Here is a 72,089-nt window from a genome sequence, read left to right as displayed (position 1 = left end):
GGAGGAAAACTCTACTAATGACACATTGCATAATAAACTCACATCTCTTCTCTTGAACTGCCTTTGCCATCATTAGCATAGATGCATGTGGGTGTGTACCAACGGATGGATACATATAGAGAAAACTTAATACTGCATTAAAAACATTGAATTTAGCCCACAATCAGTCTATGAAGGAAAACAAGAAGGGCAGTATAAGGGCCACAGTGAGGTATATGCATGAGTGATGATGTCTGTGCTATTCATCCAAATTTTCAAAACGTCATCAAAGTCTACAATAAAGCACTAGTTTGCAATAAAGCATGGTGAATAAAGACAGGGCTCTGGAGTCAGATTATCTGGGTATAAATCTGCTTTCTGTCCCTAAAAGCTGTGTGACATCAGGCAAGTTCAGTTTTGTCAAACAGGAATAATGGCAGAGTCATCCTCATTGGGCTGCCAGCAAGAGTAGATGAGATGGTTCATGAAAAGCTGTACCAACTGTAGGACAGTGACCAACATATGCTAGCATGTTTTATCCGTGTTAGTTGTGTTAAAAAAAACACGTCAGGCTCAGGGGGTGGACACAGGAAACCCTCAAAGATGTTCATTGAATATAAAGCTAGATCATTCTTGTTTCCTCACCTTCAGGGGCACAGTATCCTTTTATAATACCCCCTTTCTTCTTCTCCTTTGTTTAAAGACTGCCCTCATATTAGTCATTTTACAAAATAGAGATTCTTGTGTAGAACCTGGATAGATTCCACCCTATTCTTGGAAATGCTGGTATTTTTTAGATAAGAGAAGAGGTTGGGTGAAGGAAAACAGGGAGGTGGAAGATTCCTGCAGTTGTAGTTTGGATACCCGAGCACGGGCTGTCCCACCTGCTGGTCTCTTTCCCCTTCTTGTTCTGTCCTTGGCATTCTCCTTCTGCTTCAAGACACCCAGACACTGGGGATCACTGCGTTTTTTTTCTTACACTGGAGTTGAGTTGTGCTAGCGCAGGATTGCAGCACACCCTCTGTCAGCCACCCGCAGTCATGTCCTCCAGCCCAGAAACACTGCTTTTCCTTGGAAGTGGTGTGTGTGTGTGTGTGTGTGTGTGTGTGTCCTTTTTAAACCAAGAACCTTTCAAAGCCAAGGTGTAAATAATTAATTTGACTAAAGCAATTAAATTAGCAGTAACTGAGATAGAGCCAAAAACTATGTAGATGGGAATGAGGACCTTTTGAATAAGTTTGGGTTTTTTTTTTTTTTCCCCCTTTGAAAAGTAGAAACTTGAGCAAAGCTGCTCAGTGTTTGGGTGCTCACTACTACAATCCACTTGAGAATTGTTCAAACCAATTCGCATGGCTTTTGACTACCCTGTTTCCCCCAAAATTCTGATACTTCTCCTCTTTGCCCCCCCTAAAGAGAACCAGCCTAAAGAATAAGAAGTAGAAATGGTGGTGTGTGTATGTGTATATGTGCATATGTGTGTATTTTTAACAAAAATCCTTTAATTCTCTCTGTAAATTATTGGAGAATGATCAAGAGTTTTTTTTTTTCTTTAAAACCTCTGAATGAATATAGCTTTGTATAATTATGTTTTGTTATGTCAGAGGCTTTTCTTTCTTGCAAGAATTAGTAGCAGACTCTTAACACCTTAAAATTATATTTTGAAACTGCTATCTGTACTATTCAGTACATATGGATTACTTTATTCTGTGACTGCTATTGTAAAAGAAAAAAACTGTTCTTTCACATTCATGACGATTCAGAGTATAGTCAGCATGGGATTAAATAAAAGATTTCTAACTGCTCTAGAATTCCTGTTTATATGTATGCTATGAAAAGGTTTCTTGAGGGACTTTTATTTTCTGATTCTTTATCAATTTTATTTCTCTATGTATTATGTGGTGCATTGCTGCTATTACTATTGTTTATCTTTACATCACTACCAAAGACAGTATTGCATTTTCCTCCCCTAGATTTTTTTTTGTCTACCATGAACAACATCAAAGTTTAAATATTTATGGTAGAGATCATTTTAATAGATATTTTTCTTTCTGTCCTAACAACTTCTAATATGAAATGTTGTAAGAGAACAATATGAGAAAGTTAAGATAATATTTGTCTTTATTGGTATTTTCATGCTGTTTTCTAGTTGATTTATATCATTATTTAATGCCAAAATGTGAGACCTGATGAAATAATAATGCAAAATGCTGTATGCTTGCTTGGTTTTTATTGTATCAATTTGTATTGAAAATACATAAAATATTAAAAAAATAATAATGCAAAAATTAATTAGGTCTGATGAACACTGGGGTGTTCATCTTGACAGTCCTTGAGTAACTGTGTTTGGTTCTGGGGAGAATGCACTGTTGCTTTGGAGGAAATGAAGACTTGGTTGGAGGGAGGGTATAACATCAACTGTCACCTCTCACCCCCAAGTGTTTTCATTTTGTTCAAGAATCCCACAGAGGTTTTATGGATTGTCACAGTGCTTGTTACTAGGCAGGGATTAATCAACAAGTATTTATTACAGACGAATAGACAATTTACCAAGTGCTTTTCACCTGCATTATTCAATATCATCCTCACACCAGTTCTGTGAAGTAGGGACAAAACCTCATGTTGAAATGACTAACCATTAACCCTGGAGCTGATCAACAGCAGAGCCTGATTCCAATTTTTGAAATGTATTCTCCTACTAGGTGGCAGGGCCTGTGCTCAGCGTTTTATGAATAATCTCTATGATTCTTACACCAGTTCTACAATGTGGTATTGTATGCTTAGGGACGATCAAGTTAAGGCCTAGTGAGATCAAGAGGCTTGCTCAATACCATGTGGTTTGTGGCACCAGGATTGGAACAGAGGCACACCTGATCCCAAGGCTGCATTAAAACTCCATGCTGCCTCAGTGTTTTTTCCACTGGCTTTCAAAAGAAAACTCACCACATATTATCCACTCATATATTATCCATTAGTAAGTCTTCCAATCAGCCATTATATACCAACATTTCTCAGCTCAACCGTAAGAGTTATTAAAAGCATGTGAGGTAGTTCCTGTCCTTTCATTTGGGTTAAAAGGGAACCAGACTTGGGACCTTTTATTACAATTTATTTTTACCTATTAAAAATGCTAAAGAAGTTCTTTCAGGATCTATGCAGTAAGGCATATTAGTGAGCATTTGTGCTGGCATATTGTCTCAGCCAAGGGAAAAGAAACAGACTTAAGCTGTGAAAGGAGAATGCAGATTAGTAATTACCACCATTTATCCTACTTCTGCAGGGTGCAGGCAAGGGACATGGATGGATCCATGAAGAATGATAAAATCCTTATCATTGTGGTACTTACAATCCAGCTGAGTAGACCAAATCTACACGTGTGTTCACTGCATGTGTTATATGTACCAAAAGAAGAATCCCACTCTCATTTAGCACTTTGTATTTGCCATCTTCTTGGTGCTGTTTGAGTGCCATGACTGTACTGAACATCTATAATTAGGGAATTTTATTTTAATAAGATTTTATTTATTTATTAATGAAATACAGAGAGAGAGCATGCACGAGAGAGAGGCAGAGATAGAGGCAGAGGGAGAAACAGGCTCCCTGTGGGGATCCCAATGCAGGACTCGATCCCAAGACCCTGGGATCACACCCTGAGCCAAAGGCAGATGCTCAACCATTGAGCCACCCAGGTGTCTTGGGAATTTTAAATAACCAGAAAATATTTCTGCTTCCAGCCAATATAGAGGAACAGGGATCAGATTTATCCCCCCACCTGAAACCAAATAGATCAGACAAAATAATTAAAACAGCAAAGGACAGGGATTCCCTAAGACATAGGAAACAAATGAAGTCAGGTCTGTGACTGCTCCAATTAACCACATGGAGAGAGTGTCGAGACTACAGCTCAGAAAAGAGGAACCCAAGCTATAACCGGCAGACTCCCTGAATTGGGGAGACAGAGATGTGAGTTTGGGGAGAGTGACACAGGACAGACTGTTTGAAACAGAACCCCAAAGATCTGCTGAGGCCCTCCTTGAGTATCAAGCTGCCCTTGCACACTTATGAGGAAACTACTCAGAATTGGGGAAAGGACCAACTGAAAGGACTATAGGAAAAAATGCCTCTCACACCCACAGGGATAGGCATAGGGCTGTTCCCAACAACCAGACTGGAAAGCATTATCACTGATGGGGTATCAGTAGATTTTTCAGAAGGGATTTACCTCAGTGGTGGGGAAGAATTAGCCTTATGTTAAACAGAGATCTGATCTCAATTAACAAAAGCAAGACCTGAAAGGAGCATACTGTTTTAGTGTGACTTAACTTTATCCCAGAATAATGCTCAAGAATATTTAATATTTATAGAGATATCAAGTATCCAGCAGCCAAAAAGGGAAAATTTACAATGCCTGGCATCTAATCAAAGATTACCAGGTAGGTAAAGAAACAGGGAAAAACAACCATGAATAAGGAAAAAAAAAAATCAGTGAATCAAAACCAACCCAGAGTTCACATAAATGTTAGAATAGTAGACAAGGACATTAAAATAAACTTTTAAGGGTTTTCATCTATTAAGAAAGTCACATTAATTGGCCATATCAATCAGTGGCGCAGATGTGGAAAAACAGAAACTTTCATACACTGCTGGTGAGAATGTAAAATAGTATGTCCATTTTGAAAGAGTTTGTCAGTTTTTGAAAAAGCTGAACACACACTTCCTGTATCATCTAGCCATTCACATCTTCTATTAAAAGAAAGCATATGTCTCTACAAAGACTTGTATACAAATACGCTATATTCATAGCAACTTTATCTATACTTGCAAAAACCTCAAAACAATCCAGATATTCAACAATAGATGAAAGGATAAATAAGTTGTGGTATGTCCATATAATCGGCTACTACTCAGCAAAGAAGAGGAATAAACTATTATATGTATATATAATATTATATATAATAATAAACTATTATATATATAACAAAATGGATGAATCTCAGAATAGTTCTACTGATTGAAAGAAGTAAAATCAAGAAGAAAAGAGTACCTACTTGATGATTCCATGTAGTACATCATACTGTGTGATTTCATTTATTTAAAATTCTGGAAATTACAAACTAATCTATAATGACAGAAATCACATCAGTGGTAGTCTGGGGCAGGGAAAGGATTTTAATAGGGCCCAAGGAAACTTCTAGAGGTAACAAACTTGACTGTTGCTATGGTTTCATGGTTGTATAGATATATCAAAACATGAAGTTATGAATTTTAACTATGTGCATTTTATTATATGTCACGTATGCCTCTATAAAGCCATTAAAAAACTCTAAAACAAAAGTAACAAGGCTTGCTTTGTTACTAAGCAAGACTAAAAGGCTAAAACAAAATAAAGAAGGTGAAAAAATAGTAAGAAAATAATCATTCGGAAAAAAAATCAGTATTTTCAACTGTTTAGCTCTTTATAAATTCGTTCTTATTTTTCTACTTGCGAGTCTTGTCTGGCTCTTAGAAATTCCTTTTTGTTATGTTTTCCATTTATCAGAGTGCCTTAAATGACTGCCAGTGTGCCTGGCCCTCTAGAAAGGCCTCCAGATATGTGGCATTTGCCTTTTATTTATTTTTCTGTTTTTAGATTTCTCATTGATGCTAGGTCATACCTCCTCTCATTTTAGAAATTATCTAGACTTAGCCTAGATCTTTTTTTTTTTTTTAAACACAGACCTGTATTATTGCCAAAAAAGAAAAACCCCATCAGCAAAATATTTATATTATGAGCTTCTAGATTTTGAGGCACTTTCTAATGTTTGAGTATATCTATTATATTGGGTGTATTCAATATATACTCATTATTAAAGTCGTTGATCATATTAATTAGCAGATGGAGGTCAAGAACTCTAAATACATTCCCTTAGGGCAAGAAAGACCAATGGGAAAGCATGTAGAAATATAGATTGGTTTAAGAACGCCTTCAAGGTATGGAGGAAAATAAATATAACAAGTTTTTTTTTTTAAATATTAAGCCAATAAGAATAATATGAAGCAATGGTTCTCAAACCTGGCCACATATTAAAATAGCAAGGGAAGATTTTTAAAAATATCCATAGCTGAGCTCCAATTTATACTAATAAACTCAGAATCTTTGGGAGTAGGGTCTGTGCTGTAATCTTATAAATTTCCCCAGATAATTCTTGTACTACTAGGGTTTCAAGAACCTTGAGTATAGTTGTATAGATTATAGGCATTGGGCTGGAAAGACTGTTCTCTGCCATTTTCAACCTGAAGCACCATAGGTAAGGAATTATGAAAGTGGTGTCAACTTCGTACATTGGAGTCACTTACAGAGTTTTACAAACTACTGATAGCTAGGTCCCTCCCCCAGCGATTTTGCTTTCAGTGGTCTGAGTACAGGCTGGGCGTGGAGCTAGTAGAAGAAGCTTCTCTGTTGATTGTAACGTGTAGCCCAAATGATGAGCCACTTCATGTGGGGCTGTGGGGATGTGGGGAAAGTAGCTTCTGTGCGTCTATGTAATGCTTTAGTGAAATAACGTATGTTAAGCACTTAGTGTTGCTGTTTGGTTTATAGTATGGTAGTCATTGTTTTTGTGTTTTCTGAAATACCTAAACTCTGGAAAAGTGAGATCCATACAAGAGAATGCTGCATGCATGAAAGTTTTGCCAAACTCTGGAAAAGTGGGATCTATCTTTTTAAAAAAGATTTTATTCATTTATTTGAGAGAGAGAGAGAGAGAGAAAGAGAGCATGAGCAGGGGGAGGGGCAGAGAGAGAGGGAGTAGCCGACTCCCTGCTGAGCAGGAAGCCTGATACTGGCTCCATCCCAGGATCCTGAAATCATGACCTGAGCTGGAGGCAGATGCTTAACCGACTGAGCTACCCAGGTGCCCCAGATCTATTTATCTATATACATTAAAAAAAAACTCTAGGGGATCCCTGGGTGGCGCAGTGGTTTAGCGCCTGCCTTTGGCCCAGGGCGCGATCCTGGAGACCCGGGATCGAATCCCACGTCGGGCTCCCGGTGCATGGAGCCTGCTTCTCCCTCTGCCTGTGTCTCTGCCTCTCTCTCTCTCTCTCTCTCTGTGTGACTATCATAAAAATAAAAAAAATAAAAATAAAAAAAAAATAAAATAAAAAAAACTCTAAACCCATGAAGACTATACGAAGGGATGTTATTTTATATAGAATAGGGCTGAGGCATAATGAGGCTTTGCCAGTTTCAAAAGTAAATTTTATGCCCTTTGAAGAAGAAATTTATCTTATGAGAAATGTATTGGCTTGACATGGTATGAATGCAAGGGTTGAGGAAGATGGTGCTCTTGCTCAGCTTCAGGTGCTAGTCGAAATGGGTTAGTTAATGAAAAAAATCTGATTTTTTTTTAAGTTGGGCTTCCTGTTGGTCAGTGATTTTATTTTGGCTGTTAAATACAATGTTTTCCTATTATGAGAGTAAAGTCACTAAGAACTAAAAGACAACCAAAACAGTGCCTCGTAAGTGCCCAAACTTGAACACATAAAGAAAAGGTATTCCCGAGACTCCTTGGGACTTCCTTGGGTTGGCTGCACTACAACACTGTCACAAAATAGCCATGTGTCATTAGTCACGGGCTATTGCTGCCTGTCATTATTTATGTACCTAGACCTTCACTACCACCGTGACAGTCCTGTTCCCTCAACGCCTCCTCCTCAGCCTCTCCAGTGGCCAAGGGGCTATCTTCTCAAGGTATTACTATAATATTGCAACTCTCCTAAGATCCTATGTTACCTTTCAGTCCCATCAAATACATTTTCCATGTTGGAGTGTCAAACTAGAGCTTCCCACTCACTCATTATTTGGTTGCCCTACTTCCCAGGACGGTTGAATCCAGCCTGATACACCTGCTTGTTGCCCTGTGTGTGAGCTCCCTCCTCTCATGCCTGTGAAGGCTCTTCATGTCTTTTGAGCCTCCAGTCTGTTCAGTCATGATGACAAGCATAGTGTTATCATCCCCACATGATGAATGAGAAACTGGAGGATTGAAAATACTAAATAGTTTGCCCAAGGGTACCTAGCCAGTAAGTGGTACCACTTTGGTTTATACCTGGATTTGATTCCAAAGCCCACAGTTTTCTGCTGTTGGTATATCATGCACCGTGACTTAATTTTTTTCTACTCCTATAAAGAATTTATTCTGTGTTACCCTAGTAAATCTCCCTGATTCTGGCCACCATAACAGGTATAGTTGAGATACCCTCCTTTATTCTAGCTTTCTATTTGCCCAAATATATTAGTTAGAACTTGTGGAAATGTCTTTATTTTTCAGGGGGTTGGAGGGTGACTTTTGTGTTATTATCATTCCTTTTTAAGTTTCATTTACTAGACTTCGTCCCAAGGAGAAGGATTGTGCTGTTGCTCTTCTTAGAGTTCCCTAAAGATTTCCTAACAAAAATATGTCTACTACCTTCAGAGCAGTGTGTTCTCAGTAAATATCAGACTCCTTCCAGAATCCAGTCAAATCAGTATAAGTGATCTATTATGGTTTCCATGAATGCGTGGTGTCAGAGTGATGAATGGTCTCTGCCTTCAGGGGGTTTATAATCTGTTGGTAACAAAAAACATGTTGAAAGTAACAGCAATGATAATTTCCCTTAAATTAATTCTTTATTAATTGAATTGTTAAAACTCAATAGGTGTGTGATTTACCTATTATACAAAATATACAGAAAACAGGGGCAGGTGCTTTATTTTCAATTTCTCCAGTGTGAAACCTGAGCTACAAAGTATATCAGTGACTTGCTTCCAGACTTCTGGTGGGAACAGGCTGACTCACTGCTTCTGGCAATCTGTACGGCGAGGCTGATACCTGTGTCCTCAGCCATGTCCCCGTTGTGAGTGAGATCCAGGGGGAAATCACGGAATTTTTATTTTTAGGAAATGTTAATTGAGGATTGATGGACTTCTTGAGAATTTTCCCAAGTTTGATAATTAGGAAAAAAAGAACACATTAATTAGGTAAAATTTATTTATTTATTTATTTATTTATTTATTTATTTATTTATTTATTTATTTTTAAGATTTTATTTTTAAGTAATCTTTACATCCAGTATGGGGCTCAAATTCACAGTTAAGAGTCACATGCTCTGGGATCCCTGGGTGGCTCAGCAGTTTAGCACCTGCCTTGGGCCCAGGGTGTGATCCTAGAGTCCCAGGATCGAGTCCTACATCAGGCTTCCTGCGTGGAGCTTGCTTCTCCCTCTGCCTGTGTCTCTGCCTCTCTCTCTCTCTGTGTCTCTCATGAATAAATAAATAAAATATTAAAAAAAGAGTCACATGCTCTACTAACAGAGCCAGCCAACAGAGCCAGCCAGGTGCCCCAAATTAGGTAAAATTTTCAAGGAACTGTAATACCCTGGGCTTATAGTTAGGCAAATGGGTTTTTCTTTGTTAATACCCCAGACCAGCCAGATGGACAAGTGTTTCAGGTTAGTTGTATAATAAGGCATCATAGAGCAGTTCAACAGGTACTTACTGGGGGCCTATGATGTGCTGGATACAGTGATGAACAAGACAGGCAAGATCTCTGATCTCATGAAGCTTGTATTCTAGTGGAGGGGAACAGGGAGAAGGTGGCAATAACCAAGTAAGCCATTAAGTAAAGATGTGATATAAATAAAATAAAATAAAATGATGTGCTAAAGGATGAATAGGGGCAAATGTAGATAGAGAGTCAGGGAAGTTCTCACTTAGAGATGATTTTTTAGCTAAATCTAAGGGGAGAAAGGGACCAGCCATATGAAGATTTCTAGGAAGACTATCCTAGTTATTCAGAACAGTGAGTGAGTGCAAAGGCCTTGTGATAGGAACAAACCTAGTGTGTAAAGAACAGAAAACCAGGGTGGCTGGAGCAGGGTGGGAGAGAGTATCTGAATAAAAGGGAAAGGACCCATCCATGGAGGGAGTGTGAGAATTTTGGCTTTTGCTCTGAGAGAAATAAAGAACAGGGTTTTGAGTAGAGGAGTGTTTTGTTTTGAAAGTAGCTACATCTTGGGAGGATCACTCTGTTTCCTCTGCTGAGGATAGAGTGTGGAGAGGGAAGAGTAGTAACAAGGGGAACATTTCTGTTCCCCTTCTGAATAACCTGAGCAAGAGAGGTAGATGTGACTATGTGGTAGCTCTGCTAAGAAGTGGTCAGACTCTGGATATGTTCAAGTGATAACTGGATGTGGGAGAAAGAAGTAAAAAAGGGTTCCAGGGTTTCTGGTCTGAACAATTAGAAGTTTGGGATTTGCCATTAACAGAGATAGGGAAGGAAGGTTGCAAGTGGAACAGTTTTTGGGGGAAGAGTGTGGGTTCAGTTTGGGATATGTGAAGGATGAAGTGTGCCAGTGGAGATGGCAAGTAAGCCATTAGACACACAAGTCTGGAGTAGGAGGAGAGGGCTGTCCTGGGAATATACGTTTGAGCATTGATAGCATATTGGTGATATTTCAAGCTATGGGACTGAGTGAATTCTCCAAGGGAGTGTTAGGTCCAGGAGAAGGGATAGGACAGATAAGGAGTGGATCTTCAGGGAGCTTCCTTTTCAGAATATGTTGAAAAAGATTGAATAAGACTTAAGAGTTTCTTTTTTAAAATTGTTTTTAAATTTTTATTTATTTATTTAATTTTATTTTATTTTTTGTATATTTTTATTGGAGTTCGATTTGCCAACATATAGTAAAACACCCAGTGCTCATCCCGTCAAGTGCCCCCTCAGTGCCTGTCACCCAGTCACCCGATCCCCCCTGCCCATCTCCCCTTCCACTACCCCTTGTCCATTTCCCAGAGTTAGGAGTCTCTCATGTTCTGTCTTGTGGGTCCCTCCTTTCCTCTCGGCTGGTTTGATTTGCTTTCATCCATTTCCTCTTGAATCAATCTCTGGCTTATCATCAGCTGAATGATCATCATCATTCACTGATTCCTGCGACTCCATGAGTATTTAACACCAGGATAAAAATTGATCTTAAGTGACTGGGACCCATCTATGAACTTGGAAAAATCACCTAAACTGAATAAGGTATACATACCACATCTAATGGAGGCAGCACGTCTCTTCTCCTGTGTTTGCTCATGTAACATTTTGAATTAGCAAAATTTAGGAGTAAAGAAGATTCTATCCTAACATGTCTTCTTTGGCTTCAAAGTTGTTTTCTTGGTCTTTTAAGGCATAGAGTCCCTAAAGCCAATCTTTGTTTAGGATTGGAAGATGATAGCCACACCCATGGGGAATTTTTAAATTAAGAGTTTGAATATTTCTATGCATTAACAATTGTGCTTTTGGGGATCCAATGAAAACATGAGTTATTTCTGTCTTAACTCTCAAATGATAGTGTAAGAACAAATACAAATTAAATTAAGAAGCTTACTTTCTCCTGCTGAAAAATGAGGGAAGAGGTACCCCTCCTCTTTTTCTTTGAGCATTTACTTTAGAAAATGTGTAATTGTACTTACTTTCGCCTCTCTTTCAAGTGTCTATAACACCTTTGGAAGACTAGATTGGCATTTTGTCAGCATTAGGACTTGGAAATGTCTTTCTCCAGGACCTGAGAACCCTCTTTAAAATGTAACCAGTAAGGGAGGTAGTGTCTTACTCTCCCAGTTTCTGTGGGAGGGAAGGAGCTGGACTTCTGGTGGGTGTATCCCTCCACCTTGAAAAATTACCTCCTGCTCTCCAGGTATGAGAAGTTTATTTTTCCTCTTGGTGAAGCCAGTTAGCCAACATGGATGATCATCCCAATTACCAGGTAAAGTCAGAATCGTTTATGTGTGACAAATGGTACTATCAAGTACCACTGACTTGAGGACTAGCTATTGTTTATCTTGAGAGTATGTGTGCAATGGGTTGTATCTTCCCAGCTATAGGAAAGGATGAGATTTCTTTCTTTGCAATCTCTTAGCAGACTGCCTGTGATGCCCATCGCATTCTAGTTGAATGCTTATTTAACAAGGAAATTGTTTTCTTTGTCTACTCCCTTTGTGGAGAGGATTTCTGGGTTGGGAGAATATTTTGTTTTTAATTATAATTCCCCAATATTAATTTCTAATGGGTAAACCAAATTACTGACCTGCTTTGGTTCTCTAAAATCTCCTTTCAAACATTCATGGCGGTTTGTTTCTGTTGGGTATGTTAAATGACCTCTTGGTCTTAAAAGTAGAGTTGACATTTGAAGATTAGACTCTTTCACTCTTAGAGATAATTCTAATCGCTGTATTCTTGATATAATTAATTTGGGGGTTTTAAAAAAACGGTGTGCCCACATCTAAAGATAATCACTAAGATTTAGAGCCCTATGAAAGTCTGGTTGGTGTAGGTATTAGTTTGCTAGGGCTGCCATAACAAAGTAGTAGGTGGTCTAGATAACAGAAATTCATTTTCTTAGAATTCTGGAGGCTAGAAGTTCAAGATCAAGGTGTTGTTGGGGTCAGTTTCTTCTAAGGTCTCTCTCCTTGGCTTACAGATGGCCACCTTCTCCTTGTGATCTCATGTGGCCTTCCCTCTGTGCGTGTCTGTGTCCTAATCTCCTCTTCTTATAAGGACACCAGTCAAATTGGATTAGGGCTCATCCTAATTACCTGATTTTAACTCAGTTACTTCTTTAAAGACTTAATCTCCAAATATAGTCCCATTCTGAGGTACTAGGGTTAGAACTTCAACATATGAGCTTTAGGCAGACACAATTCAAACCATAACAGTATACATATTCAAGTTCCTACTCAAGTACGTGCACAGGTAGTTTGATCAAAGTGCCTGAGAGACCAGAGTGTGACTATTATTTAAAATAATTTTCATAGGATTATCATTCATCATTCTACTTGTCTTAGTCACTAGAACCAATATCTCCACATTTATAGTACATATATAATATTTACATAATTATATATATAAAATATATATATATGGAATTAGAATTATATATATATTTCTCAGGGGAGAAAAATCTTTGTCTATATATTCTCTCCCTGAGAAAACAGGAACATTTTTAAATAGCCATTAGTTGTTTCAAAGGAGGGACAAAATGTTTTATGGAAAATGTACCCCAGGCCTGTTATGCAGCTTCAAATTGGTGCAGCACATTACCTCCTTAACATGGCAGAAAAAAACATCTTTATTGTCGGCCCCATCCTAAATCACATGCATGTCAAGTGAGCCCCCAATGGCACTTACGCCCGCTAATTAAAACAGTCCTCTCAATGTTCACTATTGTATGTATGGGGGAAGAGATAGCACATTTTTTGACCTCTTATACTTGCATTCATTAGGAAATCAGTGCTTCCCCCAAGTACATTCTGGCGACCCACAAATTGACTTGCCATCTAGCCCGACCCTTCAAGGAAGGAGGAGAAGGATGAAAAAATGCAAAAAGGTGGCCATATTTTCTCCTCAGACATTATATTTGTCTCCTTCTATTAGATTTATTTTTGGCACACAGAAGAGCACATCCATATGGGGAACATTTTAAAATTGCTTGTGAAGAGCAGGCATATTTCCAAGAGGAAATGTAACCTTGCCTTCATCTGGCGTATCAGATCAATGCGCTGTAAAAGATCATGTTCAGTTACCTCATTTTTTTGAATTAGAATTAATGGCTCATTAGTCTTGATCATATCAATATTATAACACCACTTACATTTGATAGAAAAGGGAAGAAAGCTGATGGAGTGCACTTACTCCCTTTCCCTCTTAGCGAATAGAATACACCGTGTGCCAGCCTCAGGGAAAAACCGGCAAGATGACTGCGGTGGCCCTTTTCAAACAGGCCCCATTTAGGGCAATCATGGAGGCTGTTGTAAGAGGCTCTTGAAAGAAGAGTTAAAAGGTTCTAAAGGTTTTGGTCACTTGGGACATAGAGTAGTGTTTTCTCTCACTTCAGGCAGCAGGCCAGAGTGCGGGAACCAGACACCCTCAGCATTTCTTTGGCCACATGTTGGACCATATGTTGGGAACTGAAAGAGCAGACATTAAGAATCTTCTCTTGAACATCCCTCCTTGTGAGGCATTCCATCTACAGAGGACCATATATTTCTTTCTTTTTTAAAATATATTTTCATTTTTAAAACATTTATTTCAATTCCATTAACATATAGTGTATTATTAGTTTCAGAAGTAGAGGTCAGTCATTTGTCAGTTGTATATACCTAGTGCTCATTGCTTCACCTGCCCTCGTTAATGCCCATCACCCAGTTACCCCATCTCCCAACCCACCTGCCCTCCAGCAATCCTCAATTTGTTTCCTATGATCAAGAGTCTCTTATGTTTTGTCTGCCTCTCTGATTTTGTCTTGTTTTATTTTTTCCTCTCTTCCCCCTCTGAACCTCTGTTTTATTTCTTAAATTCTACATATATGTGAGATCATATGATAATTGTCTTTCTCTGATGGACTTATCTCACTTAGCATAATATTATCTAGTTCCATCCACGTCATTGCAAATGGCAAGATTTCTTCTTCTTCTTCTTTTTTTTTTTTTTTTTGATGGCTGGGTAGTAATCCATTTTATATATATTTGCCACATCTACATCTTCTTTATCCATTCATATATTGATAGACATCTGGTCTCTTTCCATAGTTTGGCTGTTGTGGACATTGCTGCTATAAACATTGGGATGCAGGTGCCCCTTTGGATCACTACATTTGTATCTTTGGGTAAATATTTCTGCAGGACTTAGAGAGAGAGGCAGGTTGACTCTTTTTTTTTTCTTTAAGATTTTATTTATTCATTCATGAGAAACACAGAGAGAAAGGCAGAGACATAGGCAGAGGGAGAAGCAGGCTTCCGTGGGGAGCCTAATGCACGACTCGATCCCAGGACCCTGGGATCATGACCTGAGCCATAGGCAGATGCTCAGCCACTGAGCCACCCAGGAGCCCTGAGGTTGATTCTTTTGAAATAAAAATAAGAAATATTACAAGGCACAAGATGATACTATTGAAGATATGCATCTTTCCCAATCCCTGCATTTGCCAAAATAAACAGTAACTAAATGGGCTTTAAAATTAAAGCAAAGAAAAACAAAGCAAAATAAAACAAAAACTAGCTTTATGAGAGGAAATGCCAGACCAGGAGTCAAGGACTCTGGCTGTATTATTGACTGTCCCTAGCTAACTGTGTGGCTGTAAGTAGTGGGTGGTTTGTTTGTTTGTTTGTTTGCCTGCATGGCATCTATCTCCTTTGGAAATTGTGCTCCATCCCCATCCTTACATGGCTGGGCTATAAACCTTTGGTACATGAGACCTCCCAGGCCATAGTGATTGTCTCAAGAATGAATACGTGACCAATTCAGGGCAGTTAGGTTCTTCTCTGGGATTTTACTTCCCACTGTTGCTATAAATTGAAAGGATAATCCAAACTAATAGTTGCCAGTCTCTACCTTTGCCATATAAAGGACACTCGAGATAGGCAAGATGTGAGAAATGCTCAGAGAGAAGCAGAGCTGGGTGACACATATTTCAATTCCTCAACCTCGTTAGACCTGGAATTGGTCTTTCTTGAAATTCGTTTACATGGCTAGGAAATTAATCCCCCTCGTTTCGGTTGGGACTTGGCTACTTGGAACCTGGTTATTAAACTTTGTGTATTTAGATTCACCTCTCTGAGCTTCCTTTTCCCATCTGTGAAAGACTATAATCAATATAGTGGAGTCCTAGTTTTCATTCCATCTCTGAGCTGTGTATGACTCTATCTCTAAATCTCTCGATACAGGGACCCCTGGCTGGCTCAGACAGTAGAACATGCAACTCTTGATTACAGGATCATGAGTTGAAGCCCCGCATTGAGTGTGGAGCCTACTTAAAATAAAAAGAAAAGAAAATATTTTTAAAAAGTCAATCAATCAATCTCTTGACACATCTTACCTAATAATTTGTTGTGATATTTATCCTTCTAGACAGTTAAGTCTCTTAGAAATCTCCAAAATTTCTTTCCAAAATTTCTTCCAATTACTTGGAAGTTACGATGATCACATCTGGGGTTAAATTTATATTAACAACAAATGCAGTGTTTGATAAGAAAATTGGTAGTATAAATAGGATCACAGAGTTCAATTTAAAACCCTTTTAAGAATACAGACAGCTTTTAGAAGGGAAGGAGACATGATGAAAACCTATTCATTAAAGTCCATCTAAGTGTTAAATATAGCTATTGCATCTACTTGAAAGCAATAGAACAATATTTTTCCTAAAAACTTAATAATGAAGACTGGGCAATCCCACCAATGATTTCAATTCTCCACACCAATCAAAAAAATAGACAAAGTTCCATTATGCAGATATCCTTAACAAAATCTCCTGCCCCCACCTCCGTCGGTGGCAGGACTGCATGCTGGTAAAGAAACAGAGTTTAAGTGGAGAGAGGTTTGCCTTGAGAAAATGAATTCAAGAAATTGGGGGTGTTGATAAAGATTCACCAATATGATTTTTAAAAATGAAAGGGCAGTGCGCTGTGTTCATATTTCTTTCACTGTTCCCTGTTTCCAGATTTATTAACCTTCTATTAATAAATAGATCCAGAGGATTGAATTAAGAAGGGACTAATAAATGTTCTTTCCTCTCTTACCCCTTGAAGAAGCTCACCAAATGTTACTAAGCTAGTAGTAACCTTTCTTTCTTTCTTTCTTTCTTTCTTTCTTTCTTTCTTTCTTTCTTTCTTTCTTTCCTTTTCTTTCTTTTCTTTCTTTCTTTTTCTTTCTTTTTTTTTGAATCTAGTGTAATGGAAACATCCTTTCGACAGTTCTGAAAATATGACTTCTCTGCAGAACAGGCACCAAAGTACTGTAAGTAGCACTTAGCATTCATGGCACTGGAAAACGATTAATTACCTCACTTAGCATTCTTTTATGATATTCAAGGTTTGATTATATAACAAGGCTACAAATCGCCAAAGTTGGGGAAATGAGGGCTTTGATGAACAGTAGAGTTTTAGAACTCACAGCTTTTGACTAAAACCCTTGTGGAGTTGCCTGGTGCTTCTCCTGGACTACCAGCTCTCTCTGGGGAGGGGCCTCTCCCTCCCCCCCTCCCTCCTCCCGGGTGCCCGCCTTCCTGCACAGCACGGGGACTCAGTGTTGTGTGCTGCCCTCAGAGTGGTTTCACTGAGGTTTTTGGGAAGAATGGGCCGCACTTCAGTTGCAGAGTCTCTAATGTATCATCAGAGCCAGAGGGAAAGAGATCATCTATTTTCTAAATGAGAAGTGACTTGGGAAATCCCTGGTGGGGGAGTTCATCTCTGACTATTTTGGAAAGTGTTTTCCAGAGCTCATTTCTAAGAGTAGATTGTGCGGTTTGAGAGCTGCTGCTGGAGGAATGGCAGACGCAGCCTATGAGCAGCGAGTGGATGCTCAGGTGTCAGCCACTTGTGTGGCTCTGAGCAAGAGGACACTAAGTAAAGCAACGTGTTCCATTCCCACCCTCATATCTGGCAGACTTCCTCTGTATAGGCAGAGGATGACTTCAGCCAGCAAAGGCTTGCAAATTCCCTGTGGGGTATGTAGCCTGGTGTGGGCCAGTGGTTATCCAACTTCGGTGTGAATCACCTGGGAGCTTATTTAATTGCCAATTTCTAGCACACCCCCCTCCCTCCCCATCCCCAGAAATACTGATTCAGCAAATCCGGAGCAGAGTTAAAAATCTGATTCCCATTTTGAGGGGTTCACAAGTACCCTTATTTCGCTAACACCACTATTCCAAGTGCTATGGAAATAGTACAGATTCTTCACTGCTGGTCACCCCATCACAACAGGGGGATGAGAGTCCCCATGGCCCGAACGTGTAACACAGATAGATGATGGCAAAACCCCACAGAAGCCCAGACAGAATGATACGGCCCAGGGATTCACAGCCACAGGAGCTTTAGAGTATTTGGGCTAGACTGAGACATGAAGGGGTTTTACAAAGGATTTTAAGAGTGACTTGGGTTTTAAAGAAATTCAAATCTGATCCAGCTATTTCTTTCTTCTCTTTCTTTTCTTTCTTTCTTTCTTTCTTTCTTTCTTTCTTTCTTTCTTTCTTTTCTTTCTTTCTTTCTTTCTTTCTCTCTTTCTCTCTTTCTTTCTTTTGTCTTTCTTTCTTTTTTTTTCCAGATGTGGTGAGTGGATCTAGAAAAGTTAAATGACTGGCCTGTATTCACTCAGCTAAGACTTTGGAGAGTCCACTCTGGATGGAATGGAAGTGGGTAGCAGACCAGGATCCTATAAAAATGCCATGAGGGGAACATGACTAAATATTAATGCTATGTTTAGATTTAAGTTGACAGAGCAGGGGATGAGACGTCAATAATTTTTGGTGATATGCAGAGAACATTCCATATGGACAGAGGTCTCTGCCAGGATTCTGACCTATACATCTTCATCACTGGCTTAGATGTATGTAGACAGTATTGTATTAGCTGAGAATTATTGAGGATGAATTATGTGCTTTGCTGTTTACATGAATTAACTCACTTAATCTCCTTTTTAAAAGTCTTACAAGGCAGGTAATATTATCCTTAATTTATAGATGGGACCTGAGACACAGAAGGATTAAGAAACTTGCCTAACTTTGCAGAACTAGTCATTAGTGAATGACTAGTGGATCCAAACCATGGCTGGCTCTTCCCTCACCCCCTTTATATCACTGCCATGTAGAGAAGCTCATAAATCTGCCCATGATGGTTCCACACTTGGCAGGGTGACAAATTTTTTATTTTTTTTAAAGATTTTGTTTATTTATTCATGAGAGACACAGAGAGATAGAGAGAGGCAGAGACACGGGCAGAGGGAGAAGCAGGCCCCATGCAGGGAGCCTGATAGGGGACTTGATCGCGGGCCTCCAGGATCATGCCCCAGGCTGAAGGCGGCGCTAAACCGCTGAGCCACCTGGGCTTCCCAAGGGTGACAAATTATTAGATGACAGGATTAGGATTTTGAAAAAGTCCTGCTGGAATGACTGTAACTAATGATGTAACTTAATAGGGATCAATGCAAAATTTCACATTTAAGTTAGAAATCAATTGCACACATATAAGGATGCTAGCAAGACCTGGCTTAACTACAGGTCACTTGAAAAAGACTTAGGGGCTTCAGTGGACTTTGCACTCATGTAAACAAATAATGTGAGTGGCTGCCAAAAAGCTAAGGCAATTTTAACTATAAGTCAAAACAAGGTATGTGAGTCCTACTGTGCCATATATATATTTAAGTGGGCTCCACATCTGGCATGGAGCCCAATATGGGACTTGAACTCACGACCCTGAGATCAAGACCTGAGCTGAGGTCAAGAGTCGAAAGCTTAACCAGCTGAGCCACCCAGGTGTCCCTAGATATATTTGATTATAATTAGAGTGACGTGGAAAATACATTAATTGTTTTTTTTTAAGTTTTTTTTTTAAAAAGATTTTATTTATTCATGAGAGACATGGAGAGAGAGAGGCAGAGACGCAGGCAGAGGGAGAAGCAGGCTCCATGCATGGGACCCGAAGTGGGACTTGATCCCGGGACTCCAGGATCATGCCCTGAGCCGAAGGCAGATGCTCAACTGCTGAGCCACCTAGGTGTCCCAATTAATTGGTATTTTTTAAGGAAACAGAGACCATCAAATTGAGTCCCAAAGTGGAAGTCTTTTGTGTGGCAAAGTGGAAATTTGTGGGTTTGGGGAGCCCAGAATCTGTTTCCCCAAATATGCTCTCTTTTCTTTCTTCCTCTCTCTTGGTAATAGCAAGTGGTTTTCCTTTATGGTACTACCCACCCTCACCCCATTCTTTGTGGTCCTGGTGGAAATGTAAATCATTGAGTCTTTATGTTGCACACGTCTAAGTCCCAACCGGACCCTCTCTATCCTTTAGGGATTTTTATCTCGGATTGAGTGATACATTAGAGAAGGTGGTCGGAGCAGAATCATTCTGACATCAGCATCCACAGGAGACTGTGTGCTTCTCGCCAGGGTGTCCACACGCTGCCCTGGCTCCTGTGTTTTTTGAGGCTGACAGCTCAGTCTCCCTTTGTCCATTTGCGTAGATCATTCTTCATGATCGGTCAGCTCATTCATCAAATAACATTAACGTCCAGGGCACCAGGCCACAAACACTGATTTCTCCTTAGCTTTCCTTCTCTTCTCATCTTTCTTTTCCTCTTTCATATTTAAGGAAACATTAAGCTCCAAACTTGTGTGCAGGAGTGAATATGAACACAGTAAACAACTCAGCAGGTCTGGTAAAATGGAATTGTGTGTTCGAGCTGTTTCAGAATCAAGAGGTCCCATGTCTGGCACAGACGGGTGATGGATTCAAGGAGAAAAGTGTAACTCAGGTGCCAGCTAAGGAAAGAAATAAACAGTTATCAAGGCAGGCATAGGACTTTGGATGGAAAACAAAAACAAAACCAACAACCTTAACTGAGAAGAAAAAACCAAGAAAAAAAAAATAAAACTACAAGAAGAGGAAGGGGAAAAGGATGATGCTTATGACAATTCACTGTGTGTGTATGTGTATGGGATGGTTTTTTTGTTTGTTTGTTTACCAAACAGGTTCATGGATTTTCCTTCTTGTTCCTTGTGACCTCTTTACGGAAAGTGTCATTACCCCTGGTTTCTGTGCAAGCCGCCAGAGGTCTGGAAATTGCGACTCACTCAAGGCCCAGAGCTACGTGAGTGACATGGCTAAATCCCAGTCATGTCCACTGACCTCCCGCCATCTCTTCCTCCTATGCCTTCCCTTCCCCATCGTCTTCTTCCCCATCAGTCCTTCTGGCTATAAATCTCTATTACAATTTAAAAAAAACAAACAAAAACAAAATCTCCCAGTTTCCTTTTTTGTCTTTGAGCCTGCACTGTGCCTCCCACTTTCGCATGGATTGCAAAGCTCACCTTTGACTCATGAGACAAACACCCTAAGCCAGGTTAGACTGTGCACATTGTTTTCCTCTCCTGCTCTTCCTTTTCAATCAATGTCTCTTGTACCTGGTTTGCTTATTCGTAAACTACAACCCTTCTCAGTTGCTAAGGGCTCTCTCAACCAACCCAAATGCAGGCGGCTATGTTCTGGCCAGGTCTAGGGTAGCTGGACAAGAAATCAAAATATGATATCATGTTCCCGTGAAGGCTGGAAGAGAGCAAATGTTCTTCAGTATCCATGAGAGATTTTTCTGAAAGCAAAAGGCCCAAGAAAAGATACTGTGTTTTGAGTGGAGTTTGTTTTAAGTACCTGATTCCTGCTGTGAACAGTGATATGTGGTTGTTTTATAAATTAGCCACATTTGAATTCTAAATCACTATAGATGCAGCAGGGCCTTTGATATAAGACTAAGCTTATTTTTCAACAAACAAAATAATTGCTCAACATTGGTGAGTTGGTGGGGGGAGGGGAGGGGAGAGTCTGCTTTTTGAGGAACTATACCTGCTTCCCAAATAATATTCTAAATACTGACAGTACAAAATAATGGTATTGATAAGATGAATAAATCTGATCCTGGCTATTTTATGTCAAATTGGTAGAAGAAAAATTTTCATGCAAGTATGCAGAAAAGTAATAAACCTGTTTAAGGAACAAATTTAATGGTTCCTAAGCCTATATATTTCTAATAATTGTTTATACTTTTAATTTAATACTATTATTCCTAGCAGGAAGCTTGTTTTAAGTTGTATAGAGATAGGAATAAAACGAAGAATCAGAATTTTCCAAAAGGCAGTTTCTAAGGGATTTCCACGATGGTCAGCTACAATTCTGTCACATTCACTTGTCTCACAGATTTTTTTTTTTTTGTAAATTAATTTTGAGTAGACCTTGATCACCCTTCTCTATTGTCCCTCAGGGATGTGGAAGATGAAAAGGGAGGAGGGATAGGTCTTAGAGAATCTTTCTATAAATTGTGGGGTTTTTTTTTTGTTTGTTTGCTTGTTTGTTTTTACTAAAGGCATCTCCACCAAAATAATTTATGTGCATAAAATTTACATCTAACTTAAAGAGTTAAAATGTCAAGCCTTAACCTGATGGTATTTTCAAAAACCAAATGAGTGTTTGAAAGCAGTCCGTGGAGCATCTGTAGGAATGGTTACAAGGAAAGCGTTAAGAAGTCAAGGTGATCATTTCTGGCTGTTCTGTGGGTGCTGAGAAATTACCATGGGCTTGGCGAGCTGCACCATCACACCTTCCAGTTCCAATTCACTTTTCCCGGCTCTCAGACTAAAAGTCCAGAATTAAGCTTTACCAAGCAAGTTTGAAATCTGTTGGCAAGCCAATGTGGAAAGCTTCTGCTACCCTTGTTTAGGTACTGCCCTTTCTGGGGATATATAAAACCCTCGGTCTCTAGCGTTGCCAAGTCAGCACTTTCCAGGAGCACTTAGAAGCCAGGACATGCCCACCTCTCCATCAATGACAACCGAAGCCCTAACCTGGTAATGGCATAATGGGTAACAAGGTGGGGGCGTGAGAAAGGGTCTCGGGAAATACTTTTCCAGAGCAAGTCGATATGAATGTGAGGTTGTCTTCCAGAGTGAGCGGTAAAGCCCTGTCCCTGGGATTCTGCTATTAATCCTGCGGCCGCCCTCGCGTTCTGCACAGTGATCAAGCACCACCAGTGCATTAGGCTCCTGCAGGAGCCGACTTAGACAGAGTGTCTGCAGGACCAAGCACTCCAAAATGTTCCGCAGGAAACAGCCCTGCGCTGACAGAGAGAGCGGAATGGATGGTCTCCTCCTCAAGTCTCTGTTTCTATTATAAATTAGATGCCTACTTTAAAAATGAGCGAGGTATAAATAATTTAAAACAAATCAAAGGCCTTTATTATCACCGTCATACCCAGGCCTTTGTAGATAGCTCGGCTACCCAGTGCATTTACAGATGCCTGCTCTGCGTTGCTCTCCTCTGTTTCTCCCACAATGACATGGATACTAAGAAAAGTAAAAGCAAAACAGACCAAAAAAAAGCAAACATCAGTATGGTATCCAGGCTACTGTCACTTGCAAGTCCTGGTCGCAAGGGAGGCAGAGTTGTTCCTCAGAGTCCACATCTGTGGTCCGATAACATGAGTCCATCTCCCTCTTCTCCCCAAAGGAACTATTGCTTGAAGACCAGAGTGAAAGATCCCAGGACAAAACTACCAGGGATCTGCTGGGAAGCATTTAAAAGCAAATATTAATGGTCCATGCTGGTTACTGCTTCCAGCTCAGGGCGACTTCATCTTCCTCCCTCCCTCCCTCCCTCCCTCCCTCTATCCCTCCCTCCCTCCCTTCCTTCCTTCCTTTCTTCCTTCCTTCCTCTCCTTCTCTCTCTCTCTCCCTCCCTCCCTCCCTTTTTCTCTCTTTCAGTTGTTACCAAGGACTGATGACCATAACCTTGACTATCCCATTGTAGATCATATTTTGTTACTTACCCACTTAGCCATGTTTAACTTGTGTTTCTATGTGGCCAAGTTATCTAACCCCTTTGTAAATAGAATGCAAAGATAATCTTTCACAGGGAGAGGTGGAATCCAATGAAAAACTGGCAATGACTGGGGCAAAACGACTGTTTCTAATGTATTGAAATATGTTAGTTGTTTAAGTCAGAAAGTAAGAATGGAAAACTGGAAGTGAGAGTGTATGTGAGCCATGAGACCTTTGTAAAAGCTACTGCCCTGCAAGAAAAGAAAGAAATGAATTAAGGTGGCTAAATTTGAGAGCAGTGGCTCAGGAAAAATACCTTTAGTTCCCAAACCTGGCTGCACATGTCACTTGGTGCCCAGATTAAAAATGTAGGTTTCCTGTATTAGCACTGGGGGATTCTGCATTGGGAAATCTGGGGTGGGGTTCAAGAATAAGGTACCCTGGATACCATTGCTCAAAATGGAATAAAATGTTCCATTTGTAGTTCCCACTTATAGTTTAGCTACTTACCCAGAAATAATGTGAATCGGCCAAGACTGAGGCCTGTAGCTAGCAGGGTATCCGACTGTAATTCCACTAGTGGTTAAAAGTTGAGATTCATGGCAGGTGTTGTGAATTGTGGTTATATTTTTATTTCTCAAAAATTTTTTTTAAAGAGTATGGAAAAAATGGCATTGTATTTTTTTTTTGTTAAAAGACAGTTGACTTGGTAGCTGTATTACCAGAATAAGGATCTCCCCACAATCCCCTGACAGCCGCTTTCTCTAACATATGTGTCTGAAGAATCTTACCCTCTTAGACAAGATGAAATCTCAGCCAGAGTGGAAAACAGAATAGATAACATCCATTTAGCATAGTAGATGTCAAACTTTTAAGGATCTTTTTACATTCTCAAAAATTAGTGAGGACCCCAAAGAGTTTCTTTTCCTTTTGGGTGGGTTATAGCTATTGATAATAACAATGTTACCAATTAAAGCCAAGAACTTTTATTTATTTTTTAAAAGATTTTATTTATTTATTCATGAGAGACAGAGAGAGACACACACACACACACAGAGAGAGAGAGAGAGAGAGAGAGAGAGAGAGGCAAATACATAGGCAGAGGGAGAAGCAGGCTCCATGCAGGGAGCCCAATGTGGGACTTGATCCTGGGTCTCCAGGATCACGCCCGGGGCCAAAGGCAGGCGCTAAACCGCTGAGCCACCCAGGTGTCCCCAAAGCCAAGAACTTTTAAAATATTTTTAATTCATTTAAAAATAGCATGATCAACCCATAACATGTTAGTATAAATAATATTTTTGGGGGAGAAAAACAATTATACTTTCCAAAACAAAAATTTGTGAAGAGTAGTATTTTACATTTTTACAAATCTTTTAAAATATCTGGCTTTGTAAATGACAGTTGGATTTTCTTATCTGCCTCTGCATTCAGTGTGTTGCTGTATGTCCTTTTGGTTGTAGCATATAAAGAAAATACAGCTTGATAGGGATACATATTGGAAAAGAGAGGTCTTTTGTGAGCCCCAGGAATGTGTGTGTCTCAGGGACTTGGTCTCCCTGGGGTGTACTTTGAGAACTTCTGTAGAATGATCTCAGCCTCCTTGCCCTGGTGGTGAGCTAGAGCTGTCAGCTGAAGGCATTCAGCTGTGAGGTCTGTGGTGGCCGGTTCAAATCACAAGAGTCAGATCCAAGAACAAGGCATGAGTCCAGGATGGACTCATGCCAAGAGGAAATCATCAAGAATAAAGTGGTGTGGGTCCTGGAATGAGGTGTGATAGGGGATATTTATGGGGACTCCTCTGTGGAGAAGTCTGGGAGAGCTACTGCATATCCTCTCTGATGCTCTATAATCTGAGGGCAGCTCAGGCCCACTGGTTTAGGCACTAAAAAACCTGGTTAGTTTCTCTGAGGCATTCAGATTCCTCAATAAGCCTAACTTGATGTTTCTGAGGTATCTTTCTGAGGTATTCTGAGGCTGGAGCCTTTTATTCAGTTAAGTAGAGGATTGCCCATAAGATTTATCCAGCTTTCTCTCTAAGCGAATTTCCTCCCTCTTTTGCCTTTTTCAGAAAATTTGTAATCTCTTCTATCTTTGAGCAACTATTTCCCTGCTTCACTCCTCTCTGTAGATTAGCTAATTCTGTAATCCATGGAATAGGTCATAGGTTCAATTCTTTTTTTTTTTTTAAAGATTTTATTTATTTATTCACGAGAGAGAGAGAGAGAGACAGAGAGAGGCAGAGACACAGGCAGAGAGAGAAGCAGGCTCCATGCAGGGAGCTCGATATGGGACTCGATCCTGGGACTCCAGGATCACGGCCTGGGCCGAAGGCAGGCGCTAAACCGCTGAGCCACCCAGGGATCCCAGGTTCAATTCTTTTATAGGTTGTCTCTTTGTCAGGGACTCTGACTGTGGAATTGATCTAATCTCATCAATTCTGTGACCCTACTCCCTGGTTCCTGCTTCAGCTTCTTGAACCCAGTAATTAACATGGCCAACTGGTTCAGCTGTGAAGTCTATTAAGGATGGCCTTCTGTATGGCGTGAGGCTCCCAGATCTTTTCTCAACTGAGTTTAAAATCCATTGGCCCATTTCAGTATTTTAAGTTTATATTCCACATTAGTTACAAGGTTACAATTGTGGGTGTGCGGGTAAAGACACCTCCCCCAAGTGCCGGCTGGTTGTAAAGGAAATTTGCACATGGGGATCACCCTCTTATTTTGCCGTGAGCCCTGATATCAGAATGTCAGCCACATGGTAGAGCCACAGAAGTGGCCCTTTCACTCCACCTTTCCCTTTCTCTCTCCCTCTCTCTCCACTGATCCCATGCAGAAGGAGATCCTGGGGCCAACTCCAACCTCAGTGTCTGTTTCTAAATCCTTGCCTTCCCCAGCAAAGTCCCCTGTGGATTTTCAAAGACAGAGCAGATCTGGCCAAAGGAGGAGAGATTAAACCTCTGATAGCATTTTCCTCCTCCATCCTGTCCTCTCATCCATGTTCACTGATCATTTCAGCAGGAAAGGAAATGACTATTTATTGAATGCTCCCTATGTACCAGCCACTTCTAGAAACATTATATATCTCAATAAATCCTTACAAAGCTTTACTTTTGTAGATGGGTATACGAAGATTGTACAAGGTCACCCCGCATTCATGCTTTCCTATCACTTTGTGCCATGCTACCTTCGTCCAGGAATGCCCTGAGTTGGCATTGGCTACATCTGAATCCTCTTCCTCATTTTCTCACTCCATGAAATGAAACTCATTCCTGAGTCCTATCAATTTTACCCTTTTTTAAAATATTTTTTAAAAGATTTTATTTATTCATTCATGAGACACACACACACACACAGAGAGAGAGAGAGAGAGAGAAAGGCAGAGACAGGCAGAGGGAGAAGCAGGCTCCATGCAGGGAGCCCGATGTGGGACTCGATCCCGGGTCTCCAGGATCACACCCTGGGCTGAAGGCAGTGCTAAACCACTAAGCCACAGGGGCTGCCCTCAATTTTATCCTTGTGAAAGTCCTCAGAGCTGTCTCTCTGTCCCATGATTCTGCTCCCAGGCTCTTCTGTGTCAGCTACCTTCTGGTGATGGCCTCCTCACTGGGTCCCCTCTCCTGGAACAGCAGACTCTGGGGTTAGTACCCAAGGGCATAGATGCTGCAGCCTGATTACTTGCATTCAAATCCTGCCACTATGATCTTAGGTTCCTGACTCTATAATCTTAGGCAGTCGATTTAACGTCTCTACGTCTTGGATTCTTTGCATGTAAAATAGCAGCAACAATAATACTCACCTCATAGGATTTTAGGGAGACTAAATGGGTTGATGCATGTAAAGCGTTTCAGACAGTGCCAGGCATGTGCTGAACGAATGTTTGCTGCCAGCTTGCTTTTCCTGCTGCAGAGCTCAGATCAACTTACTCCTCAGCAGTGCAATTCAAAGACTCCCCATTTCCCACCAAATACAGACCAAACTCTTGAACTTGGCCTTCAGTGCTCTGTTGGATTCCTCCAATCTATTTTCTAAACCCCATTTCCATCAGATTGCCGCATACACCTCTAGCCAACCAGAACTGCTAGACATCTCTGTGTCTCATTCTTGCTTCCATATCTTTATTCTTCTGCACATTGGACTTTCTGTGTACTAGAATTCCATTCAGTTTTCCATACTCAAAACCCAATGGCCTTGATGGGATGCGCACTGGGTGTTATTTTGTATGTTGGCAAATTGAACACCAATAAAAAATAAATTTATTATTAAAAACAAAACAAAACAAAACCCAATGGCATCTCAAGAGGGCTTCCCTGATCTTCCCAACAAGAAGTAATCTACTTACCTTGTAAATCCCATAACAATACCTCTCTTTGGGCATTTGACCATGTTTCATTGTCAATCATAGTTATTTATGTCATCATCTACCCAACTAGAAGGTAAGCCTTTCCAGGGTAGGATTATCTTTGCATTTCCCAAAGTGTCTATATGGTGTCTTGCTCATAATGAGAAATCAATCAAAATTCTTCTTTGAATGACTGAGTTTTATCTAATAATAATAGCTGCCATTTATTGAGCTCTTCCTTGGTGCCAAGTACTGTGGGGAGGGTTTTATGTATATCATCTCATTAAATCTTCAGGCCTCTATGTGGTACTAATGATTATTCCTCCCCTTTTTCAGAGGAGGACATCGAGCCACAGATTGATTAAATAATTTGCCTCAGATCCCCATCTGATAAATGATGTAATGTGGACTTAATCCTAGTGCTGGTCGTGTCTCTGTCCATGTTCTCATCTACTGCATTAGAGCGCCTCTCTCGTGGTTGAAGGAAGGCTTTATGGAGCTTGGTCAATGCGCACGCGCACACATACTTTCTGGTACCTAATTGGCCATTGGGCCTGCTGCCATCTCAGCAGTGGCCTCCTGCACACCCATAGCTCTATCTTAGCTGAAGTGCACTTTCTCCTTTCCGGGGAGGGTGAGTTCTAAGAGCACTCACAGGGAGACCTCTCCTGCTGGCTCTGCTCCTAGGGAAAGGCACCGAGCTTCACGAGGTGGACTGGCTACAGTGAAGTCTCCAAAGGATGTGTCAGCATTTATGCTGGGCTGATTAAAACGCAGCCAACAAATCATTCCCTGCCTAATGTGCAATGCACTGTAGCTTATTTGATAGTATATTTATGCACACATCTTCAGAAACAATATTCTTGTAAATCTTGTATCAAACCCTTGGGGAGATATTGGTAGTAAGCAGGAAATCAGCAAACACATTGATCCTACATGCTCTGTGATGTTAGCAGTCATCATGAAATTGAATTTCATCTTAACATATTAAAATCAATATACAGTGTTCAGTTTAATTTAGAATGTAAATACCACCAAGGGTTTTCAAGACAGAGAAAATAATAGTTTCTAACTTGGATATGTATCATTACACAGGCCACTTTCCATTATTTAGAGTAAGTATGACCCCAGAAGAAAAAAATATCTAGCTCCGCCTGTTAGAGTAAATGGGGACTCAGGTTCTTAATTAATCAGAATCTGTAGCTAAGAAGGGGTTCTCATTTTAAACTGACATGGGAAATTTAGCTATTTTTCTCCATAGTTTTATTTTGAAAGAAAATTTTGCCTAAAATTACATTGTTTTTAATTCTCCAAACCACATGACAAAGAGCACTATTTTGTGCAAAACTGCAGTGGGAAACTACCGGCTTTTTGCAACATGTTACAAAACCAAACAAAACCCCACAAAATTCTCTTTGACATCATTAAGGGTGTGGGCCCAAGTGATACTCCTTATTTTGAGATATGGGGTAGGAATTTCAGAGGGTAAGGGCTTCCAAATGCCCTCAGAATCCTGTTTTGCTCTTTCTTTTTCTTTCTTTCTTTCTTTCTTTCTTTCTTTCTTTCTTTCTTTCTTTCTTTCTTTCTTTCTTTCCTTCTTCTTTCTTTCTTTCTCTTTCTTTTTCTTTCTTTCTTTTAAGGATTTTATTTATTTACTTGAGAGAAAGAGTGTGCACATATGCAGAGGGAGCAGCAGGAGAGGGAGAAGCAGATTCCCTACTGAGCAGGGAACCCCATGCAGGGCTCCATCCCAGGACCCTGGGATTATGACCCTGAGCTGAAGGCAGATGCTTAACCAACTAAGCTACCTAGGCATCCTGTGCTTTCTCCTCCAATCCTTTCTATTTTCAGGGATAAAATAGAAAATAGTAATTCCTGTGGTTACTATTGTGCATGCTTATTGCATGTATATTGAAGAATGAGGATCTGCTGGGGCCGATGACATTCCCTTCTTGACATGTGTGGTCTTAGTATCTTCCTGGCCCTCTGATGGAGGCATCACATCGTTATTTCTATTTCACAGGTGGGAGTTGGCCATGTAGAGGAGTGAAATTGCTTGTCCAAAGTCACCCAACTTGTAAGTAAAAATCCAAATCTGAACTTGGGTTTGTGGGATGCCAGAACTGGGCCTCTTTTCCGGAATTGGCCTGGAGGAGCCCTGGCCTCTGGAGAGATTACACAGTCTTCAAGTCACCTTCAAGCCTCACTGCCAGAGAGACTTGGAAAGGAAGCAGGAGAGAAGGCTGTCCTCTGACCTCAGGGTGAGCCTGTGTGTGTGTTTGTGTGTGTGTGTGTTTCCCAGAGCACAGGGGGAAGGGAGAGAGGAAACACAGGGCCATTGGCAGCAGCAATTTCATGGCCTAACACAGCCTTTCATTTCCGTTGTTGCTGCGGATGCTCATGGACATGGTAGCTCCTGTAGCGCTCTTGTAAATATACCTGAGAGGCTGAATAGGAAGTCTGCAGTCAGTTGGGTCAGCCTCCAAAGTGCACGGGCCCCATGAGCACATTCATCTTTTCTTTCCTGGGGACTGGCACATGCAATGCCCAAAGGGTAGGGAATCGTCCAGTCCCAGATGCTTATTGCCCAGGCTACCTAAGCACTCTGATTGATTGACAAATAAGTAAATAAATAAATAAATAAATAAATAAATAAATAAATAAAGCAAGGAAGCCAGCCCCTTAGTGGTATTTAAGTAGTCCCACTTTTACCCTTAAAAGAATATGTATTACCCACTGGTTTCTAGATTTCTTGTGGTGATTGAGTAGGGCCGTACTTGTAGGAGCCGCTTCTCAGGTTAGGATCACAGGGATGTTGTGAGGTAATGTCTGGAAAGCACTTTGAGCTCCTTTGAGAAAGGTGCTACGTCAATACCGTGTATTATTATTTATTGTCAGCCTGAGAGAAAAGCACAGGCAGGAGATGCCTTTTGTCTCCTTCCCTGGATACAGCAGTGCTGTGGCTGAGGTGGTTTTCAGTTGGCGGAATGTTCCAGCACCTGCAGCCTTTGACTGAAAAGATGCAGGCTGCATCCAGGATACCTCTAGGGACAGGGGATCGGTTTAGTGCCACAGATGAAGAGGGACCGACGCTGCCCTTGTGCAAACCAATCGCACTCTCACTTAACGAGCAGAAGCTGCGCTCTCCTTACACCGGGAATTGAATTTTGTGGGGGAGGACTGAGAGGGGATGGATTTTGTGTATCTGCCAATAATGAGGCGCTCTTTAAAAAAAAAAAATCAAAGTGCTCAATGAAGTCGTGTGTGAGCTGGGGTCCTGTCACTTCCTGGCCAATGCTGTTTGTAAACTGTAGGCACATCCCAGATTGACCATGCAGAGCTCCAATCGTCCCTCAGTGCCCTAAAATAAGACTCATCCATCTTGGCTGCTACAAAATTCAAGTCATCTTCTAAGTCCCAGTTCAGATGCCATGATTTCCTCTTTAAGCTTTTCCAAACAGCTGTTATTGTTGAACTCTGAGGCCTCTCCTACCCCCAAAATTCGTATGTCGAAGTTCTAAGCCCCAGGATCTCAGAATGTGACTGTAGTTGGAGATAAGGTCTTTAATGACATAATTAAAGTTAAATCAGGTCATTAGGGTGAGCCCTAATTCAATTTGACTGGTATTCTTATAAGAAGAGGAGATTAGGACACAGACGTGCACAGAGGGAAGGCCATGTGAGGCCAAAGGGAGAAGGTGCCCATCTACAAGCCAAGGAGAGAGATCTTAGCAGAAACTAACCCTACCAACACCTTGAGCTTGGACTTCTGGCCTCCAGAAGTTTGTGGTACTTTGTTATAGCAGCCCTTGCAAACTAATACAATACCCCAAAAGTAGTAAAGAAAAAGATTATACTTTTATACAATATTGCTACTCAAAATGGAATCCACAGGCTAAGGGCATTGGTATTATCTTTCCAGGTAAGTATCACAGAATCTTAAGCCATATCCAGACCTTTGGAATCAAAATTTGCCTTTTAATAAAATATCCAAATGGTCTGTATGCATGTTAAAGTGTAAGAAGAGCTATCATTGAATGATTCAGTTTGGCTTTGAAACTGCCCCAAAGCTTGGTGTTTAAATGAGCAACAATTTATTATTTCTCATGAGTCTTATGGGTTGTCTAGGTCATTGCTCTACTGCTTCCACCTGCTACATTTGTACAGCCTTTGCTAAGCAACCTTATCTCCTGACAGTTTATAATATTATTTTTGGTTTACATTGTTTATGCTATATGGTTGGTTACCTTATATTTATGACCAGCACTACTATTTTTCCACTTATGGTGGGAATATAAAATTTCATTTTTAGGTTAATGAATTTTTTAAAAGAAGTTAACACAAAGAAAATTAAGTAAATGTTATAGGCTGTATGAGGTTCTAGCAAAAATCATGAAGTTAGATGTGTTCAAGTTTGAGAAAACACTCTCTTATTTCAAACTTTGCAAATTTTCCAAGGAGTCAAAGGGTTACCTACTCTTCTCCATATATGTAGGAGTGTTCGAGAGGGTGGTAGGGATGTGGAAAAACATCGGGTCATTAAGATAATTAAGATATTTCTTCTTTCTTAGACCCAGGATTGGGAGCTTAGAGTGAAGGTGAGAAGTACCTCCCTACTTCCCTTCTTACTATGTTTCTTTTCACCCAGGATTATTATGGTAATATCAGCACCTGACATTTATGTGGAATGTTATGGTTTGAAAAGCTCTCACGCGTGCTTGATGTCATTTGATCTGTAAAGCATTTGATCTGTATGGCATTTTATCCTATATAGAAAGTGAGCAGAGTGATCGCTTATCTTTGAAGGAGAGGAAAGCCTGGTTATTGTTGAGATTGCTCTCCCAGTAGGCACAGGCTTCTCCTATATGCATAGTTTTCTATAAAGCTGACCCTGTTTGTTGGAAGCCAACTGTGCTTTTGGTCTTCTGGGAATCACTGAATGAAATAGAGTCAACATTAACTGCACGTTTTTCAGGGAAGGGCAGGACCATTGGATTGAACCGTGTGGTGGAAAGTGGTTGGCCTCAAATCCAGGGCCACATCTTGGCCACATCAGAGTTCTTTGCTGTCCTGCCTCAAGGTCTCCATACAGGCATTTAATACTTGGCAATGTTGGCATGAAGTTGTGCGCCCCCTACAGTCATCCCATCCTTCCAGCCGTAATTTAAATCCTAATTTCTTTCTCAGGTCACTGGAGATGGAATTCCTCTGTCCTTTTCTACAGTTTCACAGAAACTTTCAGGTTTTTCCATTGTATCTTTTGTCGTATGCAACTTAGTCTTGGAGTTGTTTGTGTTTGTGTCCATTTCAGTGCTAAAAGGGCAGACAGGAAGTTTTACCCATGCGTCTATCTACCACGGTCCCTGGTACCTACTCTGCATGTGGCAGGTACTGATGGAGGCTTTGTGTACTTGAGAATAAAACATACAGGACAAAATATTAACAAAAGGGAAAAAAATTTAAGCCTGTTTTTTTTTTGCTTCAATATCCTCTTGAAACTTATATTTTGTATATAAAATTGTGTGGCCAGTTCACCTTTCTCCCCCACTCCCATTTTCTATCATCCTTTGTAGATGTGAAAGTTCAGGGCCATTAGAGGAGCTGTTGCTGAATCATGTACTGCTATATTATGGGACTTTGAGAAGATTTTTATTCTTACTTTTAAAAAATGCGTGATCCCCACTCCTCTACTAAATGTTGAAAATTACAGGCATACGATTGTGAAATAGTCTTACTTTTATTAAGGAGTTATGTGTATACTAATTAATAGTTATTCAGACACTATTGTGTGTTAAACATAATCCAGATAATATCACTTGAGTGAGATTTTAACAAGTGGAACTAATACCATACATAGCAATTTAATAATTGACATGAAAAGTATAATTGGTTTAGCATTCAAAATAAAGGCTATTTAAGCAGGCATATATTGTGCCAGTTGCTTTTAAAGTTTTTATGTAACCTATAATTAAAAAGATTAATGTGAGATATCTTTCAGTGACTCTACAGAATCAGAGCTTGACCTCCCATGGACCCTTGATTATCATCTCAAACACTGAGTGTTGCACTGGCTCTTCGCATCCAGGTACTGAATTTTACTAAGAGAAAGTGTAAGCATTATTTAAAAGCTAAGCAGTGTTTCTGACCATGTGCTAAACCCTAGAAATATCTTGTTTATTTGTGTGATTACTCCTCTTAGCTGTGAAAATTTGGAAGTGCAGGTATAGAAACAACGTCTGCATGACTTACTGTCTTTGTTCCATATGTTGACTTTTAAAAACCCACCCATGTTCATGAGCATGTTGGTAATGAGCAGAAAGCAGTCCCTAATATGACCTTTCTCTGCTTCCCATGAATATGCCCACAGAGAGCACAGTATCTTTTAGAAAAACACAGGCTCTTGGAAGCTTCCAAAATGTATCCTGGGGGCCTAAAATGCACAGACATGGAGAGCAACAGAAGAAAATACCTGTTGATTGACTTCAAACAACAAGGGAAAGATGGGTCAAGGTGCATATATTTTAGTCAAAATTTAAAATGTATTAAAAGAATGAAGACGAAAAATTTGAAAGGCTTGAATGCTCTGAAAATGAAAGCTAACGCTCAACCATATGGCAGAGTCCAGGAGGGAGGGGGTCTTGCCATCTGGGGTCTGAGGACACTGGTCTGAAGAACCCAACTATAGCTCACATATACACTTGGGACCTGAACAGCATGACTGGCTGGTCTGCAGGATGAAGGACAATGTTGACTCTTTTTCTCAACCCGGCTCTCAGGTGAAGAAGTAAGAGCAGATAACTGGGCAGCTATCATCTTCTGGTTAGGACATGTCTTCCCTGTTGGCCAACATAGAAGCAGCTTCTCTTTTGGCATATACTATTCCTTCTAGTGTCCAGTACATCTGGAGTCGAATTATGGATTAATGTATCCTAGAATCCTGAAGATCAAGTATATCTATACACATGGTATGTATGTATGTATGCCCTTCGTAAAAGTTTAGAGAATTTGGAAACTATGATTTATAAGGCTTTCAGCCCAAATTCTTTCACTGTAATATAATAAGCAATAAATTTTATTAAAAAAATTTAAACAGATGTTCGGGCCCTCAAAAGCTAAGAAAATTGCTTTCCTAATAATTTGGTTAATATAGAAATCAAGAATGAAGTTGTAGAGTACTTCAAGCATGCAAACATGAGAATATTATTATTATATATCAATGTGTGGTGTATTTAAAGGAAAATATTAGTTATTAGAAGTGAGACAATGTGAATCATTTTAATCACTGAACTCAACAGTTAAAAGAAGAAAAAGAAAAGCTGACAGGAAAGTAAAAAAGATGAAAATAATAAAGCTGAAGTCAGGAATTAGTAGATTAGAAGACAAAAATGCATGATTAGAAAGTGAATCTAAGAACTGGTTTATTTTTTTTTTAATTCAAAAAACTGGATAACAGTAAAGCTAATTAACAATTAAAGAGATAAAATACAAATATATGAAATTAGAGCTAAAAAGTGATAATAACTGCTTGCATGAGCATACTATGTACAATTTTATAGTAACAATTTGAGTCTAAATGAGATGTATGATTATTTGGGGAAAAATCATACATGGTCAAACCTGACTCCATAGAAAACCTGCATGAATGATGAAAATATTAAAAATGGGGATCCCTGGATGGCTCAGCGGTTAAGCATCTGCCTTTGGCCCAGGGCGTGATCCTGGAGACCCAGGATCGAGTCCCACATAGGGCTCCCTGCATGGAGCCTGCTTCTCCCTCTGCCTGTGTCTCTTCCTCTCTCTCTCTCTCTCTCTCTCTCTGTCTCTCATGAATAAATAAAATCTTTAAAAAAATTAACACTTTTTTGTCATGGAAAAATTTTCCCAAGATGATTGAATGGCCCATAGTAAAAAAGATCTACAAAATTTATTGAGGGAGGAAAAAGTACAGAGCGAAAGTAATATGCATTTGGGCAGACATCAGCATGACTTCTGTGATGCTGGAAGCACATGTGGAGATAGGTCCTTGGACAGCTGGGATTCCTGAGTGATGGTGATAAACAGAGCCCCCTACTGACCCATTGGACATACAACTTGAGTGAGAAATAGAAATAGAATTTAGGGTTTGCTAAACCGTTGTTATTTTGAAGTTGTTGTTTACTACCAGTCTATCTTTACAGATACTACGCTAATATAAAAACCTACTCAATAATATAGAATGAATAACTTGAAAACAGACCCATTATTTAAAAGAGTATCGTATACGATAAAAAGGCATTGCAGGTAAGTGGGGGAAAGCATGAAGATTAGTTAAATGAAAAAACAGAAATTTCAGTTTTCACTTTATACTGTAGAACAAAATCAATTTCACATGGATTAGAGAGTTATGTGTAAACACTCAAGCCATAAAAATAAAGAAAAAATAATAATGGTGATGACTGAAACTCCTAACAGGGCTGTATACTTTTGAGGGGCTTAAAACAACTTTGGAGCTGGAAGAAAAGTTATCTCCAAAGAAAGCCCCATACAATTTAAATTCATAAATGTTGAATTAAATAGTAAGAAATCATAACCTAGTCAATTGTCATTCAACTCATCTCATATGTAATTATATGAGTTTAAATCACAAGAATAAAGTCACATAAATAATTTAATCCTAGCAAAACTCATATTTTAGCTTATAAGATCTTATAATCAATATTGAATTTAACTTCTAGAATTCTAAGGCATTATTGGCCAGAGTTGGAAGCATGGGTTCTTGACTTGGCTCTTCTGCTTATTGCAATGCGAGCTTGTAAAGCCATATAACCTCTAGGGGCTAGTTTCTTTTTCTGTAAATAAAGGTATTGGACCAGAAGGTCTTTACAATTGTTAAATGCTGTGGTAGTATAGGTATCCCTGTGAATTGTGTAACTATTCACAGTAATCAAAATGCTAACATAATATTGTTATAAGGGGATATTAAATAGTACACAAACAGACTGGTTTAAGGCAAAGTAAATATTTATAAAAGCATAAATTAAACAAGTTAGTATTATTTTTCTCTTGAGATTTGAAAATATGATGCCTATACATATTTAGATAAGGTCCAAAAGAAGTATATCAGTTTTTTATGAAGTATAATTCCAGAATTCCATGGTCATAAATTCACCCAAATGAAGTGGTGACCTATTTTTGATGAGTGAAGTTTTGCAAATCCTCCTGTAATCAAGCCAACCCACTAAGTAAAAGAATAATATATCATGAAAAATATTTAGGTCATTTATTTTGATGTGTGAGGTTTGATTTTAATTATTTATACAATTTCATAGTGCAGTAGTGTCTTGTATTTTTCTAAAAAATAATGAAGATGTCTAAATACGGGCTCTCACTAGAGCTTTTTGCTGTTAAATTTTTACAGTAACATTTATTTAGTGAAACATCGAACATAAGGATAAATTACATTCAAATCAGTGAGGTTCTGAAAAACCAAATGTGCTTTTAACTTGCAAAACAGAAGAAAGGGATGTATTTAAGGGTAGGATCAAGTAACCAAGTACCATGATTTATACCTTTGCTTATCTGAGCACTGCTTCTTCTCAAGGCCATTAGTGAATCTTTGGACTCCGGATGAAATCCTAGGTTTTTCTACCACATTCAAGGGTGAGAATAGTTGTGTCAAAGACAATGAACTATCAGATGAGGTAAAAGTCTGTTCACTAACGGGGGCATGAGTGTCAGCAAGCATGTATGAGCAGCTCTCCTGTGTCTGTCGCTGTACTAGGCTTCAGAAATGTAAAAGTGAACAAAACACACAGTTCCTGCTCTTAAGGAGCCCAGAGTCTAGTGTAGAGACGAGTATATGCATTAGCTAAGCAAATAACACTATGTTCTCTGATATATAAACATCCAACGCTCGGTGACTTAACACTATATAAATTTACTTCTTAATGGGGAGCGGGCTTCTCACTGTCACTCCATTACAGGCTTCTCCAACGTGTGCTTGCTTTCTCCGAAGGCTGTGAGGTCCTCTGCTGGACCCTTGCATCAGATCACCAGAGTAGTTTACAGATCAGGACAAGGAGTGACATATATCACCTCTGCCCCACATTCCATTCCCCAAAATTTAGTCACAAAGTCATATTGAACTGCCAGGGAAGCTGGGGAATGTGGGGCGGCGTTGTGCCTAGGAGATGACTGAAATACATTTTAGTGTCTTAGCATAAAAAGAAAAAGGACTTTAATCAGTGCAGAGTTACTAGAATAAAGGTAGAACACAGTGTGTGGTTGAGGCCAAAGGAAGGAGGGTTGACCTGAGCTGGGGTAAGCTGACATGGGATAAGATATTCCATTTATAAAAAAAAAAGAAATTCCATTTATGGCAAATATTAAGCTCTGATTGCAATTATGAGTTCAAATCCTTATAGGATAAAAGGAACTAAAATCTTTCCTAAATTATGTTAAATGAAACCTCAGCTACTTTATAATACAGAACTGTTGTGGCTTTTTAAAAAAGATTTTTTTATTTACTTGAGAGGGAGACAGAAAGAGAGAGAGAGAGAGAGCACACCCACAAGCAGTGGCAGGGAGGAGGGAAGCAGAATCCCTGCTAAGCGTGGAGCCTGACGCAGGCAGGGTTCAATCCTAGGGCCCTGAGATCATGACCTGAACCGAAGTCAGATGCCTAACCAACTGAGCCACCCAGGCGCCCCACTATAGTGACTTTTTTAATTGACATTTTTATTGAGATAATTGTTGATTCACATGCTGTCATAAGAAATGATATAAAGCGAGACACCTGGGTGGCTCAGCAGTTGAGCGTCTGCCTTTGACTCAGGTCATGCTTCCGGGGTCCTGGGATAGAGTCCCTCATCAGGTTCCCTGCAGGGAGCCTGCTTCTCCCTCTGCCTATGTCTCTGCCTCTCTTTCTACGTCTCTCATGAATAAATAGATAAAATCTCTGAAAAAGAAAGAATACAGAGCGATCCTAGTACACAGTAGCCAGCTTCACTTAATGGCGCTATTTTGAAATAACTATAGTGACTAGTTATAGTTATAGTCACTATAGTTATAGTGACGAATAGACCATTGACAATAATATAATCTACACAACCTACCGACTATATTCAGATTTTCCCAATTTTATTTGTACTCACTTATGTGTATGGGTGTTATTTATTGCTAACCATTTTCATGCCATGTGTAGGTTAATGTATCCTCCACCACCAAGTACAGAACAAACCTATCACCATAAGGACTCCCTTCATCTCCCTTTTGTCCCCTCCTCTATTACTAACCTCTGGTAACCACTACTCCTAACTCCATTTCTAAAATTTTGTCATTTCAAACATCTTATACAAATAGAATCAAACAGTGTAGAGCCTTTGGGGATTGGCTTTTTTCCCCCATTTGGCATAATTTCCTGCAGAGTCACCTAAGTTGTTATTAATAGCTCCTTCCTTTGGGTCTCCTGGGTGGCTCAGCAGTTGAGCACCTGCTTTCTGCTCAGGGCGTGATCCTGGAGTCCTGGGATCGAGTCTCCCACATTGGGCTCCCTGCATGGAGCCTGCTTCTCCCTCTGCCTGTGTCTCTGCCTCTCTCTCTGTGTCTCTCATGAATGAATAAATAAAATATTTTTAAAAAGTAATAGTTCCTTCCTTTTATTGCTGAGTCCTATTCCACTATTTGGATATACCATAGTTTGTTTAACCACTGGCCAAGTGAAGGACATGGACTAATTCTCATTTTGGGCTATTGCAAGTAAAGTTGCTACAAACATATATATGCATATATTATATTATATACATATTTACATTTTGTGCAAAAGCATTGGTTTCCATTTCTCTGGGATAAATGGCCAACAGTGCAATTTCCTAGGTTGTATGGAAGTGGTATGTTTAATTTTATAAGAAATTACTAAATTGTTTTCTAGCGTGGCTGTAGTATTTTACATTCTCACCAGCAGTGTAGGAAAGATCCAATTTCTCCACATCCTAACTAGCATTTAGTGTTGTCATTATTTTTCATTTTAGTTATTTTGACAGTTGTGGTTTTAATTTGTGTTTCCTTGATGGCTAATCATGTTGGATATCTCCACCTGTGCTTATTTATAAACTCTATATCAGAACCATAGTGTTTTCATTTGAAACAGACTTTGGAAATTTTCTATTTCTTACAAAAACTTCTTTGTACATTTATTTTTTTTAATTCAGGAAAATTCCTATTGATTCTTCTTACACTCCATCTAAATGCCCTATTTTCTTTAAAACCCTCTTTAACTCTGAAGCCTGAGCTAATTAAACCCTTTCTGATTTGCAAAGGCAAAGTGAATCACTTTCTTCCCTGGGTTTTAGTTTGTTTCTCCTTCTGTTTTACCGTAATCAAGGGGTGTTTTCATTAAGGTACTTACTTGCCAGTGCTTTCTACTAAACTGTTCCCTGAGGGAAGGGACTGCCTTACATTTTTTGCCTCCCCAGAACTTTGTAGGGTATCTGATGCATTTAGATACTTAAACCTTTTCAGTAAGTTTGGGTACTTCGCTTTGTTCTGCCTCTTTCCCAAAAGGACTTAAATGTCTAGTTTTTGGTAGACACTGCTGGGCACATTTACAAATGTTATCTCATTTAGACATCCCCATCAGTCTGAAAAATGATCTTTAACTGTATTTTGCAGAGAACGAAGCAGAAACTCAGCGAATGAAGGAATTTGAAAATTATGATCCTGGTAAGCCCCCCATTGAGGCCGGCTTGTGGATCTTCTTGTTGCTGCATCATACTTGCCCAGAGGGGGCGCAGCTGAGTTGTATTCCTTCCCCGGCACCATGTTGGTGGTGCAACTGCTCCCATCCCACTCATTGAAGACTAGAATTTGTTTGTGCATCTTTTTGACTGTCTGTGCTTCCCTGACCCATGCCCAATTCAGAAGGCAATAATCATTGCTACACTTCCTTTCCTGCCTCACTCTTTTCTGAATATCGCCTTCTGCACCAGCTCTGAAGCTTAAAATTTCTATTAACCTCACCTAACAATTGCCCATTCCCCAGGAGTCTTCATTCTTTATAGCGACCCCTGTGCCTTGGCCTTTAGGTGCACCCTCCATACTTCACCTCTGTTTTTCCTGCATCCCTCCATTTTGAGGTAACCCATTTCTCAAAAGAATTAGATTCCATCTAGCTGAACATTTTTGAGGTCCTATAATCTCAAAAGTGATGTAATAGGATGTATGAAGAATACAAAAATTGAGAAATCAAGATTTGTGCCATGGTTTGGTAAATGACAGAAATCTATTCATATAGACTTAAGCAAAAAAGAAAAAAAATTATGTAATGGAAAATCTAGAAGTTGAACTTGCTACAGGACTAGCTGCATCCAGGTTCTCAGCCAGTGTTGTCAGGAACTTGCCTATCTCTGTTTTGTTCTTTGCATCTTTTGGTTCTGCTTCCTTCTGGGTTGGCTTTATGTTTAGCCAGCTCCTTGGTTCTATGAATTTTCTATTATTGGGAAATCATCCCAGAGAAAAGAGAACATCTATTTCCCAATAGCTCCAGCAAAATCCTTGCTGGCCTGACTTGGTTCTCATCCCCAAACTAGTTACTGTGGCCAGGGAGGTGGAACATTCTAATTAGATCAAGCCTAGTACACACCTGGACCCAGGGGAAAGACTTGCTTAATGACTTAGATTGAGAAAGGGAGTGGTTCCCCCAGAGGGAAGAGATACAGATTTGCAGAGCAGCCCAAACTAGTAGCTAATGCAGAAAATATGACATGAGTAGTTCATGAGTAGTTTTGCATGAGTAGTTCATGCAACCCCCCCTGAGATCTAGACAAGGGCCATGAACAGTAGTAAGAATAGAGAAAAGACTCTGACCTTCACTTGGGAGCTAAGTACTATTATGGTGTCCATTTTACAGATGTGCAAACTGAAGCTTAAATAAAATAAATAATTTATTTATAATCCTATAGCCAATCTAGGACCAAACCATGCCTATGTGACTCTAAAACCCATGCTCTTAACCACTAGGCTACCAGGAAACCTGAGGAAGGGGAATGTGAGGGGAAACTGACTTACTCCAGCTCACTCCAGCTGCCTGAATGAGAAGAGAATGAAGAGGAAATTTATGTGCTCTCTCTGTTACCCAACTCGATCCTCAACAAGACTGAGGGAAGATGGAGAAGAAAGGAGTTCAGAAAGAAAGGAATTCAAAAAGGACCTAAACCGGGCTCCTCAGTCTTGGCCTCATTGACTTATGAGGCCAGATACTTCTTTATTTTGGGTGGGCTGTCCTTCACATTGCAAGATTTTTAGCAACATCCCTGACCTTTGCCCACTAGATGTACGTAGCACCTCCATCCTGTTGTGACAACCAAAACAGGATCGAAATGGACATCTTTAGAAGCTTTTTCTTAGACAATTCTAAATGCTCCCTTAATCTGAAGCAGAATTGCCATATATCACACGCTAATTCCTTGCCTGGGCACATGCTAACCCCTTGCCTCTCTTATCCCTACCTCAGTAGGAGCCTACCTGGTTATCTTGGAATGCTGCCCTCCTCTGTCCTAATGGAGCCCTATCCCCTCTGTGAGGCTCCAGTATTTTAGACATGCTTACTCTCTCCCAGAGGTGATTCCAACAGCACACCCCTTCTCTCCACTCTGAACAGTGTAGATTGAATCTCTTCACTTATTGCAAATCTGGAAATTCTGTGATCTCTGGGAAGATTTTTGGGAAAGAAATCCATGGCAATTGGAATCTTGAAATTTCTTATTTCTAAATGACAGCTGTATGGAGAAGGAAGACCACAGAGATGGTAGGTCAAAGATAAAGCAGGGTAATTCATAATTGGTTATTTCAATTGATCTTTGTCATTTAGATCACCTACATTGCATTAGAGGCCATACCCAGTAAGAGGGGAAATGCTACTTCCATCGTTTACAAGTATTGTGACCCACAGACACTCAGCTTCCCTCAGCCTTGGTTTATCTACAACATGGAGCAGGTACGATGAACATATCTCTAAGGCTGTGGTTTTACACAGCAGTAGTGCTGAGCTATCACAAATCTGGCTCACATCATCAAGAAAAGCTAAATATTTAATATACACCATTTCAGATTAAGGGAGCATTTAGAATTGTCTAAGAAACAGCTTCTAAAGATGTCCATCAAAAAAAGAGAGAAAAAGATTAAAGTAAAACATCTCAGTATGCTTCTAAAAAAATTTATTCCAGTAGAATATTATCTTACTTATGTGGGTTCTAGGTAGTTCACTGACCTTTCCAAATTCTAAAATATTCTAAACTTGTAAGTTCAGGTATTATCTCTTACCTAAGGAATTATTGCGGAAAAGCCATCTCTCTCTCTCTCTCTTTTTTTTTTTTTTTCGTTTATATATGGAGGATGTTGTTTTAACTCTTACCTGGGCTTCTGAATCTCCACCTAGAAAAAGGACTCTTAAACTCAGATGTAAAGCAGAAGAAAGTGACTTTCTGAAATAGAAAAGGGGACAAGAAAATGGTAAAATATATGCACTTTTCTCCTTATGTCTAATTGATAACATAAATATCACATTCTTCTAAGTTATTCCCTAAGTGTTATTCTCTGTTGCTCTGCTAAAATAAAATTTAAATTTTGAAATTACTTCCAGTATCAAGAAATAGACTAAGACAGTAGAGTGAAATTTACTAACCTGTTTTTGTCGAGTGGCAAAGCAGCTCAACCCATGTAGACCACGTGGTTCCAGCCTTCTAGTGCCCCTTGGCTATTTCTCACCTGGGACTGTTACAACTTCACCCCTCAAGTGTCCTTTCTTAATTCCTTATAAACAAAAGGTCATGCCTTTGCTCTCTCCCCTTTCTCTTTATTCTGGTAAGACACTATTTTCCAATTAGACTACATTTATTTGGCATCATCAGAAAGCAAGTTCTGACTGATCAGGGAATTTCTAGAACACCATAAGTGTTCAAACTTCTAAGAAATTAACTATTGATGAAAATCTTTGCAAAAATATGTCACACATTTCTATACCCTAGTTAACAACGAATTGACCAAATTTGAATTTTCCTTACAAAGCAATCAGGTGGAAATGCAGAGTAATGTCCCAGATGTTGGGTTTTATAGGCTCAATTTACTTTTATTTATTATTTCAACAATGATTTATTGAGCACCCATTATTTTCCATACACCCTTTGGTGTCTTTAGATTGAATTCCTCCTGACTGCCACAATACTGAAGGGACACAAAATGTCTCGTATATAAAAAGCAACGAATACATGTTTTCCCCTTCATTAAACATTTTTTTAAAAAATTCATTTTCAGGAAGTGAGAGAGAAAAATTTAAAAATGCAGCCAAAATGTACAAAAATTTTGATGTATTTATATGATCTATATCTGAGCCATTTTATCTGGTTTTCTCAGATCTAATAACTTTCACCTTCCCATGCCGACTCCAACACAGATGTACAACAGAGGACATGAAAATGTATTGGAGACTGGTAGAATAATCATAGCAAAGAGCAAGAATGTCACTCTAATGAGACATCAGGAGCAATACCCTGCTTTTTCAAGAATAGACTACATTTGATTAAGTTTAGACATAGACAAAACTTTTGGCTCATGTTTGACACTTGAGTTCTGTGGGGAAGCAACTAGCAGAGGTTACAGAAAATGATAGCAAGGTGAGTGGCTAGTATGACTGGCAAAGAGGTGGTGCAGCACTAGAACCCACTGGTACACTATAGCAAGAATCGACTGAAGTAGAACCACCAATTCCAGTGATAATGTCTTGATTTCAATGGGAACTTTGAGAAATTACAAAGAGCATACACCATTTCAGTGTATACACTGAAAAAAATCTTCAGGCGTCTTATAAAATCAAATTAGAAAATAATTGGCCCTTGAACACTTGATATGGCAAAGGCGCTGTGTGTACCAAAGACCAAATGAAAACAGCAATCCAACAGACAAAATAATTCAGGTGATTGGGATAAAGTGTGGTTAAAAGGTAAGGCTGGGAGAGGTAAAGAGGAGAAAGGAGCCAAAATAAAAGGATCTGCAAATGTTTTTACAGAAGAATGGTCTAAGCAGAGGAATGACACGGTAAGATTTACATTTTGAAAAGATGATGGGGAGGGGTGTGAAAACAGAGAGAGTGAGCCTAGAAGCAGCAAGAAGGACATTTAAAAACAACAAAACTAAGGCAATGGGATCTGATGGCTTGAAGGAAATAGTGACTTTGAGAATGGAAAGAGAAATGGACAGGTTGTGGAAACATTTGGGAGGTCAAAGCATTACAACCTGGAGGTTGGTTGTCAGGGGAGAATTTGAGAGATGTGTCAAGAACTCTAGCTTGATGTTTCTCTTTAGGCAAGTAGTAAATATCGATAGGCTTTGAAATACTTTAATGCAAGCCACACAGCATCATATATATTTGTCTTTCAGATTTTACTGCTCTTTTGAAACTGTACAGAAAGTACTTATAGTCCCAGCTTCTGTCTCTGAAATTCAGGTGGATCTGTATTTACTTGGTCTATTGGACTTGCAATGTCTACTTCCTACCCGGAACTTTAAAAGCAGACCTGAAATGTCTATAAATCTGTGGAGCATATGAAAATTGACATCTCAGCTTAAATTTAAATGCCATCCAGTAGTGTTTTAAGTAGCAGTTGGTCTTTATGGTGCTGCTATATTGAAGAGTTGTTTTAGGGACTTAAAATTCCTAAAATCTGTTGTCTTTAGTTGAGAAATAGGTCGCTGGTGGCTAGAACCTATATAATTGAATTCACAGAGAAATTATTTGATGAAATTAATAAAGAAACTTAATGTTCTCTAGGCAATTGTATGCTGCCAATGTGCTAAATCTTTGTCCGTTAACTTATTAAATTATTGTTTTATGAATCTTCTGGAGGACTATATCCAAATTGAATGTTTTGCCAATATTAATCCCCTACTGGTGGTTCTAACAAAGAGTTCTCTTTCAGGGACAGGTCTTTTTCCTTGGGGAAGTAAATAGAGTCAGTGATTTACTGATAAAGCCACCCAGTATATACATCATCTCTGTCCCATATATCAATGTCACGGGCAACAGCTTGCCTTACTAAGTGATTCTGCAGTGTCTTCTCAAAGACTGTTTTGTTTAGTAATCAGATCGAAGTGCCAACATGCATACTTTTTAGCATCGTATGAGTTGTTTTCATCTTTAATAGCACAATTAGTTCAGAGACATTTTTGTGGAATGGTTTCCACTGCTGAAATATTATCCTACCATATTGGTCTACTTAAAAAAAAATGTTAGTCCATTTATCACTTGTGTGCACTTGAGGATGAATTATTTGCAACACACTTTGTGTTTAAAACTGCAGTGCTATTCTTATCAATTAGGAGAATTTTCATATTTGTAGCTCTTCCTAACTGACCAGGTTTTAATTCAATGTTAATTATCTAAATGGTTTGACAGACGAGGCTGCCTTTCTGTTTCATGCTATTAAGTGGCATTAAACATTCCCTCCAACCCTTGAACATGGATTGTGAAACTAATGAGTGATGTCTTTGTGAAAATTTACATGGGGGTGAATAGAAACCCATAAAGGAAAAGGGACCCTTTGATGATGACTGACAGATAATGACAGAGCTCTCTCTCCGTCTTGGTCTAAAAAAGGAGGTTTTTCCTGAGTGGGGAGTTCAGTTTAACATCTTTGTAGGTTGATCCTGGAAAGGACTTTAGGAAGACAATTGGAAGGACACAGAATTTTTTTTAATAAAACATTAAGACGAAGAAAAGTTTTTTTAAATGATATTTAAAAAACAAGTTATTGATTTTCTTATTGTACTTGTGATGCAGGCATTTTAGTGAGTTCCATTTCAAACTGTTTCTCTGTAGAAGCGTGTTATGCTATGTACATAATCTTTGGTAAGGAATTCTACTTGCAGCGTATTTTTCTTCAAAGGCTTTGCATTTCTGCATAAAAAGCTTATTAATTATTTGTAGCTGCTTGTCATCGTGTTCTGATAATAGAAGGCTGGTCAAGGATAATAATTACCACTTCACCTTTTTGGATCATATATATCCACTATTCCTAGTGCAATATTACCCAAAGCATCTCTCCTCTCCCTGTACACAGGACCAAAAGTGCAGGCACATCATTTATTGATAAGACAAAAAGAATGTAATGAAATTATCAATGTTCTTGAATTAATTATGAACATGATTAAGAAAGCTAAAATCTCAGGAGCCAGGATCTCATTACCCATTCAGTCTTAGGGATTGCTTTCATTCAGCTAGGCAAAAAGGCTTTGAGCAGCCCTACAATTGCCTTTCTCTCATTTATTTGTGCTAGAATTAAGGTTTATTTGTTTTCTGTTTTCTTCTTCTTCAGATTGTTTCTCTGTCTTTACCCGTTTAACAAACTGTCTCCTCCTGTATCTCAGAAGGATGCACCTATAGGGCCTACATCTTTGTCTGCGGTCTGCACATCTCCTTCTTTTGAGTGCATTTCTCTCAACTCATGTTGTTGGAGCTCCTAAATATCTCTCAAGGTAAGTCGGAGAATGTAGCCAAAAAGTTCTTTCAGATTTATGTCTGCAGCTATACAACAGTCCTGTCTGAATCCCATTCAGCGAGGAGTCTTAATGACATCATTATTACGCTGTCTGTCCTGGGCTAGATTTGACTTGGAGCCTGCACTATATTATTACTTATCTTCCTTTCTCTGTGAACATACTACGAATAATACTTATTGAAGGTGGGGGAGAGGATTCAAAACTAAGAGGGAGATACATTTTTTTTTTAATTCAAATCAAATTTCCAAGAGGAGCATATCCAAGAAGCAAAAAAAGTAAAATCCAGTTCCAATCTGTATTTGGTGTACAGATAACCGAATTGCTCTGGAATTCCTGCCCTCTCACCCTTGCTATTATAACGGAGTTGAGAAGGACAACTGAAGTATAATACTTGATTTAGATTTCTATAAAATTTTCCAAGTGTTCCCTTTTTAAAGGCCTTCTAAATTTCCAGGATTGTCATTTCCAATGTAGAGGAATATTGAATGGTGTCTGATAAAAATGTCTTGAAATTGTCCTAATGGCAACTGTTTTTTTTGTTTGTTTGTTTGTTTTTTATTGTAAAATTGACCAAAGGTGATTTGGCAGCAAACTTTTCTGAAATGTGTTAATACATCATTTATAAACAAGGTCATTGGTAAAGGTAAAGTGCTGCCAGCTTGCATTCTAAAGGCACAGAGTGCTTACAAAGATCACACAGTTGCATGTTTCTCTGGTTTCAATATATTAATATAGGGCTCCTATTCCTGCATAAGAAAATGAAGTATTACAAAGATAAGACATGGAGAACTATAGCTTTAGGCCACTGAATAAATATGGTATATGTAATACTAAATCCATTGATCCTGGTTTTCTTTAAAGGGATGGTTTGATAAGATTGCTAAAACATCCCGGAATCTGAATTCATAAAATCACGGAAAAGCCGAAGCATGTTGAAGGGATGAGTTTGATTCTAGCACACAAATGATTAAAAAGCCCATCCCTTAAATCTTCGGAACAACCTTGACATTTGAAAATTTGTTAGAAAATGTGGTTAAATAACACAAAGGAGGAAGGCCACTTGCCTGTTTCTATAAACCTGCAGCGTGTGGTTATGATATTTAGATAATTATGAATGTTACATAGAAAATGTTTGGTTCATATTAACTAAATATCGAAGGTATTGAAAGTATATTGCTGGAGTATTAGATGGTTCGTAAACATTGTATCTTTTACTCTGAGGGTGCATTAAAGATTTTGCTCCTTGTATGTTTTGTGTTGCTTTTTTGAGTTGTTAGTTTGATAAGAAAATGATTATTGGTACTTACTAAAATCACGGTTGCTAGGCATCATTCTGCTTAGTTCTTGTGTGAAGTACATTCATTGATATAGGTGATTTAATTTGAAAGGGTAAAAATGCAAAAAGACACAAAATCTTGTCTTCAAACATCAAACAAAAATAGCAGTAAAGATAATTTTCTCACTTTATGAACCCAGAGTGCCAGGGAAAAATAGCATGTTTCTTAAGTAGAAGCTCCTCGTACTTCATCTCATTCTGAGAAAATAGAAATATCTCTGAATTTCTTTTGATATTTCTTTCATATCTTATCAAAAAGGAAAAAATGAATCATAAAATATCCTGCATGCCGTTTCTACATGAAAGGATGGAACAGAAGTCCCATGTGGCTCTCTCAAGGGGAAGCCTATTATTGTGGTTCTCTAGGTGGTGGTCTGCACTTCAGCAATTGGACACGATCAGGTGAACGAGTCTGGAAGCTGAAATAGACACAAATAGCAGAAGAGAAGGAAATGCATCTCTAGCAGCAAAGTTGGTAAAGGGCATTTTGCTTTTCAGCTTGCTGGTATCTGAGTAGTATACATTTTTAAACAATAAAATAGCAGAAAAATGAAATCAGTTCCGTAGCCGGCCAGATGCCGTTAATTAAGGGAAACTTTAATCAACTTTAAAAAAGTTACACTACTGAAAAATGTCTAAATGTTGATCTGAGAAAAATCAAAAACCATGCTTTTGCTTTACAAAGTAACTGTCAGAAGCATTGTGGTCTACTTGTTTTCATTAACTTCTATTGCAATAAAATGAAATGCCAAATCCGTGTGTTATTACTAACTTCACCAAGTTCAGAGAGTTTGGAAACTAATGATTGAATAATAGTGAAGAAGTTCAAGTATTTATCTAATTTTTTTGACGGCAACATTGTGTAGGGGAGAAAAGAAAGGTGATATACAAAACTGTGCGTAGCTGCATAGTACCAAATTTTGTTTCTCTGTATGTATCTGACTTTGACACTTTACACCCCTGATACTGAATGAAAAGGTGAATGTATTCAAATCTAATTGATATGGAAATAAAACATCAACCAAAAGTCAACATAACTAATCTTAAATATTTAATACATGACTACTGTTTTTGTTCATAGCTGGAATTAGCTCTGAAATCCAGAAAGTGCTAAAATCTCATATGTATGTGGAATTATATGTATTCACAAAGATGTCTGTTTAAAAGCAGCAAGGTATACTAGAAAAAGCATTAGCAGGTGTTAGGAGATTTCAATTCTGTCAATATCTAGTTGTGACCTTGGTAAGTCATTGAATCTCTCAAAGCCTCCATTTTCTCTCTGTAAAATTAGTGGGATAAATTGACAAATTTAAGGCCCCTCTCACACACTGAAATCTATTATTTTACATCTGTGTGTGTGTGTGTGTATATATATATATGAATATATATATTCATTCAGTGTACACGGAAACCTGAAGTCTATTCTTAGCATTTATTTTTCCCAGTGTTAGGATAGTCAAGAGCACTTTTCATTTAAAACATGAAAATCTGATATCGTGTGTCCATCTGACATCCCTGCTAACTTAATTCCTGAAATGCAGGGCTTAATTTGCTCTTAAACATTCTTCTATTCACATTTATGCTGATCTGTGCCTATAAACAGTGGGACTTGCTTCCCAGCAAATACGTCTTTCACAAAATTCCCCAAGTGTAGAAGGGGAGTTGTTTTATCTTCACATTGCTCACAGCAAGTTGTTGGGTCTTAGCAAATTGCTAATAGGCTCATTAAGCTCCTGCTATGTATATCTACCAAGTGAACACAGAATTGATCATTGCAACTAAAATTGGATTTCAATTTCTGGTCAGGAGGCTCGATTCTATAATCTTTCAGGGCAGCCAGATTTTTAAAAGCTGCTTAGTTTCAGGGGCAAAAAAAGTGGCATTTTGCTGTCTCTGCCTTCCCGGGGAGTTTGAAGACAGTCAGTATCTGGAGGAGTTTGAGGGTCGTCTGCGGAGGGGGTCAGGTCTGCTCTGAATGGGTTAAGAACTACCTGCTTGAGATTGATTTAAATCAGTAATGGATCATCTCATAAAGCTGCTGTTACTAGATATTACCCTGCTATCTCGGTCCTCTGATGGCACTGATAAGAAGTGCTTACCGCAGAGGAGGCTCCTGGAGGACAGATACAGTTTCCTGTACCTCAGGGAGTAAAAAGCCATACTGCTGGATCAGTGACTTTTCCTAACAGCAAGTAAATTCAGGCCTTATCAAGTTACAGCACAAACTGCACTCATGTTTTATTATTCTCATTAGAGATTTAAGGACTAATTCCAGTTCTTAGCGCTTAGCAGTTTAATGTTTTCCATAGATAAGAATTAAGATTCTTCTGGGGGATTTTTTTATTTGCTAAAGCTTGCAAAATATAATGCGGTGATGCACTTACTGTGATGTAAAGCGGTAGATTTTCTAAATGTCCTGAATGTTTTTAAGGCATACATTTTAAAAATTTAAATCTAATGACCGAATTTTTCCAAGTTGGACACGTACCCATTCCACTGAAACGTGCCTATCTTTGGGAACCCAAACCTGCTGTCCTTGTGGAAATAAGACAAAGGAGGACTGGACTTAATGCCTCCAGAGCTTGTCTTTAATGGCTGTTTATTTTCTCAAAGTAAATTCACATAATCAAGATTAGGTGTGGTATCTGATTCAAAAGAAAACCTTGAACAAGACCTGTTTTGTTAAGTAAACTTGGCTTAAAAGTGTTTCCTTGAAGGGAAGCTAACTTTCCTTCTCAAACAGGTGGAGAAAAGCCGTGATGGTCATGTTCACTGCATATCTGTTTTCAAAGAGATTACGAAGCTGACTTTAAAAATAAAAATCCAATCTTCCTTTCTGCTCGGGTACTAACATCAGATCAATATTATAGTGACTTTTCGGTGATGAGAATCTCTTGTTGCCCAAAGTTAGTCTCCCTGACATTCTTGAAGGGGAAAAAAAATCATTTCTGAATAAGAAAGTTTAATCTAAGTTACAATGTGATAATATTATTACTGCAATTGAAGCCCAATGATTAACGTCCTACTTTTTGATCATGTTTACTGAAATTAGTTTTTTCGTACGACAACTCTAGTATGAAAAACTTTCTTTTACCCCTTGTTTTTCCTTGGTTTCTCCTCAGATTTTTCATTACATGGGGCTTGTGGCTGTATGGTACTTTCAGGGGCAGCCGAATTTCAATAGTGTCAGTCACGGAGACTACGGCTGTCAAGTTTCAGGGGTTGTTTAGAAGAAAATGTGTTACATACAAATGAAAGTTGTTGTTGGTAGAAAGCACATTTGTTGGCTGACAGTTTGATATCCATTCTTGCAAAAATGTTTTCCTGAGGTGAAATAGTTCTAGCAGAGTGGTCTACTTTGTGGCTGTTGGGGAATCCTGAGTGTGTCTAACTAGGTAGGATTCATAGTATAATAATAAAAATAACAGCTCTCATTTCTCGTGTGCTAGAAACTGTGATAGATGTTTAAATGAATTACCTTCTCTAGCAGTTGTTTTCAGGGAAATTCTCCCTGTGTGAAGTTTACCTTTTTCATTCTTTAAGACAGAGGAACCTGTTCTAGTTAATGTTTTGCTTATTCCTGGCTTTGCAGGCTTTGTGCCTGTGTATGCCCCAGATTGTTTTTCCCTTTTAGCCAGTGATACTCGATCTGCCAGAAAAATTTAACATGCTTGTTCCAGTTACATTACTGGGTGCAATCCTCCCTTATACAGGAAATAAATTTATTATGAAGAACTCCCAGTAGAAGCCTTGGAAAACTTACACAGAGCTGTGCTGTGTCCAAAATGCTGTTCAGTAGGTTTTCCAAAGCGCCCAGGTAACAGCTGGCGCAGGCCATGTGCCAGCTCTGACAGCCCATATGCTCTCTTTAGTGCAGTAATTATCTCAACACAAAACTCTGATAGCCTAGTCTACTGGGTCCAGTTTCCCTAGGTTAAATTGACTCAGTGGCTTTGTTAGTAAGTTCCTTTGGCACAGTAAGAACTTCATCAAGAGTTTAAGTATTGGGATAGGCCTCAAAGACCAATATGACTGCTACTTTCAAGACAGGTGGCTTATTAACCCTGAGAGATTCTAGGTGGCAGTTCGTTAGGCTGTCACCCTGCAGCAGCAGTCTGGTTAAAGGGCTGTCATTGTTTGTACCAGATACCCCGCTTGGGGACGATGGTTAACTCATCTGTTTTGGTGATAGGCTAAGGGTTTCATTTTTGTATTTCAGTTCTGAAACAGGCACAAGGATTTCTCCTGTATTTCAGTGGTCGGGTTGGGAACAGAAGGGTTGGAATGCAGAATCATGGGATAGGAGAAGAGATGAAGTGTGCTGGATCAAAATGGGTATAGATTTTCTTAGAGCATCACAGAGTAGACTTTCCTCTCTTTTTATCTTCCTGTGTCCTCAGAGATGTTAACAGTTCCTCTGTGTGTGTAAAATTCACATGTTGGAGGCTTGGAATCCATATTTGTAAGTGATTGATTTCCTTCCTCTCCTTCCTTCCTTCCTTCCTTCCTTCCTTCCTTCCTTCCTTCCTTCCCTCTCTCCCTCCCTCCTCTGTCTCCTTACCTACCTTCCTTTCCTTCCTTTCTTCCTTCCTTCTCTCCTTCCATGTCTCCTTCCTTCCTTTCCTCTTTCTTTACTTCTGAGAAACATGAACAACCAAGGGACCAGTTGTGATAAAACTATAGATTCAGCTCTGCAGTTATAGTATGGACAAAACTTCCCATAAATTGAGCAACTATGATCTTGGAAAATGTTTCCTGGTATGGATTCATATGGATTCAGCCACCAGTGTTTGAAACTAAATGAAGGTGACATTGTATTAGCATTTCAGCTTCTTTCCTGTCTTCTGTTCTTAGCACAGACCTTAAATGATGACTCTGCTTGTCATGACATGCTTTATGTGAGGCACAAATTTAAACTTCACTTCTGGTCTACTCAAATGATACCATATGCTTATAATGTTAGCAAGAAGGTTGAGCTACTAGATCTGTTGGCCAAGATCAACCTTACCTACGCTGTGCTAAGTTTGCGGGAACAACACAAATGTCTACTTTCCCAATGGACCCTTTATGGGGGATGGCCTCTGATGCCGCTCAGAAGAGGGATTGCTTTATGCCCATTTGAATCACTAAGTGACAGAAAGTAATTAGATTATCTCAATTATTCCTGAATCTAAAGAAGGGTTCAAACAAGAGGGGTTGTCTCCTTTGTCAGCACACATTTAATTTCTTGTGTTGAAATGGAAATGTGAGGTAGAGAAGAATGCACCGAAGTGAATGAAATGTAAGGTCTAAGAGCAACTGGGTCACACCTTATAATTCTAGGTAATCCCATAATGCCCATAAATTTCTGATCATCTGGTTTCTTTCATTCTTTATCCAGTATAGGCTGCTCTGGTTCTGGCCAGACCTTGCCTGTCTTACTCATTTCTGTAACTTCAGAGGGCAGAGCAGTGTCTGGCAAGTAAATATTTGCTAAACGAATAAATAAGTGGATTGAAGTAGGCTCTTTTATTTATGGAAATGATTCCAGCTGTAAGTGGCAGTATACAGTCTGGGGTGGGTAGTGGCCCTACCCAACTCAGGGACAATGTGGTCCCAAGTGTGGAGCCATCCAGTTGGGTGGGAAGGTCAAACTCTCTTGGAGACAATTTCTGGTTTAAAGGATTCTAGGGAAGCTCTGAGTGCTCAAAGCCCTTTCCAAGTGACCAAGGTCCAGGGGCAGGAACACGACCAGGGTTGATTTATTTCAAGCTGGACTCTAGTTGAAATTGGTTCACTACTAATGTAATGTCATTACATTACTGTATTTTCAATTTAGTAAAGCAAATTATAACCCCAAAGAGCTTCTATAGAAAGCTAGATCAGCTAGTTTATAAAAACCCAAACACGAACCTTTGTTATTTAGTTTTCAACTACAGGTAGTTATACTTCTAAAGTCATTATTTATATGTTGTCAGGAGTACTCACCAAATTTATTGACTTGTACATTATTCTTTGCAAATAAGTTCTGGCTGCTCTCTGCATATTATAATTAAAACGACAGGGACTTTAATCATTTATGAAATTTTAAACTACATACTGAATATAAATGTATCATTCAATGTGATAGAATGAATTAAATTCATCACTGTCAAATAACTGTATAAAAGATGAAATATCTCTCATCCCACATCATTAGCTTATAAAAAAAAGAACCAGATTTGCAAGCATTGTAATAATACTTTTATGGTCTTTTAAGGACGCTTTGAAAACTAAGACATATGGCATATACAAGGAAATTACTTGTGACCAAAAAGTTGGTTCCTAATTTTATCTGGACAAGTTCTATTTGAATTTGGTAGTGAAGGGTAACTTTTGCCAAGATAGAATCAAATAGTTAGAAACTCTTCTATAAAGACAAAAAGCATATTTTATTACCATGGTGTAAATATGTGGATGTAGATAAAATAGAACTTTGGTAAACCTTTTCATTTATTCAAAAATCCTTGAGGTAGGTTGAAAGGGTGAATTGGGATAGGAATTGTAATTGAAATATTTATCTGGAGCAGGTAAGTAGCTGGCATTTTGTCAGTTCTCAACCAACCTTTCATGTGTATCCAGAAACAATGTCAGCACCTGTATCTCTAAGGAAAATAAAACAGATTTGTCAGGCAATGATTCTGATAATTATTTTCATTTTCTAGTTTGCGGTAATCTTTACTATTTTTTGCTAATAGACACTTGTTTAATACTATAGGATTCAACTCAAAATAGACTTTACTGGATAATCTTATATCAGAGCTCTTTCTAAAATGTGGAAGTCTCTGTTATTTACTGATTTATTTTGGAACAATATGGGCTGTGGACTTTTTAATCCGTCTCCAATCTAACTGAGTCTTCTCAAGTTTTAATTATTTTGCCCATGTTTCTTGATTTCCATTATTTCTTGGGAAAGACATTTGTTAATTCATTGGTTGATTTATTCATTCATTTAATAAACCTTCATTAAGTTTGGCAAAGGGTGGAGGGCAGGATAAAAAGGGGCTTGAAAAAAATGGGTGCTTGGTGTGGGGACAAGATTAAGAATCTGCGCCCTTCCTCTTGAGGAATATCTATCTGTCTAATGGAAGGTACATGAGTCTTGATAAAACCTGAAATGGACAATGCTTTCATAAACTTATGGAATTAATTCATTAATTAATTTTGGGAAACAAAGTATAAACTAAGTAAGACACTTAAACCTATCTTTCTACTTCTCCATTGTTTAATCCAGCTCCCAGTTAGACAACTTCATGCAGTATTTCCAACCAAATGTAAAGAAACATGACATGGTTAGAAGGATAAATAAACTTTTTGTGGTGTGCCCAGGATATGCAATGTATTTTTATATAAGTTAAAATAGGAAAAAATCTCAAGCCCAGGCAAGAAATGGTACTGTGGAAACCAAATCTATAAGTTTTCCCAATGATCAGTGTTATCTTCAGTGATATTTTATCTTGTCAAGAATTTTAGATGGGATATTTTGAGAGTCTAGTTAAATGGTGTTCAGCTCCTTCTATTTCCTGAACTATTTGAGTTCTTGTCCCCTAACACTCAAAACTCGGAACATCAATGTAATTTAGAATTTCACATATTGTGATATTAATGACAAGATACCCTATTGACCTGTGGTCACTTAAAAACTATTCTTGATAAGTAAGACTTTTGAGGGGAGGGGGGCAAAGGGAGGAAATGCGTATAAGACTTGGGAATGTATAGTAAAAACATACTGCTGTGGATTAACATGCCCTACCCTGACAGAGCCTCTTAAGAGCGGACTAGAAACCAATGCAGCCTGGCTTTTATTTTATGACATTAACTTCAGCTCTATTTTAATCAGCTAGTTTGAATAACAACAAGACTATGAAAATGTGGTAATTGAAAATAGACACACAAACCAGAGAGCAGAACCAATAATGCAAAGAAATATTTTGGATGAAAAAATGTATTATGAAAGGTATTTTTGTTGTTAGTGAGCACTATTTTCCCAACACATGGGTTCCTATCTGTGAAATGCATTCCACGCGCATCTTGCCTGCCTTTAAAAATGGCATTACTACCTCCTTTGTACTCTTTCTTGCTCATACATTTTTGCCTGTGTTTGTTTTCACGAATCGGTGTTTCCTCGCCAGCCTGCTTTAGAAACTTCTACTAGACAAGTTTTAATACTTAGTCTGATCATTAAGAACCTGATATGAAAATTATCAGCCTGTTTAAAAGCAAGGAGCCTTGCTGAAATGCTTTGCCAAGGTTTCTAGCAGCCTCGAGCCGTATTATAGACCTGTAACTGTGTACGGTAGTAGTTGGGAAGAAGTAACAAAGCCTGGCTCAAGATAGAAAGATGCTGGCAATTTAAGCATCTCTTTCTAATGGCTTTATGATAGGACCCTTTATACTGAGAAATTTTTATTAGGTTTGAAATATAATTTTTACAAAGTTGCCACAGAGTCCGACTAAAGTGCATTTGCTAAACCCTTTATATTCTTTCCCCCCCCTGCTTCTCAGTATTGTTTCAGAATAGAAGGTGAAACTGTATTCCTTGGTGTGCAGTTTAAAGTCAAGAGCAGCAATATTTAGCACATGCTTGGGCAACCTTGTTTGAAATCCATGCCGCCCCTCTCTGGTGCTCTGATGTGCCTTTAGGGGATGCTTGCCTGTTTGTAGTTTGTTTTCTTTTGTTTAAGGTTTCAGCTACTGCATTGACTAATGATTATATAGCAGTAAACTCTCGTCCCTGCTAAATTCAGTAGTGATGCCTCAAAAGCATTTTTCCCTTGTGTGACATAAAACAATAAAAGAACTAGACAAACCCCTTTTGAGAAAGAATAATCCTTTGTTTAAAGAAAAGAAAAGGCATCTCCTTGACGCCAGAGGGTGGAGAATTTAAATCAAAGGCTGAGCTAATTGATAGAAAATAAAACAAGTGCTAATTCTGAAAAATTTTTGAAGTTAGTTATTATTTGTCAAAACGGTTGCTAACGTACCATTTTTATTTGTGCATACCTTCTTTCTAATACTGATTACACAATATTTATTTATCACGTTATTACTTAATAGACACCTCTGCTCTTCAGTCTAAACTCTAAATAATAAATCTCTTTCTTCAGAATGCTGTTACCAGCATAATTTATCAATAGAATTTTGGTCAGACAGTTGTATTTTCACTATCTCTTTGAAGATAGTGAAATGTAACCATTTTCCCTCGCATTTGCTCTTTAAAAGCAAAGTAAAGTAAAGCAGTTCGTTAAAAAATATAATTTATCAGCTACAAATATGACTAAAAATTAAAGCAACCAGTAGATTTGCATAATGCATATTATTAGCCTTTAGATTTACCAAGGCCAAGTCCAAAGAATTTGAACATGCCATTTAATTGTTCTCCCTGCAATTTTTTTAATGAGACTTTGTGGCCATGATTCTGAGTGATAAATTCTTGATTTGCCTCCAGTTGTCACTGGCCAAACCTTAGGGAATGGAAGATTGGTTACGGTTGCAAAAGACTTATTATTTTTAACTAGAGAATTTTTAATGTTCTTAACCCAATTAAGCAGAGAGTGAAGAATCTATCAATATTGTTGTCAGTTGATTAGAGAAAAAAATCTTCCAAATTTTAATGCAGCCGGAGACACTGTTCAGTTTCTGCCTTTAACTTAGAGGAGGATAAGATTCTATTAAATTAGTAGTTGACCCCGGTGCCTAAATGTCACAGCGCTAACATAAGAAAATTACCCTTTTAATTGAAATGAAGATTTCGATCAATGAATAGGGTTTCAGCCCTCAATTTTTAATAGCATTTGTTTTTAATCACCCAGATCCTTGGAGCACAAGAAGCAAACTGTAGAATGATTTGCAGATGCTGGGTTCTGTGGTGAAATTAATATGTGTATGCATAATTTTAATCTCGAATTTCAAAGCTCCAAGGAAAAAAAAGTTTTCTTGTTAAGTTTAAGTAATGAATCTAAGAGACTACATTCAGGCCACAACATAGTCCAAGTTGGCCCCAAACACAGGTGCTCCCAGTTTGAACATCATGCCTGGCTTTTCTGCAGAGAAACGAAATGAAAGAGCAACTTCAAACACAGGTGCAAAAGCCTGCATCTGTGAGGGACAGCCCGAAACCATGGCTTTCTCCTGACTTGTTTTCGGCTTGTAAACCTCATCCTCTATGGAGCACCTGTGTCAGAACCAATCAGAGATGTGTATAAATGTTATCAACACCTACACATCATTACTTATTCATCAACATCAGCACCAAATATTGATGCAAACATGCAAGAGTGGTTTTTTTCCTTTCCTATGGAGCTGCTCTTTCCTGAAGCTTGTGTCCATTTGCCCTATGGCTGATAGGAAGAAGTAAAATACAGAGATGAAAATCTGGAATATTTCGGGCTTTGCACTCTGAATTTGGGTTGGTATCACTTTTTATACTTTCATTCTTTCGGTGGGAAAAACGGAGTGCACACAAAAGGTTCAAACACATCGATTGTCTAACGGCCTGATCGCAATAATTTTCATACTTTGTGGACTACTTTTATGCAGGCACTTCCTCCCTGGTCGTCTGGGGCCTTCTCACTGTTTGATTAGCACTCAAAGAACCTACATTTGAAGCTGTAGAAGATTTTGTTTTTCAATAGCAGTAGCAAGCAGCAGAAGCAGCAGGATCTGGCTTCCTGGCAAACTCCACAGGCATTTGGGTTAGTGGCTTTGTATTTGCCTCTGGGTCTTTCCTGCACAGGGCCGGGGAGGGGCTATTGAGCTGTTAGAGGCTTTGGAAACCATTTCTTCTTTGACAATTTAAATTTATGTGGTTTTTAATTGTCTGTAAACAAAGACTTTTAAATCTAGCACTAAATCTCCATCGAGGTCAGCTGGCATCCAGAGGGATGGTTGCTGATTTAGTTGGGAGTCTGCTTTTCTTTTCCTAAAAAACCCCTCTCAATCAGTTTATTGTCCTCCAATAGAGATACACAAAACACACAAATCACTTAGCCCCTCCCCCCCACTTTGAATGAATAGATAAAAATCCATCTGTTTTTTATCTGCCTGTTTTGAGGGGCCAAATTTGTGTCCTTTGTAAAAAATGGCCTCAGCCAGGCAATTTCCTAGCAAGCAGCTAGGAAGATTGACCAACACTTTGGTTTTTAGTCAGTGATGGTTATAGCTGAGAAACTTGCAGCCTAGTTTCGGTTCTAAACGGTTATTAGATAGAGATCATTAATGTTGTGAATAATTAGGAGCTGCAGATGTAGTACAATAAATATGTATTGGTTATCATGGTTCACAGAGTATTGATTATGTAGACATTATAGAATAAAAGAACCATAAAAAAGTGGGGAAAACGGTGGAGTGCAAATGTTTGGTTTTCTCTACGTGGATGGTCATACAAGTGACAATAGTTTTTCAAAAATATAATGTACAGTCCATGCAGACAAATGTCTGACTGTAGGTCCCTGGCTTCTGGGAGCTGCAGAAAAACTGGGCCAGGTTTCCTGTGTGCGGCCCACTAGGCCCTGGCCTGGGCGGCTCCCCTGCCTGCCTCAACCCTGCACACTCCCTGTCACAGTGCTCCCATTTCTCTGAACAGCTAGTTCTGTCTAGCGGCAAGTGAGAAAAAAATCAACCATTACAAATGAGGAGAGACATAGAGCACTTAGGAAAAAAGAAACGTGAAACCCACCGAGCAACTGTGTTCAAATAAAAGCTGTCACTGCTGAGCGAACCGAAGATTCAAACTCTGGCACAGGATTCCTGTTTTTTAAGCGGCTCTGGCTCAGCGCTTGCAAGGAATAGAGAAGAGCTTTCAAATAGTCCTTTCTTTGTCTCCTGTGAGTCCTCAGTGCCTGCTCTGAGAAAGAACCATAAAACCAAAAAGAACACTTCTGCTTGCTTTCTATAAATGTATCTGGATATGTGAGTTGTTATCTCATATGGAGAGGTGATTTTTTTTTCCTTCCGACTCTATTTCTAATTTTCAGTAATGCCAGATAGTAAAAAGGAAACTGCCTGTACAGAAGAGACTGGTTTGATTCCTGACTTCGCTGGTTCAGTGTCCTTGAACAAATTACTTAATTCTTCTGGTCACGTCTTGGCTCACCTGTAAAATGGGAATAATAATAGCTACCATGCAGGGTTGAAGTATGAGCTAAAATAAGATAATTTAGAACATAATCTCTTACAGTACGTGGCACCTATTAACATCAAAAACATTCCAGACCAAGAAATAACATGAGCACAAAACAATAAATGACAAGCAAAACGACAACAGAAACAAACAAAAGAGAGAGAGAAAGTGAAAGAAAAGCCCTAGTTAATAGGAGGAATATTCAGAGTGAATCTCCGAAATATAAAACAATGAGAATTAAGTTAGAACTTTAAAAAGTAATGGATGAAGATAGAAACTGCTTGCTATGCGGCCACTGGTTTAAGTGCAGTGAACAGTTTGGTGCTTGAAAAAGAGTTCATTCTGGAGAGTGGATGTTTGAAGTGGAACAGAGATTGTCCTCTGGATGCCAGGAAGAAAAAGTTGGAAGCGTGAAAATTGTGATCAACAGAAGCTGAGAAGCCGAGCAGTGCCAGGTTACCACCACCGGGCAGTGGGCAGTGGCCCCTACCAGCAGGGCTCCAGCACGCTTTGGGAAGGAGACTGTAGTGGGAGAAGAGCCACAGCCCCCTCATACGTTCTTCTTACCCATGTTAGTCTGGCCCACATGGTGCTCCTGTAGCTCCATCCGTGGGCGCACATTCAAGCCAGGTAAGCCACCCATGCAGTTGGCCTTGAAGATACATGGGCTTTATTTAGTTGAACTGTTTTGGAATGAAGTCACTCTTGTTGGAAGTTCAAGGCAATTCAGGATGAAAATGTTGGGGAAGCCAGATTCCAACTTCCTTACCCTAGGGTCTCAATGCAAATTTATTTATTCATTCATTCATTTGTTCACTCATTCAGCTTCTGTTGAGCATCTACTGAGTGCCAGACACTGTGCTAAGATTTGAGAATGAAACCAAACTACAGAGACATGTTGTCTGGCCTCCAAGGGATATAATTTCTTGCAATAGTGTTCCCTAACCCTACCAGCATCCCTTCACCGTTGTCTCGGGATCCTATGGCTCTTCAAAGGTCCTATGGCTTCCCTATTGATCAGTATGTATCCAGCATACAATGGTGAAGGGATGCTGGTAGTGATCCTGGAGTCCCTGGATCGAGTCCCACATCAGGCTCCCTGCATGAAGCCTGCTTCTCCCTCTGCCTTTGTCTCTGCCTTTCTCTCTCTGTGTCTCTCATGAATAAATAAATAAAATCTTTTAAAAAATGGTATCAAACAGTAAATAACAAAGATGAAATAAATTAGCAGATGGATTAATGGACAAATGGAACATGAAGCATATTTAGACTCTTGATCACTCTCTGATTGCAATCTTCCTTTCTGGTTTCATCTTATTCTAATCTGCTGGACTAGAATATTAATTCATGATTACTGATAAATAATAGCTGTTATTTAGCTAATTATATATTATGTACATAATTGTTATAAAATCTGCTATTAGTTATTATTAATAAATATCTAGTCACCTCAGAGAGGTGTTTCTATTTTTCGACCAAAATCTCTCCATTTCTCTCACCTGCAGCCCCTGGAAACCACCATTCTACTTTGTGCTTCTATGAATTTAATTTTTTATAGCCTATATTTAAGTGAAAACGTATAGTATTTGTATTTCTCTGATTTATTTCACTGAACACAATGCCCTCAAGGTCCATCTATTTTGCTTTAAATGGTGGGCGTTGTTTCATTTTTATGGTTGAATAATATTCCTCTTTGTGTATGTATGTGTGCATTTCATTCTCTTGCATGAGAATTTTTCATTTTCTGTGCATCACTTATTGAAGAGACTATCCCTTCCACATTGAATATTCTTGACTCCCTTGTCAAATATTATTTGATGGTATATGTGAGGGCTCTTGATTTCATTTTATTACTGTCTGTTTTTGTGCCAATATCATACCGATGTTTTAAAAAAGATTTTATTTATTTATTTGACAGAGAAAGAACATGAGAGAGAGGGAGAACATGAGCAGAGGGGAGGGGCAGAGGTAGAGGGAGAAGCAGAATCCTCACTGAGCAGGAGGCCCAATGCAGGACTTGATTCCAGAACACCTGATTTGAAGGCAGATGCTTAACCTATTGAGCTACCTAAGCACCTAGTATCAGACTGTTTTAATTGCTATAGTTTTGTAATATAGTTTGAGATCAGGAAGTGTGATGCCTCTAACTTTGTTCTTTTCTCTCACGATTGCTTTGGTTATTCAAGGACTTTTGTGATTCCCTTATGGTTGTTTTTACTATTTCTGTGAAAAATGCCATTGGAATTTTGATAGGGATTACATAGAATCTATAGTATGAACATTCTAACAATATTAATTCTTCTGATCTATTGAACATGGATATCTTTCCATTTCCTTGTATCTTCTTTAATCAATTTCATCAATGTCTTTTAATTTTCAGGGCACAAAACTTTCACCTCTTTATTAAACTCCTATCTATTTTATTATTTTGATGCTATTGTAAATGGGATTATTTTCTTTATTTTTTTTTTACAGATAGTTTGTTGCTAGGTAGAGAAATGCAACTGATTTTTGTATGCTGTTACTGATTCTATTTATTAGTTCTAATAGTTTTTTGGTGGAATCTTTAGGATTTTCTCTTTTTGTAAGCTTTTATTTAAATTCCAATTAGTTAACATATAGTGTAACATTAGTTTCAGGTGTACAATATATTGATTCAACACTTCCATACATCACCCAGTGCTCATCACAGCTAATGTCCTCTTTAATCTTATACCTATTTAACCCATCCTTCTACCTACTTTCCCTTTGGTAACCATCAGTTTGTTCTCTACAGTTAAAGAGTCTATTTCCTGGTTTGCCCCTCTGTCTTTTTTCCCCTTTGCTTGTTTGTTTCTTAAATCCCACATATGAGTAAAATTCTATGCTATTTGTCTTTCTCAGACTGACTTATTTTGCTTAACATTATGCTCTCTAGCTCTATCCACAGCACTGCAAATGGCAAGATTTCATTCTTTTTTATGGTTGAGTAATATTCCATTCCATATCACCTCTTCTTTACACATTCCTCTGGCCATGGACACTTGGGCTGCTTCTATAATTTAGCTATTGTAGATAATGCTGATATAAACACCAGGGTACATTTGTCTCTTTGAATTAGTATTTTTATATTCTTTGGGTAAATACCTAGTAGTACAATTGATTGGTCAGAGGACAGTTTAAACGTCTTGAGGAACCTCCATACTGTTTTCCCGAGTGGCTGCACCAGTTTACATCCTCACCAGCAGTGCAAGAGGTATTCCCTTTCTCCACATCTTCCCATTCTCTTGTCTTGTTGATTTTAGCCATTCTGACAAGTGTGAGATGATATCTCATTATAGTTTTGATTTGCATTTTTCTGATGATCAGTGATATTGAATATGTTTTCATGTGTCTGTTGGCCATCTATATGTCTTCTTTGGAAAAATGTCCATTTGTGTCTTCTGCCCATTTTTTAATTGGATTAATAGTTTTTTGGGTATTGAGTTTCATAAGTTTTTTTTATACATGTTGTATACTAACCTTTTTATTGGATACATCATTTGTAAATATCTTCTCCCTTTCCATAGGTTGTCTTTTAGTTTTGTGGGTTGTTTCCTTTGCTGCGCAGAAGCTTTTAATTTTGATGTAGTCTCAATAGTTTATTTTTGCTTTTGTTTCCTTGCCTCAGGAGATATATCTAGAAAGAGGTTGCTATGGCTGATGTCCAAGAGGTTACTGCTTGTGTTCTCTTCTATGATTTTTATGGTTTCAAGTCTCACATTTAGGTCTTTAATCCATCTTGACATTTTTTTTTTTTGGTGTAAAAAAGTAGTCAATTTTCATTCTTTTGCATGCTGCTATCCAGTTTTCCCAACATAATAAAGGCCATATATGAAAAACCCAGTTAATATCATTCCAAATGGGAGAGAACTGAGAGCTTTTCCTCTATGGTCAGGAGAAAGACAAGGATGTCCACTCTCACCACTTTTATTTAGCATAATACTGGAAGTCTTTTTTTTAAGATTTTATTTATTTATTCATGAGACACACACACACACAGAGCGAGAGAGAGAGAGAGAGAGAGCGGCAGAGACACAGGCAGAGGGAGAAGCAGGCTCCATGCAGGGAGCCCAATGGGAGACCCAATCCCAGGTCTCCAGGATCACGCCCTGGGCTGAAGGTGGCGCTAAACTGCTGGGCCACCGGGGATGCCCTAATACTGGAAGTCTTCACCACAGAAATCAGACAACAAAAAGAAATAAAGACATCCAGATCGGTAAGGAAAAAGTAAAACTTTCACTTTTTGCTGATGATGTGATACTATATTTAGAAAACCTAAAAGATTCTACCAAAAAAACCCTGCTAGAACTGATAAATGAATTCAGTAAAGCTGCAGGATACAAAATCAATGCACAGAAATCTTTTGTATTTCTACACTCCAATAATGAAATAGCAGAAAGAGAAGATATGGAATCAATCCATTTACAATTACACCAAAAACAATAAGATACCTAGGAATAAACCTAACCAAAGAGGTGAAAAAGTTGTATTCTGAAAACTATAGAAAACTTATGAAAGAAATTGAAGGTGATACAAAGAAATGGAAAGACATTCCATGCTCATGGATTAGAAGAACAAATATGATAAAATGTCTATATGACCCAAAACAATCTACACATGTAATGCATTCCCTATCAAAATACCACCAGTATTTTTCACAGTTAGAACAAACAATCTTAAAATTTGTATGGGACCACAAAACACCCTGAATAGCCTAAGCAACCTTGAAAAAGAAAAACAAAGCTGGAGGCATTTTGTCCTTTAAGTTATGTTACAAAGCTGTGGTAATCAAAACATAATGGCGCTGGCACAAAAATAGACACATAGATCAGTGGAACAGAATAGAAAACCCAGAAATGAACCCACAACTATATGGTCAACTAATTTTTGACAAAGCAGGAAAGAATATCCAATGGGAAAAAGAATGTCTCTTCAGTACTTAATGTTAAGATTTTCTGTATTAAGAATATATGATGTATTAACAGAGATCATTTTCCTTCTCATTTCTGATATGGATACTTGTCACTTCTTCTTCTTGCCTGACTATTCTGGCTAGGATTTCCAGCACTATGTTGTGGCCCAGGAATTTTCTATGATTCTTTAACCACTTCCAAGCTCTGAATTATCAATCATGTGATACTAGGGCTTAAAGTAAACAAATGATCAAATGATCAGTTATCAGGGCTTCCTACCTGCTTAACTCTATGGTGCCACATAACAGACAAATCAATATGTTAATTGCACAAGGTAGACTCTTAATGAATTAAACAAGATGCAGTATTTAAAAAATTGTGACTTGGGGAAAAATTGTGACATGGGTGGGGGAAGGCATGGACATATTTTTATTTTTTTGATACAATTTTTATTTCTTGTGCCAAGGGATTTTCTAAATAATTTTTCATGTCTTAGGGAGAGATAAAGTTGTTCATAACTTGTTCCAACAGAGCTAAGACTTCCAGGAAGAGAATTTTTCACAATAGCACCTGCTAAAATGTTGGTCAAGAAGGGTTAGGAAAGTTCTACTAGACTTAGATTTGGGGGAGATATAATGCCGGCAGAGGCCGATATGGGTAAAATATCACAGCAGGCATACAGATACATTTCCTTTGAAGTAGCAGCTTCTTCCATATTGTGGTTGGATACTGTATGAAACTTGGTGTTTCCTGAGGTTTCTTCCAACTCTGAGTTCTCTTCAGACTCAACAAGTTGGCCTTGAACGTCTTACCCTCTACCTTGGACTAAATTAACACATATATGGAATTGGAGTGGACTTCTTGTTTTAAAGATTACTTATTTATTCATGAGAGACACAAAGAGAGGCAACAACATAGACAGAAGGAAAAGAAGGTTTCCTGTGGGGAGCCTGATGTGGAACTCAATCCTGGGACCCTGGGATCATGACCTGAGCCAAGGGCAGACGCTCAACTACTGAGCCACCCAGGTGCCCCTGGAGTTGACTTTTAATGCTTCATTCTAGCTCTACCTTTATTTCAACTCCAGACACATTAATCCAACTGCCTACTGGAAATTACCATTTAGATGTCTCACATTTTCCTAAAACCTAAGATGTCTGAAATAGAATTCATCATCTTCCCATTAACTGCAACTTCTTCCATTTTTCCTATAACAAAAATGACATGCCCCAATTGCCTAACCTGAAACCCTGACTCCTCATTGTCTCTTCTTCTCTACTTGCCATTAATCACCATGTCTGCTTAAATCAGCTACCTAAATATATCTCCTCTCTGTCACCTCTTTTCCCCTTCCCTACCTCGTGCCCTGCCTTTGTCATCTCTGGACTAGGATACTGGAAGATTCTCCTAATTACATCTCCTCTTCTAGTCTTGTTTCCCTCTAATTCATCTTCTTCCTTCCCAACAAAGTGGTTTTTCTGAAATGCAAATATACCAGCACATGGACAGCTTAAAACTCCTCAAAGGTCCACATTGCCTCATGTTCAAAATTCTTAGCTTAGCAAATCTCTCTGACTACCCTCTTTCTGCATCTCCTGTTGTACCCAGACAGAATGATTTGTTTGTGGTTCCCAGGATACATTGATAGTTCTCAGTTTTGTGCTTTTGTTCCCAATCTTCTTTTCTAGAAGGGAGGCTTCTTATCCCTTTCTTTTTATCCATACCCCCACCAAAGAAAATCTACTTATCCTTCAAGATTTTCCAGACTCAGCTCAAGGCTTCTCATCCCTATTAAACCTTTTTTGAACCACTTAACTGTCAGGGTAGAATTGACTATAGGCTCATTTGGGTTTCTACTGTACTTAATAGAATATGAAGTACTTTTAATTTTTTATTTCACTCACTTTTTAATCTATCTATACCTCTTTATGAACAGTTTTTTTTTCTTTCCTCAACACTTAGTGCCAATTTCTGGCGTATAGCATGCTAAATATATTTGGATTGTTTGCTTGATGTGTACCCTTGAAGAGTTTTTTTCTTATTACCAAGAGTAAGAAAACTGATATAAGGTTCTTATATTTTGTTTCCTTTTCCTTATCATAAAACTTCCCTCTGCCCGTATTACTAAATGTTAGTGATGGAATTAACACTTTAGATGGAATAATTATCTTGCTTTATGTTGTTTCCTATCTTCAACATTTCTAAGCCACCGTAAGTTTTATTAACATTTTGTTATAGAGCTAACACCTTAAGAATGTTAGAATTGAAATAGATTTCTACAAACACGTTTAAAGAGCCATTTACCGGGTTTTGCTATCATCATTGTTAAAATATCTTCTTTCTTCTATTAAGGCACCATTGCCTCTTGCTAATTACAGCAAGTATGTAGAGAGAGTCAGCCTCTTATCACTTCTGATTTGGTGGTTTGGTATGATTCCTATGGACATTATTGTCAGAAACTGATCTGGGATGTAGATTTGGTAGATTTGATCAGTTGTTTCAAGGGAAACTTATTTACTCCTTACTTTGGAAGTTTCATTCAGAATGTATTGAGAGCTTAGCCTCTTCCAGTCACTGGATAGAGAGTAAGCATGACGGCTTACCTGAAGGAATTTATACTAGAGATGGAAGATGGGCTGGTTGCCTAGAGAGCTGTAACATGAAGATAGGATAAAGGCCAAGAGAAATGTACAAAGTGTTGTTAGGTCATAGAAGGGAGAAGTAGTTCTAGTAAGGTGACCCAGGGAAAGCGTCATGAAAGAAGAGACTTTTAAGCTTGGTTTTGAAAATTGAGCAAGATTTCAACAGGTGAAGTTTGGGAATGACATTGAACACTAAATGGCATGGGTGATGGGTTGAGGTGGAAAAAGCGTGTGGTGTGTGAAAAAAAGAAGTGGAGGGATGGGTACTTCCAGAGGATGTTGAAAACTGGAAAGATAAATTACAGTCCTAGGGAAAGAAGCCCTTCTTTCCTTCCTAGGCCTTACCAACAATCAAGACTCACACGAGACTTTTGAACAGAGATGAACTTTTTTTTTTTTGGCTATTATCTACCCACAGTAACATATTATATTCCCCTTATCTTTTATACTCTGCATTTGCAAAGAAACTGCCACGATATCACTTGTTTGGAGACGAGACATTCTTCTCTAACCACTTTGAAATCACGTTTTTGGTTTTTTTTTTCCTTACTCAGTCTTTTGGCACAGTGTTTTGCTATTTGAACTTCAGTCACACTTTTTTTTTTTTTTTTTTTTTTGTTCCTTTGGGGGCACTGCTGTTAGAAACTAACTGATGTGGAGTATAAGATATTACTTAATTACATCCACTGCCATAAAAGGTTCTTATCAAAACCTTCTAGCTCACTACCTGTTATTTGATTTGAATATTATAATCTACACCTAATATCTGTTGTGTTATATTAATGATGCATACTGAGAAATATTCTCTTGGGAATGTCATACTACTTCTTTTGTTCATTACTCTTTTTAAGATAAAAAAATTTCAGATTTCACCCACTCTTTTGAGGGTGGGGTACATGCCCTGTTGGACATATGTTGTGACTCTTCTCCCAGTTATGGCTTGCTGTTTCATTCATCTTAAAGGAATATTTAGAAACAGTTTTATTCAAATATAGTTTATATACCATAAGTCCACCTATTTTAAGTATCCTATTCAATACATTTTAGCATGTTTACAGATCTTGCAACCATCACTGCAATATAATTTTAGAATATCACTACTGTACTAAAAAGAAAATTTGTACTTAATTACAATCATTCCCCATTCCCACCCTCAGCCCTAGACTGAGTTTGTCTTTTTATATTTGCCTTTTTTTTGGGATATTTTATATAAATGCAGTTACACAACTTGTATCCTTTTGTGTCTGGCTTCTTTTGCTTAGCATGTTTTTGAGGTTCATCCATGTTGTAGGATGCATCGGTGCTTTCCTTTTATTGCCAATAGGATTCCATTGCATGGATATACCACATTCTGTTTATCCATTCACCAGTTGATGGACGTTTGAGTCATTTCCACTTTTTGCCTGGTGTGAATAATACTGCTATAAACAAGACCGTATAAGTTTTTGTGTGGACATGTTTTCATTTCTTTTTGATAGATGACTAGGCTCTAGTTTCTCTGCATCCGTATCCACAATTATTATTGTCTACTCTTTTTGATTATACCCATTTTAGTAAGTGAGATGGTATCTCATTACAGTTTTGATTTGCATTTTCCTGAGGACTAATGATGTGGAGCATCTTTTTATGTGCCATTGGCCATTTTATTTGTTCTATGGGTAAATGTCTATTTACATCTATTGCCCATTTTTTAATTGAGTTCTTCTTATTATTGAGTTGTAACAGTTTTAATTTAAATACAAGTCTATCAAATATATGACTTACAAACATTTTCTCCCATTCGGTGAAAAATTTTTTTGTCTTTTCATTTTCTTGATGGTGTCTTGTGAAGCACAAAATTTTTAAATTTTGACAACATCTATTTTATCATTTTTACTTTTATCTCAGTGCTTTTAGTGTTCACTCACTTTTTTTGAGATATGAATCAGGTTAACTTATGGAAACTCTAGAATATTTATGATTACATAATAACTCGAGGCCTTTATCACTTTACTTGCACGAGAGTTGGGTCTGCTCCCTCTGGAAGCATTGATTTGCTGCTGCAGATTTCCTTAAATTACAGCGGTGAATTAAAATTACTTTCAGCTCTGAGGATGCTCTGCCTCCACAAACTTTTCCTTTTCCTTTTCACTATCCTGAAGTAATAACAAATCTGTTCTGAGAGTTTCAGAGTGCGTCATCTGCCCAGCTGACAGGGGGTCCTAGGACCGTAATAATCACTCATAGTACATTTAAAGATAGCCCGTGTGCCTGCTGTTGTTGGAAATGGACTATCCAAGCCTGGTCTCCCAGACTTTGTCCAGGCAGCAGAATTAAGCTGTGAAAGGGCCTGGACTAGCAGCCGGAAGACCTGGGTTGTAGTCCTGAACCTGCATCTTACTTGTTTTCTGACTTTGATAAAATTAATCTTACTGACATGTAATTTTTTCGTTTAGATATTGAAGTTTTGGATATCTAATGTCTCTTTTTTACAGCAGTGGCTCTCAGTGGTGGTGGTGGTGGTGAGGATGGTGGTTCCTGCAAATCCCCCACTGCCCTGGGCTAATTGCAAAACATTTTTGCTAATAATAACTGAGGGAGCACCACTGTATGCATTGAGTAGAGGCAAGGATGCACCTAAACACCCTACAATGCCAACTCCTACAACAAAGAATTATCTAGCCCCAAATAGCAACAGTGCTTGAGAAGTCCCACTTTAGACCATAGTTTTTATGAGTATTTTGAAAGAAAATTCCCGGGATCCCTGGGTGGCTCAGCAGTTTAGCGCCTGCCCAGGGCGCGATCCTGGAGTCCCGTGATCGAGTCCCGCGTTGGGCTCCAGGCATGGAGCCTGCTTCTCCCTCTGCCTGTGTCTTTGCCTCTCTCTCCTCTCTCTATGACTATCATGAATTAAAGAAAAAAAATCTTTAAAGGAAAATTCCCCAGTCTTGTTTTATCCAAGTATTTCTTTTTTTCCACAGTGCGGCTCCAAAGTGGAGCCTCTCTGTCCACTCTGATTCATAATTATTGTCTTTTCATTTTCAGAATTGCTGTGCTACTTATTACATCACAAATAAGCATAGCATAATAAAACTGTACATATAAATAATTTCTTTTTAAGGAGTCGAAAAAATATATTTATAAGCCAATCAATTAAAATATTTTATTTATAAGATTTTCACTTTTTGTCATTAAAGTAATTCTGGACATTATGAACATTTTTAATCACAGCTGTTCTCTTCCTGGTACCTGCAGCCTCCACTAACTCACAGTTCACAGTAATGTGAAGACTACAAATGTGGCCAGTGTATATATCAGGGGCATTTAAGAATCTTTCCCAGGCCCAGTCCATTTTACACTTTTCACGGGGGCTCAATCCAGCAAGGAAAGATGTGGTTTCACTCAGGGGAGTAGAGACCCCACTCATGCTCATTTAGGGACAATCTGCCAGCCAAGGAAATGAAGGCAGGGCCTGTGTGGAGATTTTGTAGCAAGACACTCAGGGGATTTGTTTTAGAAACTAAATTTCCTTGCACTTTCCCTCTGCAAGTTGCTCTATTTTTAATATCTCCCTATTTCTCCACTATATCATGTAGATTATGAGTTATTATCTTTGCCAAAAAGAAACACAATAGAGAGCATGTCTTTGGAATCATTCATGGAAACATGAAACAGCACCAGATGCAGGACTGACCCCTTGAGGATGACTCCTCATTATGCCCCCAAGGCTGACATTTAACCATTGATGACTTCTGAGTAGGGCCCTCTGACCAATAGCACATCAATCAATAGTGTGCTCCTAAGCCCACATTCCCAGAATCACTTCTTCTCTTTAGAGCTCACCCCATTTATTCTCATTAGTT

The 72,089-nt window shown here is 38.7% G+C and overlaps 2 long non-coding RNA genes across 2 annotated transcripts; one reads left to right on the top strand and one right to left on the bottom strand.

The window, feature by feature from the left end:
- The first annotated feature begins 33,383 nt into the window (after positions 1 to 33,383).
- LOC144287499 (uncharacterized) lies at positions 33,384 to 43,183 on the top strand. The gene is made up of 4 exons (XR_013355287.1): positions 33,384 to 33,754; positions 34,446 to 34,634; positions 40,318 to 40,368; positions 41,665 to 43,183. It is a non-coding gene; the product is annotated as an uncharacterized LOC144287499 (long non-coding RNA).
- Positions 41,139 to 55,155, bottom strand: LOC144287498 (uncharacterized). Its single transcript, XR_013355286.1, has 4 exons — positions 55,116 to 55,155; positions 48,504 to 48,951; positions 43,058 to 43,127; positions 41,139 to 42,422 (listed from the first exon to the last, which is right to left on the bottom strand). It is a non-coding gene; the product is annotated as an uncharacterized LOC144287498 (long non-coding RNA).
- Between the last annotated feature and the right edge of the window lie 16,934 nt (positions 55,156 to 72,089).

This window comes from Canis aureus, chromosome 17 (assembly GCF_053574225.1).
Source record: "Canis aureus isolate CA01 chromosome 17, VMU_Caureus_v.1.0, whole genome shotgun sequence".
NCBI classification, from domain to species: Eukaryota; Metazoa; Chordata; class Mammalia; order Carnivora; family Canidae; genus Canis; species Canis aureus.
Note: the sequence above shows the minus strand (reverse complement) of the source record. Positions and strands in the feature narration are given on the sequence as shown.